Here is a 71,045-nt window from a genome sequence, read left to right as displayed (position 1 = left end):
AGTTGACAGCATAAGGTGGTGAGTAGCATTCTGCAGCAGAGCTTTACATTTTTAATGAGCTAAAATGGTATGTGAGGTGCTTTCCTAGATATATAAAAATGCAGACAGTAAGGTAATAATAAACCATCTTTATGAAATGTTCTGTTAAACTTTTGATTACATAATTCATTATTACAATTTAGAATTTAATATCACTATTAAATAAAATGTAACCCTGAAATAAGTAGCAAAGAATTAGCTAATTTTATTTCCATTGTTTAATACAATGGACCCACTTTATATTAAGTGGCCTTATACTACAATGAGCTTACATTTAAATTAATAATTTGATACAATGCACTTATTGTGTACATACATGTTTTTACATTGTACTTATATTTTAAAAACACCTGCATGTAATTAATTTCTGTAATTACATTTATAATTACACTGTTGACCCATCCCTTAACCCTTACCCCTACCCTTTATACCCGTATCCCACCCCAACCTTACCCGTATCCCACCTCAATAGCAGCAAAAGTGTTTTGCAATTCAATATGAACCCAATAAGTACGTTGTACTTATTTTTTGATGCAAGTACATAGTAGTTAGCGTCTAAATCAACAACATGTTTATTAGATCCAATACCCACTAAACTACTGAAAGAACTGTTACCTTCTCAATATTATCAACTCGTCTTTATCTCTAGGTCACGTCCCACGACCGTTCAAGCTAGCAGTTATTAAGCCTCTCGTTAAGAAACCACAATTAGATCCAAACGTATTAGCAAATTACAGACCCATTTCAAATCTTCCATTTATGTCTAAAATACTAGAAAAAGTGGTGTTGGTCCAATTGTGCTCCTTCTTGCAAAAAAAACTCTATCTATGAAACATTTCAGTCAGGATTCAGGTCTCATCATAGCACAGAAACTGCGCTCGTTAAAATTACAAACGACTTGCTTCTAGCTTCTGACCAAGGCTGTGTCTCAATACTAGTGTTACTTGATCTCAGTGCTGCGTTTGACACTATAGATCATAAAATACTCCTAGATCGACTACAAAATTACACTGGTATTCAGGGACAGGCATTACGGTGGTTTAAGTCATACCTATCAGGCCGTCACAATTTTGTTTATATAAACGGGGAAAAATCTAAGATAACGATAGTAAACTATGGAGTGCCGCAAGGATCTGTGTTAGGACCTCTGCTATTCTACATGCTCGGCTATATTATAAGAAAACATGGGATTAGTTTCCACTGCTATGCCGATGATACTCAGTTATATATATCATCACGACCAGATGAAATCTCTAAATTATCCAAACTGACGGAGTGTGTTAAAGAAGTAAAACATTGGATGACTAGTAATTTTCTTCTATTAAATTCAGATAAGACTGAAGTATTACTTATTGGACCAAAAACCCGTACACAGAATCTGCATTTAGAAGGATGTACTGTTACTCCATCCTCCACAGTTAAAGACCTGGGTGTTATATTAGACAGCAACTTGTCCTTTGAAAATCATATTTCATATGTTACAAAAACAGCATTCTTTCACCTCAGAAACATTGCTAAGATTCGGAATATGTTATCTATTTCTGATGCAGAAAAGTTAGTTCATGCTTTCATGACGTCTCGACTAGATTACTGTAATGCATTATTAGCTGGTTGTCCTGCTTCCTCAATAAACAAGCTACAATTAGTACAAAATGCAGCTGCTAGAGTTCTTACCAGGTCAAGAAAATATGATCATATAACACCAATCTTATCATCTCTACACTGGTTACCCATTAAGATCCGTATCGATTATAAAGTATTGCTAATGACCTATAAGGCTCTAAATGGTTTAGCTCCTGTATACTTAACCAATCTTCTATCGCCCTACAATCATTCACGCTCTTTAAGATCACAAAACTCTGGACTTCTGGTTGTACCTAGGATATCTAAGTCCACTAAAGGAGGGAGAACGTTTTCACATTTGGCTCCTAAAATCTGGAATAGCCTTCCTGATAATGTTCGGGGCTCAGACTCGCTCACCCAGTTTAAATCTAGATTAAAGACGCATCTCTTTAGCCAAGCGTTCACATAACGCATCTCATACCAGATCAGCTGCACATGACTATCTTTGCTTAAAGTTAAGAACAGCAGCTACGCTAATTGTTCTCCTTTTTGCTTTTCTGACACCCGCCCTGAGGTGACTAGAGAGTACATCAGCTTCAGTTTGTATCCAGCCTCTTAAGAAGACCTCAGATGGCCATCACCTGTGAAGAGACGGCGCCAGCTCCTGCGAGGACTTCAGGAGACGCAATCATCTAGATCAACATTCACATTGCACAATCTCTATATCCTAATTTATTGTTAATGTAATTCATTTTCCAGGAGCTCATTACTTCTACCTTCAGATAAACTGCTAACAGTGATTGTAATTACCTAAAGTATATTATTTGCTAACTACATTCTTTAAATTGTAATGTTGACATCCATTTTCTGTAAAGCTGCTTTGAAATGATATGTATCGTGAAAAGCGCTATACAAATAAATTTGAATTGAATTGAATAGTTAAGGTCACTTAATATAAAGTGGGACCAATACAATTGATATGTTAAGAGTTCCATAGTTATCACAGCAAATGCAGTAATGTTGTCCAGTGCATTGTGAGTTATATAGGGGAAAAATATTCTCTTTGTATGGAATAACTGATGTGGCAGATAAGAATGGTGTCCATAGGGATTATAGACTGTAATAAAAGAGATGGACGACATGTCTCCACTTCCTTACACTGTAAAAAAAAAAATGTTACAAATATGTATTTAAATGTTAAATGACAATCCCCATTTTTATTTAAACAAAGGTAAATAGTGCAAATTACAAACCAGTGAAACAAATGTATATTTATGAAACAGTTATCACTGCATAAAGATCATACTACGGTTGTTGTGAAAACATGTGACTCATGATTAAAGCACGCTGCGCTGGAAATTCTTCTGAATCCCCTCTCATGACACCATGAATCCAGGGCAGGTAGGCAGAAATCTTTGTGTAGACCGCATGCTCTTCTACAGAACAAGCCTTGTCAAAGGAGAGGATGCCCGCAGCATACACTGTACTGGTGTTGGGGTTCAGGAACGCAAGAGCGCCCCCTGCATCACCAAGGCACACGTTTTCCTGGTACTCACTGGGTCCTGTGCAGAACTGTTTGTTATCCACATCTGGTGTGCTCGCGAGGACCCTTGCTAAGTAGTTACCCTGGCAGAACTGGACAGGCAGAGCGAGAAACTTCAGCATTGGCGCAGGGGTAAAAAGTTTCCCCCAGCCCCACCCAGCGATAATGCCTCTCTCTCCTTCCCTCTCTTCCTGGTTATCTCCAATCTCAGGGAGGGGGATGGGCATTATAGACTCACTAAAATTGACTGGCTCCTTCAGTTTGATCAGAGCAAGGTCATTGTCCCAGTCGGATGTGTTCTGGAACCCTGGATGCAAAAACACCTGCAGGAAAGATGCATTTCAACAATCAATGCTCTCATGTAACAATTATCTCCTTAATCCTTTTCTTGACATAACTATACATACAAAATTAACTTCAGTCTCAAATTCTTTTTTGCAAACTAACTCTTAGGAAAGGCATGAATTTCATTGCATCATATGCCCCCAGGTTTATTATTTTGTTACCTAATGCAGTTACATTGATGCATTTCTAATTATGGCGCTGTAAATTATCTGCATGCACAAAAGTAAAAAAGGGCTTATCACCCTCCAGCCCTGAAGGAAATTATTAGGGACCTAGCAGTGAAGGCGCTGTATAGCACATATTGTTATGTAGTTGTAAGTTTTCTTTTTATTCTTCCAAAATAGGAGTCTATGGCAGCCCTGTGAACAGTACATGGGCCACCCTGAATATAAATAGCTCTCTAGGACCAACTCTATATCACTACCATGAGTTAAAAAAATTACATTCTTTTGGTTAGAACTTTTTTTTCTTCTTAAAAACAAAGCTATTCGCTATACTTCCAACAAATGTTGCCAGATTCCTACCAAAATGAGCTCAGATAATAAGTGACAAGACAGTATTTTGGTGTTCATCTTTGTTTAAAAGGTATGATGACTTGTAGATAATGATTTTCGACTTATAATTAGGCGAGATGCTTTCTGGGCAAAGCCTTGATCTATCAAAACAAAACTTGGTAGGCTTCATTAGCACCATGACCTGAGTGCACCTGCCAAATGTAGATATTTTTGCTCATAACTTTTGAAAAGTTTGTCAGAAGATCATGATTGGTGTCTATAGAGGTTATGCTGAATCTTCCAATACTGAATTTGCCGGGATCATCTGTCCATCCTTTTGCATAACCTGATATTGCTGAGTTCAACATGTTCCCGAGTCAACATTTTTGTTGATCCTGGAACAACATTCAAATCAACCAATCAGATTTCAGGGACAAGGTTACAGATTATGTCAAGTTTAGACTTAAAACCATGAATTGCTGCTTCTACATCAGTGTTATTCATCTATCATTTCCCTCTGATTTTTGGGATAACTTTTGGGTAGGGTTAGGTTTAGGGGTAGGAATAGGGTTAAGACTAAATTTTCAGACCAGAATGTTGTTCCAGGATCAACAAAATATGTTGACCCAGGAACGCATCTAACTCAGCAATATCAGGACGTGCCATCCTTTTCACATTTTTGTCATAAATGATGATATTTTTTAAACACTTTGACATATAGTATTGGCACACAATTTGGTGTATATCAGTGGTTCCCAGTCCTGGTCCTGGAGTACCCTCAAAACTCCACATTTTTGACGTCAATCTTATCTTACACACTCTTTTGAGATCTTGGAGTGTTTACGAATGAGCTGATGAGTTAAATCAAGTGTGTTTGATAAGGGAGACATCTTAGGGTATGTTTACATGACAACGATGTACTAAAATCCGAAAAGTCTTTCCTTTGTGTTTTTCGCGTACCCGTCAAGCACGTCCTGATATTGCTGAGTTAGATGTGTTCCTGGGTCAACATATTTTATTGATCCTGGAACAACATTCTGGTCTGAAAATTTAGTCTTAACCCTATTCCTAAACCTAACCCAAAAGTTATCCCAAAAATCTGAGGGAAATGATAGATAAATAACACTGATGTAGAAGCAAAAATTCATGGTTTTAAGCCTAAACTTGACATAATCTGTAACCTTGTACCTGAAATTTGATTGGTTGATTTGAATGTTGTTCCAGGATCAACAAAAATGTTGACTCAGGAACATGTTGAACTCAGCAATATCAGGTTATGCCTCACTGCACGGTCAAACCCAGATCTGCGAAAACAACTAAAAACACTGTGTTATGCATGCCAGGCGATATCACTTTGTAAAGAAACACTACACACCTATAGACTGAACACATAAAACGCATGTGCATGACCTCACCATTTTCACAAAATATGCATTTTTATAGTTTACACTGTGATGATAACTGTAATCGTTTTCAAAAACTTACACTTGCAAAAGTTTGTGTTTTCAGGCCCTCAAAACACTGTTTTCGTGCTGAAAGTTTTCAGATTTTAATTCAAAACTGTTGTGTAAATGGTCTCTAAAATGTGCTGTGGGTATAGATTTGGGAATCACTGGTATATGTCATTGACAATTATGTCCTAAAGTACCTGAGAAGTTTGAAGATACTGCCATCAAGTGTTTCAAAGAACTAATTTTAACATTGATGATACTCTTTCATATTTTGGTCTTCTACTATCAGACTAACCATTAGAGACATTAGCAGATCAGTTAGCGTGTTCAGTCAACTAATGCTTTTTTTTTTATATATTTATTTACAAAATATATGGAGGTCATGATTTAGCAAATTTAGCTTAGCAGACTTGGAATTTGGTGGGTCACATTGATATTTACCTTCTCCACAGCTACTTCCGTCGAAGCATTTGCATCAGAACGTTTGCTGATTCCAAGATAGACTTTTGGGATTAATGGTTCTTGTCCTCTGGTGTGATTTTGACTCTTTCGTACAAATAGGTTACGGCCGGCAGTCAGTACCCAGCGCTCAGCTATCAGGGCTCCTCCAGCAAAACCTCCATCTAGTATGTTTTCACTGAGGTACACCATTGCCTGCCAGGGGACGGATGCAGTCAGTGATCCCCCCACCATTCGTTTGGGACGTAGGGCAGAAATCCTGTGAGCTGTACAGTAAATGAGAACAGCTGTCAATGGTATTTTTCATGCTACAGATGTACATAAAACACAAAATGTAATAAAGATTACATGCTTCATAGTTAGATTTGTTAACAAGCCATGCCCTAGCAACACAAACCCCAAGAGGGATATCTTCAAATATGAACTTCATAGAGGCATTGGGGTTGGTTTGTGTCATTCATACTGGCAAGCAGCCTTTGGAGTATCATCATTGGCAGCTGCATCAGAACATATGGTGCGTTCAAGTCCTCCTGGGAAATTCATATTTACAAGTTGGGAAGTCGTATTTACGAGGCCAGGTGCGTTCAAGTCACTTTCATCGGAGTAGCTTCTCTTAATTAAAGGTGCTATATGTAAATATTCTGCTTCCGCTTTTCCGGTCATGAGTATGAGGAAACGCAGCTCTGTTTATCATATTAGATACATTTGAGTGTGTTGAAAATTATGTTATAACGTTACTCTGTGTGTTCGCTCGGCGGCTGCTGTGAGACACTGTTACACACTGCAGTAAGATAGATCGATTTTACAATATCAGATTAAATACTGGATGATTGTGTTGATAAATGGCATGGAATTAATTTTAGAACGCATTGTTTGATGGAGAAAATGCTGTATTACTGTTACTAAAAATAAAGCTACATCTGATTATGCTAGGTTAGCTACTTCACAAAATAGTGTTTTTCTCTGAGGCATGGTAAAGTATGGTACTCGCAAAACATCAAGACTATTATATTTAAACAATAAGACTAAACGTGTTGAGCTATATAACAATTAGTTTTCTGTCTATAAATATATCAAAACAGTTGTTCTCTTGTCTATTAAAACATGTAAATATTAAAGCGTCTTTGGTGTTTCCATGGTTTCTACAAAATTAAACCGGAAACCGAGGGTAACGCGGGTATGACGCAATTGACAGGCGACTCCTCACACGTCCCGGAGCCTTGGGTAAAACTGCAGTTTTCCTCACTGGAAACTTTTGGGATATTGTAAGTACTCAAGTGAACAAAATATAACACTGGCCTAGTGGTTTTTGGATATTTTACTTCAAAATTCTTACATATTGCACCTTTAACTACACAAAAATACAGCAAGGTTTTTAAACTCTACTTCTAGAAAATGAAGAACAAAGAATATCCATCAGGTGTGTTTTCCTTTTTTTATATTTTTAATGAATTGATGAAGCCACTGTAATCTTTATTGTTATATATTATATTGTTATATTGCAATGACACGCCCCCAACTCATAAAAATCGTTCATGTACGTTCAACTTGTAAATACGATCTTTCTGACATGACTTGAACAGACCAATTGTATAGACATTGGGATTGGCTCAAACTGTGTTAAGCTCATGCTAACAATATGTTAAATCATGTTAACATCGCCTAGCTGCATGCTAAAACATATTAAAAACATGCTAACAAATGCCAACAACGTCTAGTGAATTAAAACATGCCAGCATCATGATAGTGATGTGCTAACCATGCAACAACACCCATATCCCTCTCAGAATATCATAGGGGGTGAGTTTTTTTTTTACTAAAGGCAGTATACTTACATTTTCTGGAATAAAATATCAGTGGTGCTTGGTCCTATTACATTTTGCTATGTTCTTGCTAAGATATTTTTACAACGTTGTTGTCATTGTGATGAACTACACATGTGCTTACTCGATAGCCTTTTAATACAAAGATGCTTTAAAATGCTTTTTGTGTTACATTAAATTCCCTAAAAGCATTTCAATGATTCACCGCTGTAGCTGTCTACAGCTGAGCATTGGTCATGTCTGATGAGGAGGTTGTTTGTTACCCGAAACATGCTCTCTGACTCTGTCCAAAGCAAGAGACGCATCTGGCAGGCAAGTAATGGTGCCCAAGAGCAGCACAGCCACAGACAGCCTAGAGACAAAAAGGGTCATCAACGAGAAATAATCTCTGCATTTGAAGGGAATGCTTGTTTGGACAGATGCTAATTAATAATGCATTATGCATTGCAATGAAATGGCAAATTAAATAGTACATTTTAAGATAAGATAATCATAAAACAATTACATAAAAAAGATACAAATTTTAAATAAAAAAACACATTTTTTTATGACTTTCAAGCTAATACTTGATCATGCATCATTATTTGAAACATAATTTTCATTTTAGGGAATAAAACGGAAACTTACCACCTCATGATGAAAACGTTGTCTTTTATTCTTTTGTGGTCATTGAGGTTTCTGGCATTTATATCAGCTCGATAAAGCTGTTCCCCCCTTAAAAAACATCTAATCTCACAGATTACGTAATCGGGGAAATTTATCTGTTTGAATTTTGACACATCCAGGTTAAAGGTAGAAACATTTTCCAAAGGCAGCGTATGACCTACTCTTTAGTTTGCATTTAAACAAGAAACAGCACACTTTTGTGATGTTGTAATTCACAGAAAGAAAGAAAAAAACATTTGTATTTGCAAAATGGTGAACATTTTGCATGAAATATTGACTCACCAAATGGCAGTGCCAGTAAGTCCAAATTTTGCAAACCCCAGCATCACGGTTTTGCAATGTGCCATACAATTATGCAATAAAAAGAGACTTTTGATCACTCTAAATAAATATTGACATATAAGTTTAAGCACATTAAATTTCCAGAAGCAGACTCTTTGACATTAATTTACATGTTTTATGAAAGCAGTAGATTTCTAAACACAGTGGTATGCAAATACTAAATTGATGTTTGAGAAACATGCCTTGAAAAAACAAACAAACCTTGAAACAAAAAACTCACAACACCACCGATGACTATTTCTGAACTTGAGAACATTCTTAAATTATTAAAAGGCTTGGTATTTCTGACTGACCTTGTTCCCCAGATTTGCTCTTTAAAACTTAAAGAGCACAATGTGCATTGTTAAAGAAAGTTATAAAACACATTGAAGAAGGGTTTGAGAGATAATTTTGGCTGTAACATGATTTTAAAATGTCTAGACAGAGAATCATGCTTGCAAATTTAAAGTGCCACTATTATGCTATTTTAAAGGTCTCCTACAATAGGAGTCCAAGGTCAAAAAACACTTTCTTATAATATACATTGCAGCATCAGCTCTTTTCTCACATTGTCTGAAATGGTTAGATCAAGGATTCAGTCACTGTAAACCCAACCTTTCCGAGAGATTCCTCTGCTCTGATTGGTCAGATGGCTCAGTCTGTTGTGATTGGTTGAACACTTATAGCACATGTCAGAAACCAAACGACCAGTATATATAAATTTCAGCTCCGGATCTTTTTCGGCACTTATATGAACAAAAATGATGGTGTCGGTTTTACCGTATCAGTTCTAGCCGGAGTCCTCATACTTTTGAAATGCATCAAAGTGGATTTGTTTTTGCAGCGCAGAAAACAGCGTCTTATCAACATGAACCAAACTCTTCCAGTCTCAGCTACAACTACAGTGTTTGAGGGCGGGGCAAAATAGACACTGTTTGTGGACAGCCAATGGAAGACCATAGATGGGCATTATGCAAATGTGTTACAAACCTACGTAGGTTCGTGCAGGAAGTGAGACTGGAATTATTGACGACTCGTTTCAAGTGGTTCAGATTTTTGTTGACCTACTTTTTCACTTGTGCAGACAGACAGATATATATAGGCTATACCTATCGATGTGTCAGAGTAAAATGGTTCACAAACAGTTCAGTATTTATGGGAGTGACAGCTGTATTACTGTATTCTATAACCAAACTCATACCAGTAATTTTTCAGGACTCAGAACCGTAATCTCTGAAAAACTCTTGTCTGTCACGTCATTCATTTGTGGTATGAAGGTTTTAGATCGTATCACCAAAGCGGCTCAAATGCTCCGCTCTCCACCCAGATGTAAAAGCTGCTGTCGGTTAATGGAGATTTGATGGGTGGCTCGATTGGACTCTTAAAGGTGATAAGGCTTTTATGGTTGTCTATCCATCTTGAATTTACTGAAGGTGAAGATTGCTCAGGGAACTCTAATGTATCGGTACATTGTACTGTACAGAAGTACACAGATTTCATTCCATGTATTTCTCAAGTCAAAAGCCATGGTGCACAGAGAATCAGTTTAAAGGGTCATGAATTGAGAAATCATCTTTTCCTTTTGATATATAAGAGGTTATCGTACTATAAGAATATCCTGTAAGTTTCAGAACTGAAAACTTCCTTGTTAGTCCAATAAAAGCTTTTACTGAAACCAGGCCCAGCGAATGACTGATCCTGGAATGTGCCTATCTATGCCATAGACAGGTGAAACTCCGCCTCCACAGAAGAAATCAACGCCTACTTCATCATTGCAACATTAGCCCCGCCCACTGGTGTGTTAGTGAGATGAGGAGGAGATAAGAGCGATACAGGACTAAAATAACATTACCTTTCAAAAGATCCTAATGCTAGGAATATGGTTATTTATTTTCAACAATGTGAATGTCTCAGTTGAGCTTTATTTATTTGTATTCGGTTCATTTCACTGTGAATTCTTTGGTAAATCAATCGCATTTCAGCGCAGGCTTTGCAAACAGACTTTTACGATATGGACTCGACAGTAATGCGACAACATGTCAGTAACTGTGTTCATTCTAATGCCTGATCTGATATTAATGATTCATGTACAGTCAGATGATCTTTGTCTGTGTGTCAGTAAATCAAACCAGTGACTAAACGCTCAACTTCACATTGTTTCTCTTGGTAGGATGAAAATAATCTGTTATTTAAACAGTGATTCAATTATACATAGAAAGTGATCAAAGAACGCTCCCCTTACAATCACTGGAGCTGTCAATCAAACAGCATGAGTTTACTCCCGTTTTATTCAACGGATATCTTATTTACATCATGTTTGCACTGTTAGTTATGATAAAAGCTTTTGTTAGTGTGCAGAAATTGAGTTGCAATGATGAGATCACTGCTTTCATGAGCTCAACAACATGTCTGTGATCGACTACAATGTTCATCACTGCAACCTTTCATGCCACGATCTAGATATAATGCCATAGATTTAAGTGTAATGCTATAATCAACACGTTATATGATTAGTTAACCTTGAGAGCTGTAATAGTATAAACATGCTAAAAGAAAGAGTAATACTTAGCTATTTCAAATGGAAATATGTCAGCCAATCACAGCAGTGGGCGTTTACACTGAAGTCTCACAGCAGACACGCCCCTTAAAACAGAGTGTTCAAATCAGAGGGCTAAAATCAGGGTAGGAAAAATGCCTTTTATTTCTAAATTATGACATTTTTTGATGTAAAAATCATACTAACATTATAAGTGCACCCCAGGAAACATTATAAAACAGTAAAACAACACAGTTCATGACCCCTTTAAAACTAAATTAGGTTTCCTCTAATTTTCAGCCTGGACGGAGACAGCTGGCTGACTGAAATTGACTTCCTTCAGTTCCACATGAGCAGTTTTTAATAATTACTCGTTAATTACTTGTATGATGCCCTGTAGTGTTGGGGTAGTATAGTGGTCAGAGAGATTAGGGCAGATAATGGAAATGTTTTGAATGTAATGAACTATTAATGACATGCAGGAGCCTGCACCATCTCACAAGTGTATTAGACATGGAAATGGGTCATTTTGGCCGTCATTAGCCTGCAGCCAAACTCAAAATATAACCTTTCAGCTCCTGCTGAAGACCTTACTGCTCCTGTAAAGGACTCAAATTATGAAAAACATCTCTAATTAAGACAAATTGTTAAAAAAGTTACTTTTATAAAGTGACATATTGCATTATTAATACTTCCAAAATGTAATTATCTATCTCAAACACTCAAAATATAATTGAAAATGTGAAAATTCATCAAAGAATTAAGACATGGCTTCATTTTCACAGTTCAAAAAAGAGGGAGAAATGCACACACTTCCAGTACTTCATTCTTGTGCTATAACAAAGTGTAAAGTGACCTGGTTAATTAATAATAAAAAAAAAAAAATAAAAAAAAAAAGTTTATTCATATATATTGCACTTCCATGATTTGGGGAAAAGCAACTATTGTGTAATCCCCTGAATAATGCTTGCCAGGATGAATGTTTTTCACCAGTGTTTATTTTTGGGAATGGCAGAATGTGCTCATACGTAACATTTCGCTAACAGGAGAACTGAAAGTCTCCTAGTCTAATAGGATTACTATGGCACATTCAGACATATTTTTCAGTCCTACAAGACACTACCTGATCCCAGAGAGGAGAGGTTGTTAATTATTCATGATGATATTAATGCCTAGCCCAATATAGTCAGTTTCATTTAATCTTTTGAGAGTATTGTAAGTGGAGTATTTTGCCTTTCCCTTACTCAGACATGCAGAAACAGCAGTGGTCCTGCAGGAAGCCGTACTCTCCTAGGATTACATTTAAATAAGCAGAAATTTCCCATCCTATTTGCATATTCTATTAGACTGAGCTATATCAAGCACAGTTAAATATGGAGAAGCAGCAGTCTAGACAGTATTCTGTTGCACCTTTCATAAAATTCTTAAAATAATGCAAAAAGTCTTGGACACATTCAAACTTTGTGTTTGTAAACCAAGCAAAGTTTTAATTACATGCATAATGCAATTTCATGATTTAGTTCAACTATCTCAAATATTTTTGGCACTTGGACCACAAAATATATGTCACAGTTGGTTGCAGTAAAGGAGGGTTGTGACAGGATCTAATTGCAGCAGTCAAGTTTATTCACACTTTAATCAAAACAACAAACATACAGGAGCACAGGAAAACAGGAGAAACACAACCAAACAGCTGAGGGCTATATTATTTTATATGTTTTATATATATATATTTTCATCGATCTTAAGAAGGCTTTTGATCTCGTTAATCATTACTTATTACCAGATAAGCTGTATGCAGTTGGTTTTTCTCAAAATTCTTTATTGTGGTTTAACTATTATTCACATAACAGAAAACAAAGTGTTGTTATTCAAGGGAAACAATCTCATTTATTTATTCAAGAAAGAGGTGTGCCACAGGGCTCAACACTGGGTCCTCTTCTTTTTCTGTTTTCAGTAAAGATCTTCCCTTAGTTCTTCCCAGAGATAGCAGCATTGCCAATATAAGTGGTCACAATGCTTCCAGTGAATAATGTTCCTGAGTCCGTTCCAGCCAGTGAAAGTTCTCCAGAGTCAGCGCCTGAGAATGCAGCGCTGACTATTATGGCCCCGGCCATTTTGTGTGTGTGTAGGCTGCACACACATCGGCTCCAGTCCTGACCAGAGTCCAGTGATGGCTCCAGCCCCTGAGTTCAGTACAGAGTCTGCTCCAGTATGTTCTCCAGAGTCCGCTTCAGACTCAAGCCAAGGGTTCACTCCAGCTCCAGAGCTCAGCCCAGAAAGCCTTGCCCTGTCCATAATGGCTCTGGCATTGTGTGTCTGGGCCACACACACACACACACACACACACACACACACACACACACACACACACACACACACACACACACACACACCTGTTCCTTGAGTTCACTTCAGTGTCAGCTCCAGCCCCTGAGTCCACTTTATTGTCAGCTCCAGGCCCTGAGTCCGGTCTAGTGTCAGCTCCAGCCCGAGCAATCATTACTATAGATAATAATATCATCTAGATAGGCAGCCGCATATGCAGCATGGGGCCGGAGAATTTTATCCATGAGTCACTGAAAGGTAGCCGGTGCCCCAAACAGCCCAAATGGAAGCGTAACAAATTGGTGTAATCCAAAAGGCGTCGTTTCTTTGGATAAAGGCAACAAGGGGATCTGCCAGTATCCTTTCGATAAGTCCAGTGTCGAATAAAATCGAGCCGCACCTAGCCGGTCAAGCAATTCATCCACCCGTGGCATTGCATACGCGTCGAATTTCGACACTGCATTCACCCTGCGATAGTCCAAGCAGAAACGAACCGAGCCGTCGGTCTTGGGGACCAAAACTATCGGGCTCGCCCAGTTACTGCTGGACCATTTTAAGCATTGCCTCTAATTCGTCCTGAACTACCTTTTTTTTTGTGTTCAGGTAATCTATACGGCCGGCTGTGAATAGCCACGCCCGGCTCCATCTCGACATGGTGCTGAATGAGGTTGGTACGCCCCGGCAGGGGAGAGAACACGTCTGCGAATTCAGCTTGCAGTTTAGATAAATCAGTGAGCTGGGAGGGCGAGAGGTGATCTCCTCCCGGGGTCAGAGCGAGGGATTGAGTTTTTACATTCGCCTCTGGCCCGAGATCATCCTCCCCGCTAATCACCGTCGCCAGCACCACTGATTCTGCCTCATTCCATTTTTTAAGGAGATTGAGGTGATAAATTTGACGTGCCCCCCTCCTGTCAGACCGTACCACCTCATAATCGAGCTTGCCCACTTGCCGTGTGACCTCAAAGGGTCCTTGCCACTTTGCAAGTAATTTCGAACTTGAAGTAGGGAGCAATACAAGTACTTTCTCTCCCAGTGCAAATTTGCGTAAATTAGACCGTCTGTCATACAGTTGGCTCTGTTTGTGCTGGGCTTGTAACAAATTCTCCATTGATAGCTGCCCCAAAGTGTGGAGTTTTGCTCTCAAGTCCAGCACATACTGAATTTCGTTTTTGGCCTGAGATGGTCCGTCCTCCCAAGCCTCCCTTAGGACGTCCAGCACCCCGTGAGGCTGGCGTCCAAAGAGAAGCTCGAAGGGGGAAAACCTGGGTGGTGGCTGGTGGGTTTACCAACTGACATTCACGACAAGACGCGCACCACCTGCGTACATTCTCGTGAATGCTCGGCCAGAAAAATCGGGTCATGAGACAATTTAGTGTCGCCACCTGTCCTAAATGCCCCGCCATCGGATTAGAAAATCATTTCCCTGCGGCTCTTTGGAACTAATAACTGGGTTGTATCCTCTTTTGTCTGAGTGTCTTGGGTCACTCGGTACAACCTATCTTTTAAAATTGCGAAATATGGATAAGCAAGCGGACGTCCAGGCTGGAGAGGCTGACCGTCGATCACACAGACCTTTTCAAACGCATGTTTTAGCGTCTCATCCTGGGACTGCTCCAGGGGAAATCATTGCGTTCCGGAAGAATTAGTCTTCCGGCTACACTCTGTCCCCCTGCAGCAGCGCTCCCCGGTCCCTGATCAGTCTCTCCTACCTGCACTCGCACCTGCTTACCCCGCGTTCTCTTTTCCCTAGAGGCATCCTAGCATAAACATCCCAATAATTGACTGAATGCAGGCCAATTTGTTCCCAAAATTATCGGATGCCGGAGGTGCGGGTTAACTGCAACCTCCACACTATGCTTTTGTCCCCTGAATTTAATTATGACGGGCATTACAGGATATTTCACCACATCCCCGTGCACACACCGAACCCCAACCATGCGGCCTGTATCCAATGCCCTGGATGAAATCAGGCTTTGATGGACAGAGGTTTGGTTACAGCCCGAGTCCACCAAAGCCTGTTAGGTACCCCACTTGATACTTACAGGTATTTGGTACTCGCCAGCTTGACCAGGGGCAGCCTGTGGATGGTTGGGGACCCGGATCATTGTCCCAACTTCCATAACCGGACATTTATCCACAAAATGACGCGGGTCCCCACACCGCCAACAAGCCGGCCAAGACTTTCCCGCCGCTCCTGTGGCAGTGAGTGGGTTAAATGGCTGACGCGGAGAAAGGGGAGAAGCAGGAGTGGGGTCCGTCCTGGCAGCATGGAGTCCCGCCCCCCTGGGATATTGTAAGTACTCTGGGTCCATAGAGCGGCGTTGGGACCGGGCAGACGAGACCTGGGAAGAGGGACAGGTCTAGAGAGCGAGGGGGACAAAAGAGAGGGAAAGAGAGAGACAGCTGGGAGGGGCTCGCCTCCCCCTTGGCACGCCACCATGTGGTCCTCCTCCAATTGGATGGCTGAGTCCAGCGACGTGGGGCGGTGGCACTGGACTCATTCGGCCGTCTTCTTCGGGAGCCGAGTGATAAACTGCTCCAGCACCACGCGATCGATGACCAGATTCACGTTGCTTCCCTCAGCCAGCAACCATTTGCGGCGCGAGTCCCGGAGCTGTTGGGCCATCACGAAGGGCCGGCCGGACTCACCCAGGTCGAGGGAAGGGAAGCGTTGACGGTGTTGTTCCGGGGTCCGGCCAACCAGCTGGATGATGGCCCGCTGTAGGTCGTCGTAGACCAGGAGGTTCTGGACTGGCAGCTCCTGTGCCGCCACCTGTGATTCACCCGAGAGGAGCGGGACCAACCTCATAGACCACTGGTCCCGCGGCCATTCACTCGCTTTGGCGGACATCTCAAAGAGCTTGAGAAAACTTCTGGATCGTCCAGTGGGCCCATCTTATTTAGGGGCAGGTGGACAGGCACAGCTGGCTGCCCGCGGGGCTCCCAAACCTCAATCACTAGAACGAGAAACAGGTGTTCGTGATTTGCATTCAACTCACTCACTTACCAAGCATCTCCCGCTATTCTCTCCGGTTGCAGACCTCGCTGAACCACGCCCCCCTTGCCACACCAGTGTTGCCAAGTCCGAAAAACCACTAGGCCAGTGTTATATATTTTGTTCACTTGAGTACTTACAATATCCCAAATGTTTCCAACTATTTGTAAAGCGTGAGAAAATTGCAATTTTAACCAATGGTCCGGGACGTGTAAGGAGTCGCCTGTCAATTGCGTCATACCCGCTTTACCCTCGGTTTCCGGTAATTTTTTATTTATTTTTTTTTGTAGAAACCGAAGATGCTTTAATATATTACATGTTTTAATAGACAAGGGAACAACTGTTTGGTTACATTTATAGACAGAAAACTAATGGTTATATAGCTCAACATGTTTAGTGTTATTGTTTAAATCTAATTTTCTTGATTTTTTTTGCGAGTACCATGCTTTACCATGCCTCAGAGAAAAACACTATTTTGTCAAGTAGCTAACATAGCATAATCAGATGAAGCTTTATTTTTAGTAACAGTAATACATAATTTCTTGAGTCGTGTGTTGCGCAATCGCTCCAGCGGCCTGTTCAGCTCCCACAACACTCACTCCTGCTCTGCTTCATACTACAGTAACGTTAACAATCGCATCCATGAACATGATTTCTTCCCGGGTCATATCCCGATTGTTTCCACCGGCTGTGATGTAAAGACCACATGCCCTAAGATTCCGCATTCAAACTTGGCGTCATCAAGCTACGCCTTTGTTTTGAATAGGACTCTAGCGACCTCTAGCGGACAGAAAATCTTACATATTGCAGCTTTAAAAAAACACCCAGACGTACAATTTCAATGGAGAATTTGGCCAATAAAATCACATCGGGCAATTTTTGGCCAACTTTTGACAGGGCATTGGGCTACATTTGTCGCAGAGACCTGGCAATCCTGCTATAAACTGATTTGTGGAAAATATATGTGCATGTTGCTTGCGAGAATCGCTATATATATTTGCTGGAACTTAACCTTGGGTGCATTCCTGTGCTGTTAAGTTACCACCCATAACAGTAGCAACCACTTAGCAACTACCAAGAAAACCCTAACTGCATAGCAATGTCTTGGCAACCACCCATAACACCATAATGGCATGTTTTGCATGCATAAATTGCATTCTTCTGAAAAGTAAAAAAATTATTTATATAAGAAATCCCTCCAAATATTATATTAAATCTATAAAAATGTATATACAATTTTTTTGTAATTAATTTCATTTAGAACTTCATTAAACTTATAATGAAGATGTATTTTCAGGAATAAAACTATTTAAGTTGAAGGCCATTATAATCAACCTGATCTGGTGATTAAGCCACTGATATATGCTCATCCATTCAAGACACTTGCATTCAAGGTTTCATTTCGTTTTCAGGTTTAAATGTATCTTTAGTCCCAGATTTTCAATGCAGACCCCACTGTGTGTGTATTTGTGCCTGTGTGTATATATATTTTATAAATGAAGTGGACGGAAAAAATAAGATGAGGAGAAAATGAATGAGTCAGTGACCTTGCTGCTGAAAAATATGAGAGGAGGTAATTCTAAGAGTAATTATGAAAGTGATAAGACTAGAGCTAGTCAGGATCCATTGACTGATAGCAGATCTTTTGAACTCGATGAAAGAGGAGGATGGCCATGCAGTGGCAAATGGACCACTGCGAGGAAAGGGAGGATAACGCACTGAGAGAGAGAGAGAGAGAGAGAGGAGGAGAGTGGAATGCATATGTAACTGTAAGGCTTGAGCGTTTGAGAGAGAGAGATAGTTAGAGAGAGAGACAGAGTTAAAGAGTTTCAGACAGACTAGGTCAACAAGGAGTGAGAGGCTTCAATAGAGAGTGGGAAGTACAAAACGTGGAAGGTGAGACAAAGGAAGGAAGGGATGGTAAGAAAAACATTGGAGGGCGGAGGGATAACAAGTCTGACAGAGAGAGATCATTTCAAAAGCTAGCTCTTTCCCGTATGTGTGAGAGATTTACCTGTTTTCTGACGGGAGATTGTGTATTCAACCAGGAATCAAACGGGACTCTATTGTACATCTTGACTGGACCAAAACTGGCTGACAGTGGCTTTTACTTTGTTCTTTGCTACTCAGAAACAGTTTTCAGGAATATAAAATACAGGTAAGAGCATTACATGAAGATGACTGCTGTAGATTGAAAAAAAAAATTCTTATGGAGCATGTTTATCTAAAGGAATCTTCATTAAAAGGACAATATTTTCACTAATTTTCATGTATATTGAGAATGAACTATTGAACACCCCTCACACTTCACAAAGTCAAGACAGAAAAGTCCAGTAGTGGCTTTCAAATCTTTGATAAAGCTAAACCTGCAATTGAAATCAATCAACTGTATAGTATCTCACCATTTTTGATCATATTAGTCTCCACTACTTCAGTAGTGTGAAACATTATTATTTTTATTATTACAAATAGTACATATGGTTTCTAAATCAATATTACGACATTAAAGCTGCATGCATAAAGATGAAAACACACACACACACACACACACACACACACACACACACACACACACACACACACACACACACACACACACACACACACACACACACACACACACACACACACACACACACACACACACACACAATGCAATTAATTAACAGATGAAGTATCTCCATTTTAGCTAACCATTAACTTAAATGAGTAAATAGCACATATTATGTGCTATTTATTAACAAATTCTAAGCTATAACAATATGCAATGTGAATTTTTCTATTTTTTCTATGAATAATAATAATAAGAAAACACATTCTACAATGTGTAGAATATCATACACAATGAAAACTGCAGATTTCAATTATTCTCTTAATTGTTCTTCATTGTTCTCTTCATCAATTAGGATTTGTTTTGTAATTATAAACCCTGTTATCACCAAATTATTGGAAAGTACACCTGTGTCCTAAATCAGTCAATTCTCAACTGCTTATTTGCCTTTTAAAAACCAAACAAATTTATTTCACAAAAATGGATGACACACAAACAAGTAATTAACATGCACATTGATAGTATATAATATCACTAACACTGATGAATAAACAGTATATAAGGTAAGGATATTAAACAGCAGTCCTAAACTAGTTTTTGTTACAGTTTTTTACAATCGCTAGGACACATTTCTCAATACTTAGGTCACTTTTTCAAAACTCTTCACACAGTTCTCCTAACCAACTTTCATCTTGGCACAGCAGTTCATTTCACATTCAAAATGCACTAAATCTACCAAAACACTTCATTCATGTCTCAAATCAACTCATTCTTCCAGAACACTAGCAAAGGTTGACAGCTGACAAACACACTTTGTCAGTCATAAAACATCGACCTTAAAAACACTAACATCAGTTAGCATTATACACTGTTTTCTTTTTTAAAATTTCTTTATAAAACAAGAATGACACTCTCTACTGCTTATAATTCACCGCAGTACATGTTACATGGTCGATGTTTACATTACAGAACAAAATTATTCCTAAGTTTCCCCTTTTGAATGGATGGTAATGAAACTAAAAAACGAATGCTTGTGTAGGTGTTCAGTTTCATCTAATTCCTCTGATAGTATTTGAATTTTTATATTTAGAATATATTTCATTACAATATTACTATAGAAATGCAGCATATTTCTGTCTTACTCAGTTTTGTATTATGTTATTGATTTGAACATAAGTTGAACAGTTTTGAAAACAGTATGTAAGCATGTGCAGATTGGCCTTTACGTACAAAGAGTTTTGGCAGTTGTTGTGTCTGAGTGAGAAAAGAATTCATGAAATTTGAGAGATGTAGTCACTGAATGCATTTTGTGCCAAAGCAATGATAATTGATCCTCAGTTTAGCCCACATAGACTTCTGTTGTGCTCACTGTGTGAAGAGTTTTGCAAAAGTGACCTAAGTATTGAGAAATGTGTCCTAGCGTCTGTAAAAAACTGTAATACAATACAGATAGTAGGTTGGTATGAGCCAACACCAAAGTCAGTAAAAATATAGAAAATAACAAAATAAGTGACTTATTTTGAAATCTACAGTTACTATAATAAATACACAATAGGCAAACTAACATAAACTGTTAAAAAAACATACGGACACTGATATAGAATAGAATGAACTTCATAACCGCATGCAAAACACACGACATACAAGTTGCGTAATTTATTCATACTTTTTAGTAATATCATGATTGACAACATAACTGTGACGTTGCATTCGCTCTTTATACAGAGCATGCACCTCCGCATGATATCTGCATGCCGCAAACACAGTAACTTGCAATCTCTAAATTTCATTAAACATTTTTATTTAATTTCATGAACATTTTTTTTTAAACATGGAACTTTATTTTCATTAAAACGACTTATTTTTGCTACAGTAACTTATTTTGTAAATTTAAGCAATCAGTTTGGACAAACACAAACTGGGTGATGGTGTTGTGGCGAATTCTGACCCCCGACAAATTATTACCCCCTACTATTGGTAGGTTTAGGATTAGGGGAGGGGTTAGGATTAGGCAATGAGGTAGTGACTTCACTGAGTGGGGAAATAATTTGGCAGGGAAATTCAGCACAACACCGATATAGACTTACCTGCTTGGTCAGAATCGTCTCGTTGTCGTGCATCTTTGGAGCCGTGCGTAAAGTTACAAAAAATGCTGTGCACACCGCTTAAAGCTGCAGTCTGTAAGTTCTGCCTCTTTGTCGCCATCTTTGCTTGAAACCTACAATTGCAGTTATTTGCGGAATTAACATCTTTACGTGGGTTGTGCATTGGCACGGCTCCTGAATCTAATGTTTGCTGGGTAGATACTGTACTTCGGAATCAGAAAGAATCTTTAGCGGAAAATGTAATCTGAACAAGTAAGCCAATTTTTTTTCTTGACCAACTGAGAGAAAAAGCATTAAAAAAAAAATTGTGCTGCCAGGTGTGATTTAATCTATCGATCACGTCAAACCGTGCAAATTATTATTATTGTTATGCTTTGTTCTCAAATTGTTAATGTTAACAACACAATACAATCCGCCATCAAAATGATAAGTTTAATTATTGCAGCTGCTTTGAGTAAAGGCTATAAATAATCCGCCGCCTACAGCATCCTCACCAAAGACTGTATTAGATCCTCACATGATATATAGTCTACTAGCTGGGATTCCTTTATGTAAACAGACGTGACGTAATGACACAAAGACGAATGGCGGCATGCTCGAATTTCCCACAGAAACCTACCAGAACCACTCGGATTAGAAAACATTATTACAAGCTTACCGTTGTGAATTGGACTAGTTTTGAACACGGGCTGGTTATGTACTTGCTCAAAAATTGATTTTGGATCATTTTTAAACCAAAAAGTTACGGACTGCAGCTTTAATGTCTGGGTCTGACTGGACAGAACAATTTGTTTTTCTGAGGCGAGAGACTTTTTATTTCGTAGCAAGATAATGTTAGAATAATGTCACTGACATATAGCCTGACAACATCTGATCTGACAGCAGATACTGAATCAGGACAAAGCGTTAAACTGCGTCTGACAGACGAGTCAACAGCTTTAACGCACATCTTTCAAAATAAAAGTCACGCGCCAGAAAAACATTTAGAATTACGTTTTATGTTGATGTTTATTTGAGTACACACTCCGTGACCCACTCAAATGGTCTTGCGTCCCACCGGTTTGGAAAGTGAGAACAAATGCACACTGATTTGCACACCTTTTTTTTTTTTTTTTTTGTATTTCCACAGAATGATCAGTCTCTGCAGCAATTATTGTGGTCCAAGCATAATAAGTGTAAACAATAACAAGCGCAAGATGTCAAAATAAGTATGAAAAGGCAGAGGCTGGACAGACAGCGTCAATTTACAGGCCTCCAGGGCTTCGGGGTCCAGTGCTGGTCACCATTACTCCGATAGATGACTGTCTTCTCGAGACTGTCTGGAATGATAGAGACTTCCTTATAAAGCAATTTGCTGCCACTACACTACAGTAAAGAATCCCTTTTGTATATAGCTCACTTCCACCATCACTTATGCACAGTATATAATGTATTATTATTATGGTTTTTTTTGGTTGACAGACTGGCTGTGTTCCAAAACCTAGTTGATTCAGTGTCCGTCCAGCTAAATGCTTCATAAGGAACAGCAGTTGACTTCAATACATTAGTAGGAACAGTTTGACATTAGTATGTTTCTAAACTAATGACACAGCACTCTAATACGCTTAAAATACATACAGCACACAAATATTGGGTAGAATAGTATATTTTAATTTGAGTGAACTCTTATCATTATTATTGGTAAACCGTGTACAGTTGGGGACAGTTCAATAACCCGTGATTTTTGCTCCACACATGCGTAGTCATTTTTCACAATCAAAAAGGTGCTACGCAAAAAAATCACAGGTACAGTTTCTCTTGTGATGCAGTGTATTTATGTATTTATTTGCATAGCTAGCAGCAGGATATGATTGGCAGTCCTCTAAACATGTTTCTGCTCATACGCAGTTCTGATATGCAAGAGATTGACAAACCTCTTCATTTCAAAATCACAGACATATTTGGAGATGTGTGATGTGAATGATATGAAACTCTTATTATCATGAAAAACGAAATCAGACAAAAACAGAAGGGGAAATTCACTTGTTCTTACGGAAAGCACTGTTTGTTTGTAAGCACTATCCGGGCGATTCATTAAAATAATTATGCAGATCAGGCAAACGAGCAAACGTCCACAAAACCTGTGCTGAATGCTATTATTTACACTGCAGAGTTTCTATTCTCTTTGGAAAAATATCATGGTCCCAAAATGAACAGCTGTGCTTTCATTTTTAGCACATTAGAAGACAGTATTAAATGCTTTTTTATGTGGTGAAGGCAATCCCTCAGTGAAAAAAAAAAAAAAAAAAAGTTTGATTTGAGAAATATGTTGGTTCTCCTCTCCTCTTCTTCATTTTTTGTCCAGAAATCTTAAATAATTTCATTTTGATATTTTTTCTTCTTTTGTCATTGCAATTTTTTTTTAGATTTTTTGTTATTTATTATTTTATTTAACTCTAAATTACTAGATTTTTTACCAGTAATTTTAATATAAATATGCACATTCTTCACATTCTTTCACTTAAAAACCCTTAAATGCATGACTTTTTCTCCAATCATTCTTACATATTCGGGTCTTTATCGACCCGGATCTACATCTAACACGGAAGGATCTCTACCTGTCGTGATAATATAAAACTCCCCTGATATTAGAGTAACAATTACAGAAGAATAAAATAAAGCATATTTTGTTACCTTTTGGAGCTTGAAAGGGCTCCGTTTGAGCAGATGTGTTATGCCATCATCACTGTCCTCGTCAGAGCTCATTTCCCAGTAAATTCAGCAAATAATAGACTTATTTTAATGTTTGAGGTCACGAATATGAGCCCATTTGCGATTCTCAAATGTATTCTCAAAACTATATAATTTTCAACATCTTCAAAATCAATATTTCGATCTTTAACAGCTTCACCAGATCCATCCAGTGACAGTTACAGTCATATTTGACTGCGTTCAGTACTTGCTCTGCAGTAAATCGCTGAGCCATTTCATGTTTTTCTTATTATTTCATTTTTTGTCTGAATGAATCGTCACTTCGTCATTGTATATCAGTTCCACCTTGTGGAATAAAGGTGAATTGCACTTATTCCATCATCTAAGATTCAATTATTGTTGTGCAGAAAAAAATATACATACACTCATACACACCTCGGGTCGTTAGCGACCCTATACTATTTTTTAAAAAATGAATACAAAAATAGGCATTATTTTATAATTTTACGATTTTTTTCTTGTTATATTCTTTATAATGAGTTGATTGAGGAATACCAAGAAGGTTGATGTCTAACTTTAAAAAATGAATGAGGAGGAGGGTAGTGAATGACGTCCCGGGTCACTAAAGACCCGAGGTATGCATTTAAGGGTTAAACCAGCTCAACGGATCATGCACTGGGAATAGAACAGAAACTCTGCAGTGTAAATAATAGCATTCAGCACAGGTTTTGTGGACGTTTGCTCGTTTGCCTGATCTGCATAATTACTTTAATGAATCGCCCGGATAGTGCTTACAAACAAACAGTGCTTTCATTAGGAACAAGTGAATTTCCCCTTCTGTTTTTGTCTCATTTCGTTTTTCATGTTTTTCCTCCTCTAAGTGAAAACTAGCACTAATAAGAGTTTCATATCATTCACATCACACATCTCCAAATATGTCTGTGATTTTGAAATGAAGAGGTTTGTCAATCTCTTGCATATCAGAACTGCGTATGAGCAGAAACATGTTTAGAGGACTGCCAATCATATCCTGCTGCTAGCTATGCAAATAAATACATAAATACACTGCATCACAAGAGAAACTGTACCTGTGATTTTTTTGCTCCACTCACGTAGCACCTTTTTGATTGTGAAAAATTATTACGCATGTGTGGAGCAAAAATCACGGGTTATTGAACTGTTCCCAACTGTACACGGTCTACCAATAATAATGATAAGAGTTCACTCAAATTAAAATATACTATTCTTCCCAATATTTGTGTGCTGTATGTATTTTAAGCGTATTAGAGTGCTGTGTCATTAGTTTAGAAACATACTAATGTCAAACTGTTCCTACTAATGTATTGAAGTCAACTGCTGTTCCTTATGAAGCATTTAGCTGGACGGACACTGAATCAACTAGGTTTTGGAACACAGCCAGTCTGTCAACCAAAGAAAAAAAAAAAAAAAACATTATATACTGTGCATAAGTGATGGTGGAAGTGAGCTATATACAAAAGGGATTCTTTAGTGTAGTGTAGTGGCAGCAAATTGCTTTATATGGAAGGTAAGCGTGTAACAATGTTTTCTAACCCGAGTGGTTCTAGTAGGTTTCCGTGGGAAATTCGAGCATGCCGCCATTCGTCTTTGTGTCATCACATCCGTCTGTTTACATAAAGAAGGAATCCCAGCTAGTAGACTATATATCATGTGAGGAGCACTGATCACTGGGTGTCTCTGCTGAACTCTTGTGGGGAAAAAATATATAACATCACATGGCATTTTCTAGTCTCAGCCTCGGATGTCACACAAAAACATGCACACGATTTACTATTTCGTTCCCTCAATTTATAAATCATGCATGAACAAAATAGTAAAGCGTGGGTATGTTTTAGTAAATCGAGGGAATGAATTAGTAAATTGTGCATACAATTTAGCCTACTATTTTTTTCTTGCATGTCATGTCCGGGGCTCCGTAGAGGGCAGCACCGAGTCCTTTCATTTACAGGGCATTTGTTCAGATGGATATAAGAGGAAAAGCAGCAGATTTGCCATTGCATGCGAGGTTTAGAACAAGAACCAAAATCAAAACAAGAACCACACAAAAGCCATGCTTCATTCAGCACTGCACTATTGACAGGAGACATTGGATCTTTTTTTGCCTGTGAAAATGTACCAACTTGAACATGAGCGAAATTTGTGTGGGAAACTTTTTTGCCCTCATGCAAACTCTCAGTCAGGCAGATTCCTATTAGTAACAACAGCCAAGTAACGATAAATGTGACTGTGCCTTTAAGTCAATAAACAGTAGGCCTATACACAGAGGCAGCTTATCAGGTTTTGAAGCAGACAGAGCAATAGTTGAATTTTATCCTGTAGTTTGTTGAATCTGTTGAATAAACTATAGTTTAGTAAGTTAAGTTTTAGTTTTGATTCTGGCCTCAGAGCTCTAGTTTATAATGAATAAACCACTGCAAAAGCAATGTCTCAGTTGGATTCATTAGAAGAAACCCTGGCCTACTTCCTACAAAATGCATGTGTAGTAAAAGATGTAAAACTTTTTTGACAGATAGTGAGAGAACGACAGAGAGAGACTGTGTGAGTCGTGGCTGTGTGTTGGTGTCCAGTTGAGACGCTGTCATAACTGCTAAGAAGCCCCAGCAGAGCTTTCTATTTTAATGCTCACATAATATTTATCATGCTTAAGTTCAGTTAGTACACTGAGAGTTTAAAAGCATTGAAATCAGTCAAGGCTAAAGTTTGGGTTCTATTTGAAGAGATGCTGCAAGAATTACGTGACAGAACAGACGGAACGACATCTTCCTAAATGTAATACATCCACATATGTTGATTAAAAATGAATTTTATATTGGTTCCTGTTTCTCTCTGTTAATCACACCAACTGTATTTAAAAAATAAAGGTTCTTTGTTAGCATTTATGAAGAAACTTTCAAATCCATAGAACCTTTCCATTCCACAAAAGGTTCTTTATAGTGGAAAAAGGATTATTAAAATGTTCTTCACACTAAAACCACCGGCCTTGCTCCATTCCCACGGCTCCGCCCTGCTTCTGCATCATCCTTACATTCAAATTTGCATTGCATTTCTCCATCCTGTTTGCTATTTTAGGAATTGAATTGAAAAGGTATTGCTGTGCACTACTATTGGGTGGTTGCCAATGCATTGCTAGTGTCTTACTGCACTTACTGCAAAAATGTTCACCCCCAAGTGATATTTCAGTCTCTATATACAGTATATGGCTCAGGACGCTGCATTATTCATGTCTATGTGCTGGAAGAATGAAGCTCTGAAGTATAGGGTTAAGTGTTTGTTAAAATCACAAAGTACTGTATGTGCACACTTGCATGCCAGAAAGAGACACTGCAAAAATCAGTATTTTTGTCTTGTTTTCCAAAATCTAAACATTATTAATACAAAACAAAACAGGAACACAAAGGGCAGGAATACATGAGACAACTGATAAACTTTGATGTTTGATGTTTACACATCATTTTAAACTAAAAACTGAAAAATTTTTGTTCGTGTTGGCTGTTTATTTATATGACAATGCCGTTTAGGGACCAGAAAATGCAAACTTTTGAAAATGGGCTACAAAGTGCAAGTTTTTAAAAAAATGATGCAATTATCATCTCCATGTAATCTACAAAAATGCAAATTTGTGAAAACAGTGATGTCATGCACATCTAAGGTCTCCTCACAAAGTGACATTGCCAACTAAAGTTTTCCATTTTTGTACATCATTGGCATTTAAACATTTAAGCAAACACTGGGGCTTATTTACACATGGATAACTAGATAAACAAGACACAGGTGCAAACCATCAGGGAGTAACAGAGGAGCCAAAAGAACTACAAAAGACTACAAAACAAGAAACAGGAAACAAGTAAAATTAAAATACTCTCTCATTTTAGTTTAAAAGAGGTACACTAGAGTTGGACAATTAATTGTAAAAAGGTCACAATCTCGATTCGAATGCAACCCACGTGATCTAATTTATTAATGACAATGATTCCTGTATCTATTAAACCTTTGACAAAATCATACTGGAACATTCAGATCAGTGTCAGAGAAAGCCGTTTTGAACTGTTTTTGGTTATTTCTCTGTGTTACAAATATTCAAATCATCACAGAAGTACTGAGATAAAAGTTTAAAGTTAGGATATAAACACTGATGTCTATGATAGCGAACAAAATAGAGCAAACCAACTTTTGAAACTAAATTGGCGCTTCAAATAACGGTTGTATCAATTACATCTTCACCACTAGGTGGCGACAAGTGACTGTTAAAAAATGTATTTGTCTTTGAATCATTCATTTAAAAGATTTGTTCAAAAACACTGAATCATCCGGTAATGAAACAAGTATTTATTAATGATTCATTCAAAACCATTTTTTAAAATAATTCTTTCAAATTAATGAAACATTTTCCAGCAGAAATATTTTAATAAATATTTAATAAATAAATTACATGTTATTTTGTTTAGTTGTATATTCAGAATCATGGGAGAACCTATTTCTATTTGAAACCAAAAAATCGTGATTCTCATTTTATCCAGAATCGTGCAGCTCTAAAGTATACTAATGAGGCACTTTAATAAACTTTTTTTTTTTTTTTTTTTTTTTGCAAGGGTGTGATTTTTTATTGAATAATTGCTTTATCCAATTGTTGACCAGCTTATCAAATGGTTTAATGCACAGCTAGCCATGGATTATCCCACTTATACCATGCTCATTTGCCAGCAGTGACAACTTAAAGCTGTTATTGATGTTTGCAGCACAATGTTTGACCAGAGGGGTAAAAATTATCGTCAGATATAGCATTCTACCCACTTTGAATCAGACACAGAGATAAAGTAGTGCGTAAGATTACATTTATTTGAATGAATGAATTATACATCCATTACAGATACACATTACTGTACATTTTATGTGTGAACGAGTACTCATCCTCAATTGATAATAATGATGCTCACATGGTAAAAACCCAAACAATTTACCTTGCAAATATTCTTCCTCTGTACACTTGCCCTTACCAATTCTACATAAAATTGGACTCTTGATTTATTACCATACATTTGCACAGACTTGTTATAAACACCATGCAACTGGGAGCAAGTGAAATACAAGCTTTGATTACAGTGTATTGTATTGTGTTAAAATGTGCAAACAGTTTTCTCTGCTCTTTCACAGGGTTGTGATTTACTGCAAACAACAAAACCACAATTAGCCCATCTATATCAGTGCCTGCTTGAGGCATGAAGACTGTAGGAAGGCTGCACTATTGGACAACTTTGGTGTACCCAGGCGATCTCAACTTGGGATAATGGAGACTGCTAACCAGACCGTGACTGAATATCCATGGACAGGACAAACTTTGGCACCTCTCTGCACAGCCCGCTGCTGTGGACTGCTAAACCGAACGTTGGCAGTCATGTTCATGGTCAGTCTGGCCTTCGCCATTGTGGTGGGGAACGTGGTGACACTTACTGTTTTCATGCAGATCCGGCATTCTCGGACACCACAGGGCTACCTCAAAGGTAAACACAATGATTTACATACAGTATATGTTCAGGATGGCATGCTACTATTTTCGCAAATTGTAGTATGTTTTTACAGTATGCAAATGTTGTCTGTTCTCCTCAGTAGTGTATCCCACACTGTAGTGTGCTCAGTGTGACGAATCAGAAGAAATATTAATCTTTTTATTGTCTTTTTATTGTTTGGCCAAACTGAAAAAATGGAAGCTTGTGTCTACTACTAAATAAAAAATAAAATAAAATAATCTCACACTTCTGAATTTGTTCTCTCGGGTCTCCATTAGGTGCCCAAGAAAGGGGGTCCCACCCGAAAGGTCCCACAGATAGATTTCTACACAGTTTTTTGTCCTGTTTCAATATGATTCTGTCTCACTCAGTAATTAAACTGACTGGAACCTCTGCATTAAACAGTTTTATTGCACACCTTCCAGCCAATCAGAATTGAGTATTCAGACAGCCCACGGTATAAGTTCCATTACACGTACACATTACTGTACATTGAATTCTTTAATTAATTGTTAAAAATGTGTGAACTGTATCAACTGATGATAATGATGCTCACATTGTAAAACCTATTTAACTTGTGAATATTCTCCCTCTGCACACTTGCCCTTTCCAGTTCAACATAAAATGGACTTGAATTGATTTGTTAGAATCCATTTTGAGCTTGACCACTTCCAGAGGTAGTCAAAAACGCATTTGACCGGATTGCTTTCATGGAAACGCTCATGTGGTCAAATGTTTTCAAACAGCCACTAAAGACCGCCTGCTCTCTGCCTACTGACTTAAAGTGTACATAATGGAAAGCGCACTACCCAGACGGCTGAAGACCCCAATTTGGTTTGAAGACAAAAACACACCAAGCACAATGTTCTCTCACCATTCCTGATTTCTAACACACTCACTGTGTTTGGTCTGGTCTGATCCTCTCCATGTGTTGTCTCCGGGTGCATTCAAATGTAAACCGCACAAGCTTATTTTGTCCGTTAGATCGAAATATCTAAAAAAACAAACCTGGTCACATAGGAAAGACGTAACTTTGGGGACGTTTTCGTGAGTCGGCAAAATACGTACCAATGCGTACATATCACTGAAGTTTCCAACAGAAATAAATGCTAGAGGCAGTAACAGCAAGCGCTTTTAACGTTTTCATAAACAGTTACGATTATGGGGTCAGATCAGGGGCATTTTTGGGGGGCTTATACAATACAATCATACCAACGTTCAACCCCCCCCAAAGTTGAAACCAAATCTACGCCCTTGGGTCAGATTATGGATTAATAAAGACTCGTTTTTACATCTCCTTGCACAATATTATGTTATGACTTCAAAACGTTTTTTACCAAAGTGCACAATTTGTAAACAAATATATTTTGGACTTTGCCTCGCTTAACCAGCTCTACATGTTTCGCTTTTTCTGACATAACAAGCTCTGTAGCTCACCTGATACAGAGTTGTACTTAAGACAAGGAAGCCCTGGGTACGAATCCTGGGAAAGGAGTCATGGTAAAAGAGCTCAAAAAGAGATCTAAACAAGCTAAAACGGCATGATTATGGATGCTTTTTATGTCACATTTGCTTTTGTTAACACTATCAGTTAGGTTTAGGTGTAGTGTTGGTGATACATTATTTTAAAACGCAAAGGAATGCAAATTTCAAATCAGAACTGCGGTGATTGTTATAAAAACCAACGTCAAAAAAACATACCATATTCACGTTTATTTGTTCCAGCAAAAAAATGAATGCTTTTAGCACCACTCAGTGGACATTTCACATCAAAAATGCAGTGATATGTACGTATCGGTACATATTTTGCGACTCGTGAAAACGTTCCCACGGGTGTGTTTTTCTAATGAGACTGGGTTGGATAAAACCAATACATTTACCCACCCATAGACCCTCCCCTCGAAGAAATCAGGACAGAACCAGACTAAAACACCAGGTGTAAATGGGAATTTGTCTTCCTCGTCAACTTGTGATCCAATCGACCAAAACACATCTTAAAGGCATAGTTCACCCAAAAATGAAAATTTGATGTTTGTCTGCTTACCCCCAGCACATCCAAGATGTAGGTGACTTTGTTTCTTCTGTAGAACACAATCTCCAATCGTTGCCGTCTAATAAAGGGAGTGAATGGGAACTCTATCAATAAGAGTCAAAAAAACTAAATTAACCCTGCAGTTCGTGACGACACACTGATGTCCTTAGACACGAAACGATCTGTTTGTGCAAGAAACCAAACAGTATTTATATAATTTTTTACCTCTAAAACATCACAATGTTCAACTGCATTCAGCACTCGGTTAGTGAGTTCTGATCGCGCTCTGACAGCGGCAGTAATGTCTAGCACTTATTGAAGTATATGCATGAGACATCACTGCCGCTGTCAAAAATGATATAAATACTGTTTGGTTTCTTGCACAAACAGATCATTTCGTGTCTTAGGACATCAGTGTGTTGTCACGAGCTGCAGAGTTTAATTTGGATTTGTCTATGCAAGTTTTTTCGACTCTTATATATGGAGTTCCCATTCACTCACATTATTTGACTGACAGACGGCAACGGTTGCAGTTAAAAATCATCATTTGTGTTCTACTGAAGAAACAAAGTCACCTACATCTTGGATGCACAGATAAACATCAAATTTTCATTTTTTGGTGAACTATCCCTTTAATACCAGGTGTAAACAGGGCCTATGGGGAGAAAAAACAGATATGCTTGAGCATTCTCCCTTTTAGGAATGCATCTTGTGACATCACGTCCTGTATTTGGTTTGTTTAGATGTATTTGGTTCCTGTTGCGTTCATATTTCAGTCGAATTGCACCAGAGTTCAATTGGAAGTGGACCGAGACCCACCTTTTCAGGGGTCTCGGACCTCTTGTTTTGTGCGCACCAGAGTTCGGATGGTAGTGTTCACACTTATTCAAATTAACTGCATTAAAAGAGCAATCGCACCTGAATTTGTTTTAATCAAACCGAACCTGCCAAGTGTGAACGCACCCTCAGATGAGTCAGGTTGACCTCTAGTGCAAAATGAAAATGTTTGGTTGAAATGTTGATGCAATCTGCAATACTTTCTATATTTGTCTTGCAGTGTCCCTGGCCATCGCCGACATGATGGTTGGAGTCTGGGTGGTACCATTTTCTGTATACACCGAAATCTCTCTCATGGTGACCAGCACTCCACCGACGTGGTACCAGGGCATCTCAACAGACTCACTGGAGGGTGTATCAGGGCCTTGGCAACCCTGCATGCTGATTGGTCCAGTTTTTGCTGGATGCACCTTTGTCTCAATTAGTACCATCTTTCTGATGACAGTGGAGCGATGTGTGGCAATCCTGCGTCCGCTGCATAAAGACGCTCTTGTGACACGGCATCGTACCCTGTTCCTAATTCTCTTGTCCTGGGCAGGCAGCTTCTTACTGGCCATGGCCCCGCTCATGCTGAGCAACAGCTTCACGCTGGAGTACAACGAATGCAGCCGAATGTGCAACTATGCACCCTTACTAATTGGGAATCAATTGCCTCCAGATGCAAACATCCTTCTGCTGTTTCCAGCCTTTGACTTCAGTTTACTAGGGGGCACATTAGCCGTCAATATCCTGTCCTTTACCAGTATCCGCCGTTACTCCCGCAAACGGAAGCTGCTCTCTGAGGGAAGTCTTGGCACGGATGCAGGAGCTGGTGGTTGTCCCCATAGACCCTCTTTTTCTGACATCAAAGCAGCTAAAACCATTGGAATCCTCACCTTTGCCTTCACAGCCTCATTCTCTCCTATCGCCGTATTTGTGCTGGGCAATGTAGTGGGATACACCTGGTGCAACTTCTCCTTTTTTGCATTTTGGATTCTGACGGGCAACAGTTGCTGCAATGTGATAATTTACAGTGTGCGGGACCACCGCTTTAGGAAAGGGCTTACCTTGCTCTTTCAGCGGGATAGATCGCAGCCTCACTCAGAGAAAAGCTGAGTTTTTTGGATCTCTAGTTGGGCACTGGCTGGCACTGACTTCACTTACTGTACCTCATTTCACTTTCTACGGAGCCCGGCACATGATAAGCGGACAAAAATATGTATCGTGACTAAGAATTTGTTCCCTCGTTTTCAATTTAACTAATGCCAGGTTCAGACTACACAATATTTTTGTCTCTTATGATCAGATTATGTGATTTAGATTTCTTGTTGCGTCATGGACGAGAAACTACACATTGCTTCCTGGCCAATCATTGCTTGCCGTCTTTAACAACGTGCATGATGTCATTGAGAAGGCGGAACTAGCGACTGATTTTCGGGAACGAGAGCGTAAACAAACAATGGCTACCGAAGCGGCATGTAAGCTTAATGCTTATTCCAAGGTTGCTGAAGCACCTCTGCTATCGTTTCATTTCTCTTTTTTCACTCTGTCGTGGTCATCCTTCGAGGAAACATCGTAAAGGCAGGAGTATTGTTGCCATATCTCCCACAAACCTTTCCTCCATTGCATAATTCCTTCTAGCAGCGCCATACTATAGTCTCTCTCTCGTTTTGCCATGTTTGAAAGCTGTGTACGGAAGAGCTTCTGTGCTCCTATTGGTCAACGGCACAGATCAAGTCAAGTCAAAATTTATGCTCACTGATTCCAATGTGCGTCAGATATGATGGAACTCATCGTGGAGGACCAAAAAAACATGCTGGTCTTTCTGTCGGGATGTTGTGAATTGTTGCAGACACGGTGTTGGTTATTATCCACTATGACACATTTGCGAGATAAAAAAATCGATTCTTGTGTCCCGATGGCCATTGTCATTTACAAATCACCATAACACACTATTTCAAAAAAATTAGGCTGATATTGTGTAGCCTGAACCAGGCATAAAACAAGGAAACCAGTTATTATATCATGGTCACGATTTAGCAAAACTAGTGAACAAATTATTATATTGTGCACATGATTTATGCATGAGTAAAACATGCTGATGTATTAGTAAATCTTGGGAACAAATTGTTAATTCATGACCACGATAAACTTTTTTTTTTTCCCCCGCATGTCATGTGCAGTGCTCAATAACTTTAGCCTCGAGAGATTAAGTTTGTTTTTCAGGATCTCTTTCACAAATGGTTCAGGGACAACAATGAGCATTATTCTAAGAACTGTGACAGTTGTCATTATATATTTTACATAGGATTATAGTCTTTATTAGCAAGTCCTTGCACTTATTTATTTTTTTTTATTCAGTGCAGAATATCATATTAATATCAGATACCATGACATTGTGTGTCGTTGTACATAAGACAACAGATGCCTTAATGACTTTTGTTTTGTGTATCCAACATAAACCTGTAAAATATGTTTGTGAGACATTTTTGAATGTGATTTACTTAAACACCTCACACATTTTTTCTAAGGTGAAAAGTTCTAGATGCTCTGTAAAAAGTTATTTCTACCAAATCTGATTTTATTGGTGTAAAGGTGTCAAATTCATCATATTCAATCATGTAATTTACTTGAATAATACAGCTGAGGTACCTTTTTTTTTTTCTTCTTAAAAACACTAAATACAGAATTATAGATTCTTCCTTCCACTTTTAGATTTTCATTTCTAAAAAATTCTAAAGTAAAAAAACAAAAACAAAACATAGGTATATACTTTTTGTAATAACTGGTGGGCACTCTTAAAACTGTGAAGTACATAATCAGTGCAATCAATAAACAAATTGAAGCAAATCTGTCCCCTGTGTTCAGTGAGTGTGGATAATAGTAGGTGACAGGACTAAAAGTCTGTCAGTCTTCTGTTTAAATATTCACAGCTTCAGCCGCAGAACCACACTGACTGCCTCAGGCTGTAACTTGTCTCTCACGTTCAAAGGGTTGATAAAAAAAAAAATATATAATTGCACAACACTATGGGCTGGTTCTACAATGAAGAAAGACAGCTTACAATAGAGTTTCATCCACATACATGTTTAAACTGCATGAAATAACAATAAAGAGTAAACGTAGCCCAACAAACATTTCAGACTTTAGAATCAAAGCCTTAAACAAAGAAAAGAGAAAAAGAGACGGCCCTGTGAGAAAAAGGCTTTAGTATAATCCTTGTCTTAAATTTAGCAGTGGGCAACAAACTGAAAATGAGCTAGATCGCAAAACGTACATGACAGTATCAGGAGTGCACATGAATCGTGCTGAATTAAACTGTGGTTTATTATTTCACATAAAAAAGAGAATGCACCTATTTATTCAGTTGGACCTGCTTCTGTTTATTTGTGATTTTAGATTTCACAAAACCGGAGGTTCCTTCTCATGTTACGCAGCACGTTTGAGCTTCCACAAGAACCGATGAGGTTCATTCTTGTGTTACATAACACGTTTGAGCATCCATTAGAAACAATGAGGTTCATTCTCGTGTGTTACGTAACACAGTTGAGCTTCCACAAGAACCAATGAAGTTCATTCTCGTGTTACGCAGCACTTCTGATTATCCACAAGAAACCAATGAGGTTCATTCTCGTGTAACGCAGCACTTCTGATTATCCACAAGAAACCAATGAGGTTCATTCTCGTGTAACGCAGCACTTCTGATTATCCACAAGAACCAATGAGGTTCATTCTTGTGTTACGTAACATGTTTGAGTGTCCACAAGAACCAATGAGGTTCATTCTCGTGTAACGCAGCACTTCTGATTATCCACAAGAACCAATGAGGTTCATTCTTGTGTTACGTAACATGTTTGAGTGTCCACAAGAACCAATGAGGTTCATTCTCGTGTTACGCAGCACTTCTGAGCATCCACAAGAACCAATGAGGTTCATTCTTGTGTTACGCAGCACGTTTGAGCATCCATTAGAAACAATGAGGTTCATTCTCGTGTGTTACGTAACACAGTTGAGCTTCCACAAGAACCAATGAAGTTCATTCTCGTGTTACGCAGCACTTCTGATTATCCACAAGAAACCAATGAGGTTCATTCTCGTGTAACGCAGCACTTCTGATTATCCACAAGAACCAATGAGGTTCATTCTTGTGTTACGTAACACGTTTGAGCATCCATTAGAAACAATGAGGTTCATTCTCGTGTGTTACGTAACACAGTTGAGCTTCCACAAGAACCAATGAGGTTCATTCTCGTGTTACGCAGCACTTCTGATTATCCACAAGAAACCAATGAGGTTCATTCTCGTGTAACGCAGCACTTCTGATTATCCACAAGAACCAATGAGGTTCATTCTTGTGTTACGTAACATGTTTGAGTGTCCACAAGAACCAATAAGGTTCATTCTCGTGTAACGCAGCACTTCTGATTATCCACAAGAACCAATGAGGTTCATTCTTGTGTTACGTAACATGTTTGAGCATCCACAAGAACCAATGAGGTTCATTCTCGTGTAACGCAGCACTTCTGAGCATCCACAAGAACCAATGAGGTTCATTCTCGTGTAACGCAGCACTTCTGATTATCCACAAGAACCAATGAGGTTCATTCTTTTGTTACGTAACACGTTTGAGCATCCATTAGAAACAATGAGGTTCATTCTCGTGTGTTACGTAACACAGTTGAGCTTCCACAAGAACCAATGAAGTTCATTCTTGTGTTATGTAACACGTTTGAGCTTCTGCAAGAACCAATGAGGTTCATTCTTGTGTTTTACGTAACACGTTTGAGCTTCCACAAGAACCAATGAGGTTCATTCTCGTGTTATGTAACACGTTTGAGCGTCCACAAGAACCAATGAGGTTCATTCTCGTGTTATGTAACACGTTTGAGCTTCCACAAGAACCAATGAGGTTCATTCTTGTGTTTTACGTAACACGTTTGAGCTTCCACTAGAACCAATGAGGTTCATTCTTGTGTTTTACGTAACACGTTTGAGCTTCCACAAGAACCAATGAGGTTCATTCTCAAGTTACGTAACACATTTGAGCTTCTGCAAGAACCAATGAGGTTCATTCTTGTGTTTTACGTAACACATTTGAGTTTCCACTAGAACCAATGAGGTTCATTCTCGTGTGTTACGTAACACGTTTGAACTTCTGCAAGAACCAAAAAGGTTCATTCTCGTGTTATGCAGCACTTCTGAGCATCCACAAGAACCAATTAGGTTCATTCTCGTGTGGTATATAACACGTTTGAGCTCCATTGAGGTTCATTCTTGTGTTACGTAACATGTTTGAGCATCCATTAGAACCAATGAGGTTCATTCTCGTGTTACGCAGCACTTCTGAGCATCCACAAGAACCAATGAGGTTCATTCTCGTGTGTTACGTAACACACTTGAGCTTCTGCAAGGACCAATGAGGTTCATTCTTGTGTTACGGAACACGTTTGAGCTTCCACAAGAACCAATGAGGTTCATTCTTGTGTGTTACGTAACACGTTTGAGCTTCTGCAAGAACCAATGAGGTTCATTCTCGTGTGTTACGTAACACGTTTGAGCTTCTGCAAGAACCAATGAGGTTCATTCTCGTGTGTTACGTAACACGTTTGAGCTTCTGCAAGAACCAATGAGGTTCATTCTTGTGTGTTACGTAACACGTTTGAGCATCCACAAGAACCAATGAGGTTCATTCTCGTGTGTTACGTAACACGTTTGAGCTTCTGCAAGAACCAATGAGGTTCATTCTCGTGTGTTACGTAACACGTTTGAGCTTCTGCAAGAACCAATGAGGTTCATTCTCGTGTGTTACGTAACACGTTTGAGCTTCAGCAAGAACCAATGAGGTTCATTCTCGTGTGTTACGTAACACGTTTGAGCTTCCACAAGAACCAATGAGGTTCATTCTCGTGTGTTACGTAACACGTTTGAGCTTCAGCAAGAACCAATGAGGTTCATTCTCGTGTTATGTAACACGTTTGAGCATCCACAAGAACCAATGAGGTTCATTCTCGTGTTATGTAACACGTTTGAGCATCCACAAGAACCAATGAGGTTCATTCTTGTGTGTTACGTAACACGTTTGAGCTTCCACAAGAACCAATGAGGTTCATTCTCGTGTGTTACGTAACACGTTTGAGCATCAGCAAGAACCAATGAGGTTCATTCTCGTGTGTTACGTAACACGTTTGAGCTTCTGCAAGAACCAATGAGGTTCATTCTCGTGTGTTACGCAGCACTTCTGAGCGTCCACAAGAACCAATGAGGTTCATTCTTGTGTGTTACGTAACACACTTGAGCTTCTGCAAGGACCAATGAGGTTCATTCTTGTGTTACGGAACACGTTTGAGCTTCCACAAGAACCAATGAGGTTCATTCTCGTGTGTTACGTAACACGTTTGAGCTTCAGCAAGAACCAATGAGGTTCATTCTTGTGTTATGTAACACGTTTGAGCTTCTGCAAGAACCAATGAGGTTCATTCTAGTTTGTTACGTAACACATTTGAGCTTCTGCAAGAACCAATGAGGTTCATTCTTGTGTATTACGTAACACGTTTGAGCATCCACAAGAACCAATGAGGTTCATTCTTGTGTATTACGTAACACGTTTGAGCTTCTGCAAGAACCAATGAGGTTCATTCTAGTTTGTTACGTAACACATTTGAGCTTCTGCAAGAACCAATGAGGTTCATTCTTGTGTATTACGTAACATGTTTGAGCTTCTGCAAGAACCAATGAGGTTCATTCTCGTGTGTTACGTAACACGTTTGAGCTTCTGCAAAAATAACAAAAATAAAAAAAATAGGGTGGGACTGGAGTTTATCCATCCATTGTTGATTGGGAAAAGTGAACATTGTGCACCAGAATGAGAGCAGGAAAAGCAAGTTATGACCTTTGTTCAAAGGTTACAAGGTCAAAAATGTGCATGGATGAATCAAACACAATAAGACCAATAAGATGCTTTAAGAAAATAAAGAGGGTCAAATTTTAGATTTAATTCTTGTCCTGTGAAGTTTAGCTTCAACTGTAATGAAATCGAGATCTTCAAGGTCTAAGATTATGAAGCTAAACTCTGTACTATTTGTAAGGGTTACGTTTGTCAACTTAGGTTACAGAGTTATTTTCTAAAATGTTTGCAATCCCTGTGCTAATTTCAGCCTGTGGCTGTGAGTTGATGGCCTGGAGAATAATCCATGTGGCAGCTGTAGGAGGAAAGTGTTCTCTCAGAGAACATTCAGTTCCTGTGTACTCAGCGCTGATCACACTCCCATAAGAACATGCATCTGTCCTTCTAACTGTAATCATGAAAAATTAAATGTGTTGAGTGAGTGATGTCCTTTTTTATTCAATTTCTATAGTGATCATATAGCTGTCTGGGGAGAGGGATACAAAATTGAATTCCTCATGTTCTTTGCTTTTGATGTTTGGGTAAAATATGACTCAAAGCTGTTTTTTTTCTTCCCCCATCTAACATCAATCACAGCAGTGCGGCAGACAGAAAATTATATCTCCCTTTTCCCTGAAAATAAATTTTTGATTAATATAACACACTTTGAATCCTGTCCTCTTAGTTTCCAGTACAGCAGAACCTTTTTTTACTATTTTAATAACGTTTATTTTTATATCACTGAAAAAAAAAACATGCCTCAACAAAAAGTGTTTGTGAGTGGATGACTTTCACCCCACGAGCAATTTTATGATGTTACCACTGTCACCAAAAAATTCAAAGCTACAGGTGTTTTGTACATAATTATTTTGGCATAATATATCTCCATGTAATCTAGGCCTAAAAGGTAAAACAAAGGGGGGAAATGCTCTATTTTTAAAGCACTTCTGGCTGCATCTCACACTGCCCTTCGTGGTCTCCTTGCCAACAGCAGTCTTTCCAAAGAACTGATTTCCATATTTGTAGTTGGGAGGGAGTAAACACGCACATAAGGGCTTAAGCCATGTTCCTGTCGGCTTCTCAGATCTTCAGGGTGACCATGTGACCTCAGTGACAACAGCCCCTCTGTATTCACAGCAGCCAAAACATTGGTTGGTTAAGTATTCTGAGTGGTTAGGCTGCTCTAGGCCAAAGTTTTAGGTGGAAAAATATAAAGAGTAGATTTATTATTTACTAGAACTAGATTTTTATCATTTTTAAAGAAAATGTGCATGGTGATGGAGCCATGATGTTGCACCACAATGCTAGATGGTTATGCTAAGTGATTGCTAGGATGTTATGGGGTGGTTGCAAGGTTTTTACTAACTGGCTCACAGACCCAATCCCAAATGTCTATGATATTCTAGTCCATAGCTCAGTCCATCCGGGTTAGTTCACCCAAAAATGAAAATTCTGTCTTTGTGTCACTCCACACCCGTAAGACCTTCATTCATCTTCAGAACACAAATTAAGATATTTTTGATAAAATCGATGGGCCTCCATTGACAGCAAGATAATTAACACTTTCAAATGCCCAGAAATGTATCATTCCAGTACTGATTTAATCAACTTTATTAATCACAAAGCTCATAGAGATCATCTTAAACCCACAGTTCTGATGCACAAACACAGTAAATCCCACAAGCTTGCTTTCACCTGCTCATGTCCTGACCCTCCATTACACACCTGACCTCTTCCTCTCTGGCTACCAATCATTACAACGACACTCCACCCAGTGTCTGAAAATGGAATTACAACAAACATTCAATACAGTTAGTTAGACACTGTAGTTAGACTAAATGTGAGCAGGCATTTACTCATCTCACTTTCATAAAAACACATTCAGTACTACTCAAAATTAATAAAAGCGGTGAAATGCAAACTCAGAATAGAACGCAAATCTGTAATAATTAAATATTTTACATATATACATAATGTCTTTGCTGCTGACCTTTGATGATCCTATTCAACCATACTAATGAACAAAAATGACTTATGAGGTCTGAGTAAGTCATGACTTAAATGTCCATCTGTTCATGGCACAAATATAACATATATCACCAGAAGATATAAAATATACACCACAAATAATGGACAATTTATGCTGTTTTTTTTATGCTGATTTAGTCTTATGGACAAAACCGAAAAAAAGCTTTTGCAAAAATAAAAAAAAAATAAAAAAAAGGAAAAAATGGTCAGAATGACATGACGGTTATTTTGGCATTGAAAGACTTTTTTTTTTTTTTTTTGGCAATTATCCCTGCAATATATTTTGTTCTTTTTAAACACATGTGAGTGAGAGATAATGTGTATGCCAGAGGGAAATGGGAACCTCTCATTCAGTTAATGCATTTATATTCATACAGCTTTACAGAATGAATGAAGTTGACACAGTTGCAGAGGACTTTGTTTAAAAGCCTCAATAAATAATATGATGGGGTAACAGTTGTCAGTTGTCTGAAACCTCAGGTTTCCATCTTCCCCTTGACCTCCTCTGATCTGTCCATCATAGCAGGTCCATGGTTCCTGTGCATCACACATTTCACCCATGAGAGAGCAGGCCTGCTATGGAGTGCCCCCGGCAAAGTACAGGCCCAATGAATAACTCAGGTCGAAGTAACAGGTCCGGTCACTCTCTTTTATTTGTCTGAAGTTTAGTTGCACTTATGAAAGAACCCGAATGCATAGACCACGGAAGAATGACAAGGTTATGTGTTATACTATATTTCATCATGGTGGATCTATAAATACAAATGTTAACGAATGTTCTGTATGTCTTACTATTGTCAAAATATTGATGTTTAAATATGTATCGATACTGAAATATAAAAATTAAATGGTCTCTTCTTCACTCCAATTGTCGCATTTTCTGTTACCATTTGACATTTTCCTCCTAAAGAGCGGAAATGTCTCGGTTACGTATGTAGCCCTCGTTCCCTGAAGGAGGGAATGGAGACGTACGTCAGTAGTGACCGATGATTCGGGATATCACTAGAGAGCCCTATCTGCTTCGAGTGAAATAAAACAAGCCGAGTGATATTTGCATAATGCACACCATCTCCGCCAGGTGGTATAAATAGGAAGCAGATGCAATTGCACTCTGTTTTTCGCTAAGGAGACAACCTTGAGTCTGCACTACACCACAGGAACTGTGGTGACGGGACGTACGTCTCCGTTCTCTCCTTCAGGGAACGAGGGTTACATACGTAACCGAGACGTTCCCTTTAAGTTGGTCACGTTCGACGTACGTCAGTAGTGACCAACGAATTGGGATCCCAAATAAAACGCCACAGTTACAGACCCCTTCCAGCGCCCAGCGCAAGCTCTAGCCACCCGGCACACCAGTGGGGTGGAGAAGGGAGCAAGCTTACGCAGAGAGAGTCTACTGCTGTTCCAAAACACCCACTACAGGAGACCTAGACAACACTGGGGAAGCAAACCCATAGGGAATGCTGCGGAGACCACAACCTACCATGCAGGGGAGGAATTTACGTGGAGAATACACATATGGACTGGTTGCGGGCAGTACACATATGGAGTCCCTGGGATGGCTCCACCTGAGCATAGGGGGAGACTCATCTGACAGGTGACAGCAGAGCTGGCTCTGCTAAGGGAAAGACATGGGCTCACAGTGGGGAGTTGACCGTGGACAATACACATATTGGACCACTCACGTGGAGGGGTCGTGACATATGGAACCCAGCCAAACATCACGGACGGACGTGCGTTTGGCCTGGCATCAGACACTCCGCAATGTCTGAGCCGCAAGGGGAGGCAGAGGAACTCGACAGGGTTCACCAAGCGGGAACTCGACTGGAGTAAAGGATGCACGTATCCGGCCCAGGGAGCAGGAATGGCATTGCAAGCAGACACTTAGAACAGGCTCTTCGCATCTACCGGCTGGTGGAAGCGAGTACACGGGAAGATACAAGTTCTACACGAAGACTATAGAATCTAGCGAATGTGTTAGGTGTCGCCCAGCCCGCAGCTGTACAGATATCTGTCAGCGAGGCGCCGTGCGGCAGCACCCAGGAAGAGGCCACTCCTACTGTATGTCTCAATTACCTTCCACTATTTACGTGATGACTGGGTTCTCATTTCAAATGTGTTGCAGACCAGAGCTATGCCGGCTAGTCAAACAGGGACAAATATATAAGCATTGCTTTCAGAGGTGTTGGCAGAGTGGGGGCTCACTAAGACAAAACCAATTCATTGTAATTGACAACGCTACCGACATGTTATGTAAAACAATTGCTACTGAACTTAAAACTGACGTGGTGACCACATGGGACAGCGCACTGGACATGCTCTACAGATTTTTGGAGCAGCAACCAGCAATCTCAGCTGCACTTCTTTCTCCTTAAGACCGTCGAAGAAAAAAGGAACTTTTCAAAAAAAATCCCTTGGTTAAGGTGACCCATTTCCAGCCCCACCAAAGAGGTCAAAAGTATCCGGTGCACTGTTGGATCTTCTTGGTGCAGCCTATGCTGCAGTAGTAGTCAGTGCTACTGCTGCAGACAGGGCATGGGAAAAAGTTGGCAAATACGGAGAAGTTACACTTACAGTATACCTCTCTCAGAGGACATAAGTGTTGGTGCAAGCATGAAGGAGTGTACCCACTTTTGTCCCTCCAGGCAAAACACTTTCTTTGTGTTCCTGGGACCAGTGTCCCAGCTGAAAGAATTTTCTCCACAGCTGGAGACATTATTAAAGCTTAAAGTTGACGCTGACCCTTTTCTTGCAAAAAAAAAATTACAGTTTCCACTGAAGCAGTGTTACTGTACTTTGAGCCTACTGTTAGTCCAGTGTTCACCGAAAAATGAAAATTCTGTCATAATTTATGAGTGTATCTATCATGTATGAATTTCTTTCTTCTGTTGAACACAAAAGTAGGTATTTTGAAGAATACGGTTAACCAAAAACATTGACTTGACTTCCATAGTATGGAGAAAAAAAAAAAAAGGAAGTCAATGGGGACCAAAACAATATGGTTACCCATATACTTCAAAATATCTTCTTTTGTGTTGAATGGAAGAAACAAATTCATACATGATGAACACATTCATAAATTACAATTTTTTTGGGGGGTGATCTATACAGGTTTGTGGCTCTTAATTCCCTTTTATTAATTAACCATTTGTAAACTTATGTCCACCGTTCATTTTTATAAATATGGGATTTGTATTAAATCATGTCCCACCTTGTGCGTGGTGCAGGGGCCAACACCCTCAAGGTGACCCACAACTGCATCAAGGCCTCGGAAATCCCCCCACTTTCACCAGAACGGGATAATGCTGGGCTTGGTTTCCAGAAGTAAAGTGATCATGACGGATACCTCCAAGACGGGCTGGGGCACCCTGTACGATGGCAGATTAGCCTTCAGCTCATGGGCGACCCTCATGTTGGATTGTTGGATTGGGGGGGCAATTTATCTCCTCCAACTAGAGTTGTGGAACCTTCATGTTTGACTCCTCTACGGGAGTCAACAGGCCTTCCTCAAGGGGTCATGAGAACGATCTCGGAGGCGAGGGCCCTTTCCACAAAGAGCCTTTACGCACAGAAATGGTCTATTTTCTCAAACAGGTGCTTAGCTCGGAAACTAGACCCTACTAATTACGAGATTGTACTCACATTTTTGCAGGAGATGCTGGATGGTGGGCGTGCCCCCTCCACGCTCAAGGTGTATGTGGCAGACATCTCTGTGAATCATATCCCGATAGCTGGCCAATCAAATGGGAAACATGACCTGGTTGTTACGTTTCTCAGAGGGGCTAGGAGGTTGAATCCTCACCGTCCTTGCTCGGTCCCATCATAGGACATCTCGACAGTTCTTAGAGCATGAGACCTTTGGTCTCTCTCACTTAAGACTGCCCTCTTGCTGGCTTTAGCGTCAGTCAAGTGAGTTGGTGATCTGCAGGCTCTATCTGTGGAACCTTCCTGCCTTGAATTCAGCCGTAATGACAGTAAAGTGGGTTGTTAGGCCGAGAAAAGGTTACATGCCAAAAGTATTTTCTACCCTGTTCAGAATGATGGTGACAGCACTCGCAGAGAATAAGCAGGCACCCACTCTGTCCCGTCAGGGCACTAGCCAATTTCGGCAATCAGAGCAGCTGTTTGTCAGCTTCGGAGCAAAGGATTTCCAAATGGATTGTGGATGGACTTGTTGTGCCCCTTGGGAGTGAGGACCTACTCCACTAGAGGTATGGCCTACTCTTGGGCATAGTCTAGCGGAGTCTCTATCGCAGATATCTGTGTGGCAGCCGGCTGGTCCTCACCATCCCTTTTCATCAGACCTGGACAACCCTGCTCTTCAAGCACAGGTGTTGTCAGTCTGAAATGCTTGAGGACTGTGTAGTCAGGCGCTGACTGAGCCTCTTCTTATGCAGCTGGTCAAGGGGCCCTCAATCGAGTACCCCTAGCTCTCGGCTCGCAGAGTGGCTTCTGTTCTGCGCATGTAGCATGGTGCTATTGGAGCAAGTTCCCCATAAGCATCAGCGAACTGACGCAATGCGAGTGAACCATGTAGAAAGGAAATGTTTATGGTTCCCTGAGTTAACTTGCTGTGCAACAATGCTGCACAGCGAGTCATGCTAGCCCCTCATCAGTCGAAAGATTTTGAAGACACTGCATTCCTGCATGACTTATATAGACCGTCAACCCCACCCTTTTTGGCTGGCTGAAATGCCATTTGTCAGGGGAGGTGCACAGATATGAACCAATCAGGATTCAGAGAAAACAGAGCATTCCCCATATGTGTCAGCAAACTGACACAATACTCGTTCCTGTAAACTCAGGGAACCTGGGTTATGTGAGTAATCATAAACGTTTATACAATATGTGGTGCGTCCGTGACTGTCCAAAGCTCTTGAACTCTAACGGCTGGTTCATACAGAACGCGTTTTTTGCTTTAAAAAACGTGAGACGCGGGCAGTGGAATGGGGAAAAACCGCAAGGTCTCGAGATGTGTCTTTTAAAAGTTGAACTTTTTTTAACTCGAGCGCCGTGTTTTTAGAACATTGTGTCATGCGTGAGATGCTGCAAAAGATGTGAGCACAACTGTCAAACATTCGTCTAGCACATTTACATAGAAAAATAATGGAAAAGTAGCGCAGTGGAATGGAAAAACACATTCTGTTTGAATGGCCCCTATTAACACTGCAACACAAGCACTCTGAGAGATGATGGCACAGATGAGGGAGGAGGTTCTGTCTGTTTTCCAAGCTCAACCAGAAATGTAAATTTACTCTTTAAAAATTGCCTGACACATAGGATCACTTGTAGGTGTTGATACAACATACTAATGACAAAACAAGTCACAGTGAATAAGATATTCATAAAAATTACTCATTTAAAAAAATATATTTTCACACTTCTCTTGCCAGCAGGTGCTGAATTTATGCAACATGTTTTGTTTACAAGCTTTGCATATGTATTTGTGTTTGTGAGTGAGAGTTTGGTGCAACATGCTGAGTAAACAGACACAATTTCCTAGTTAATACTGAAGAGGGGTAACATACACAAATGGAATATGTGTGGCAACAATAAACAGTATAGTAACTCTTGGCTTTGGTATAAGATTTCTGAAGATCAGGTATGGTTGTTTCTAAATCCTCCTCACAATTTGTTACAAACAAGGATTATCCAGGTTGATTTGGAAATGTTGTCACAACACAAGGAACACACCTATTCATCCAAGAATTAATGAAAGGTGTGGGTTGCCTCATGGAAACAAAGACATTGTTTCCATGAGGCAACCCAAAGGTAATCGTGATTTGTTTAGCTGATCATGTAGTAGCATGTAGTGTGTATTTGCAAGGTGTAACATCTAAACACTGGTGTTCTTTCCAAAAACATTTAGTACTTTACAATTTAAAGTACTAAAGAGAGGTGCATGTCACACTATAGTTTAATTTCATTACACGCGATATTTTAATTTATCTTTGATGTATTTATTAAAGAAAGTTATATAACATCCAGTGCAAAAAAAAAAAAAAAAAAAAATACCCCCCACCCCCATACATATGTAATAACATGATGCTTGTCGTCTTGTATGCTACATTGCACATTTAATCAAATGCAGCAGGTCATTCAGTTATTCAATGCAGAAAATGTGTGTACCATGCACACAATATATACTATACTGCATACAATAATAGTATGCAAACATTTTTATCGCAAAATTTAATTTAACCATTAAAACAAGAGTCCAGAAAAATGGAATTTGGAAAAAAGATTTTATAGGGCCCAACTGTATGAGTTTTTGTTTTTTATATTTATATATTATATGATATAGTCAAGTAAATTTACACAAGCAAGAGCACCATTTTCCTGAATATCACATGAGTGATCAAAATTATGATATAGATTTATGTACAGCAGTTCAATAAGCAAGAACTTAACATTGAGCGACTAACATTTTAGACACAATATTGTTTTTTTTTTTTCCCGTTTCGACAAATCATTCCAAACAAAGCCGTAGCTGAACTGTTGTGCGTCTCAGAGCAACACTATAGTGTTATATTCCTGAATTAATCTGTTTTTGAAAGAAATTGGTGGTTTTTGTTTATTTATTTATCCATGACAGGGCTAAAGCAGCCAAGATACCAGCAAAAAAATACAAACAGCAAAATATTGTTTAATTATCGTTATCGAAAAATCCAAGAAAATATCAAGATATCAATTTTTATCAATATCACACACCCCTAAGCCGCAGTCACAGAAAAGTCTCTGGTTTAACTTTGATCAAATTGTACTTCTCTTTTCAGTTGGCTATGAAGAGGTTTCAGCTGGGTATGCCTGACAGGCTTAACAACTACAAAATTATCAAAATAATATTTGCTTTAATTGTAATTAAAAGTGCACCAGTAATTTTTTCTTTAAGCTGGAACTGCTCACTATGGTAGACATCTTAACTTATACCAACACAGCGTTGTATGAATGTAGAGACACGCAAATTTCCATTGCTACATCCGCCATCGATTATGATTTAGTTTTTTAATAGTGATATGACTTGAATCTCTATCAAAGAAATGTAATGAAATCAAATGCATTACCACAGTGATTTACACTGGTAACATTTTACATACAAATCTTGAGCAGTGCACATTTATTCAAATTCATATATTCCTTTAACTCGAGGGCATACAAATATCACATATTTATATCAGATACATTGCCAAGAATTTACAACACCAACAAGACATGTCTAAAACATAATTCATTTTTATAAGAGTGCTTTCAGTCTTGTAAATGTGGCACAAGACCATTAATTCCCAGCAGTTAATTCAGAATGTTTAGCATTATGAGAGTCCAAAATCTCCGACAGCACATCAGATTTGGAGATTAGGTCTGTGGTTTCGCAGTTTTCTCTGTGGCTCTATGATCAGCACCTACTGCCTCTGCTACACATGTAAAACCTTGTGCCCTGTTAACAAACAAAGAAATGTGTTTAATACTATTATGTTAATATCTAGAGAAATAGAAAAAACATTGGTATGCTCACTTCAACAGATCGTCCAGTTCTCTCTTGATTTTGTTGACTACAGGCGGACCCTGGTACACTAGAGCTGTGTAGAGCTGCACTAGAGAAGCTCCCGCACGAATCTTATCCAGGGCGTCCTGACCACTGGCCACTCCACCGACTCCAACAATCGGCAACTTCCCTACAAACTCACACAAAAGCTTATTTCCTTATTAATCAAATTCACTTTGTGCATTTCAATCAGGGCTGTACATGTTTATTGAATTATCGCTACATCTATAGAAGTCTTGGGAAAACCCCCCCCCAAAAAAACAGTCAAATTCATCTTTACATGTTTTGAGATTTTTCTTCGGCCAATGAATCACACCATTGTATACAAAAGAAACAATCCACTTATTTGCTACCTAAAACTGATAAAAGAGTATGAATGAAACTAAAATCTCACATCACCTATTTATTGGATTATTTATGGCTCATATTTTCATGTGTGCACTCAGAGCTTGACTTTAACTTTTTTGCTCACCAGCCATTCGGACTATTGGTTTTTAAAGTCACTAGCCACTCAGCATTTTCATTGGCCACAATTTTGACATTGATACCATGGGGAAAAACTGCCATATAGATATTTTTTACATCTCATAATTTGGCAGCAGGTTTATAAGGCTGCTGTCACTTTAACACATGGATCCATTATAATGATACACATGCATTTTCTTTCTCAACTGTTTACGTTCACTTAAAACATAACTGTGTTTACGTGAATACTCACCAAGACCAGCATTTTTACATTATTTTGTGTGTATTTGACTGTTTAAGCACAATAAGCAGTGAAAAAGAACTTAATTTAGTACTGAGAGGCAGTTTTATGCGTGCGCACTTTGGGTTTGAGCACAAAATATGCAGGAACGAGTAACATGCGCAATATGCATATAAATAAACAGCTCGGTTAACAAACTTCATCTCTGCATATGCTGTGAGTTTGGGTCGCTTCTAACGTTCATCTAAGAATGCAATGTGTGCCATTTCACAAGATTTTTTTAATGTAAATCATTTACAAACCTACGCCAACACAGGAGAATACATCGATACATTTCTAAATATGCGAATTGCTGTTCATCGCGATTTCAAAAGAAACGTTTATTTAGTTTGTATGTTTTGATGTTCACATGTTCTTGTTCAAGAAATTACACTGGCTGTAGCATTTCTACTGTAAAGTGGCACCCAGATATTCAAGATTGAGTGGACATATGAATTAAGTGTTTGGCTAATATTATTAATTAAACAAGGATTTTATCATGCTGTAAAGTGTAACAACAATCACCAGGCCATTGGCACCCTTTGCAGGCATTTGTTATAATACATAACGCACATAAGTTGATTGTTAATGTGTATAATGTGTATATATAATTATATTTATATATTAAATATGTAATGATATAAAAACATTATGTAATACAGACTTTGTATGTGTTAGATATGATTAATCACATCTTAATTTTAACAGTGTTGTTCAATAAAACCATATAATGATACTTTATTTGAACCAATTATTGTCTCATTGTTTTAAGTCATTTTAAAGGCAATTGTTCACTTGGGCTTATTTTTACTACCACAAAAAAATCTGATTACTCAATTAATCGTCAAAATAATCAACTGATTACTCGATTACCAAAATAATCATTAGTGACAGTCCTAATCATGATTATAGTCAATACCGGTAAATCATGTCACACCAATTTCAATCTACCAGTCTAAATACAAATGAAATGTGTAAAGATAAAAATAATGCTTTGATCTTTCAGGGTTTAAGGGTACCTTGGGTCAGTGTGTACATCTCTCGCACGGTTTGAGTAGACAGCTCCTTCAGAGGCTGACCACTGAGTCCTCCTATTTCATGTTTTTTGGAGTCTTTAAGAGAGTCTGGCCTGGAAACAGTGGTGTTGGAAACCATTAAACCATCAACGCCAACCTAAAAACCGCACAAAGCAAAAAATAGAATCCTGTATTTTTGCAATATTTTTCCACATATTTGTTTGACCTGTGAATTATATGGAAGACTGACCTCCATGATGACCTCAGCAATGTCTCGCTTGTCCTGTGTAGAAAGATCCGGGGCGATCTTCACCACCACAGGCGGTCGCTTCTCCGTCCGCAAAGAATCCCGCTCTTTAAGCACCTGAAGAACCAGATCAAATGATGAAAATGTAAGGCTGAATAACATAAAGGCCATTCATTTGTTTTAATGTAAGGTAAAACCTGTATCTGACAATACAGATTTCACTTGTTCTGTAATATTATGTATCAGCAGGAAGTGATTCCTCTACACTGGTATGGATGTTGTTGAGAGCAATTACTGGGCACTTCTGTAAACATTTAATGAAATTAATCCTTCAATGTTCATTCAGCACTGGAATGAAGTACTACCTTGTCCAGAAGGTGGCGCAGTTCTTCCTTGCCCTGCAGGTCTCTAAGGCCGGGAGTGTTAGGGCTGCTCACATTCACTACCAGGTAGTCAGCGAGAGGGCCCAGTGTCCGCACTCCCTCCACATAATCTGACACTGCATCTGCAGAAAGCTTGTTCTTCCCAAGATTGATGCCAAGAGGTTTACCTGCTGATAATGGACATTTATGCTGTTACAGAGAAGCATGACTTTCCTGGCAAAGCTGCTCAGATGTATTCAAATAAGTAGGAAAAAGCAGTGAATGTCTTTGTTTCCAAGGCATTAAGGGAAATTGTTATGTAAAGATATTTTCACAGTGTTAAGATAAAGGAACCTCATACACCTGCTGCTTTTACAATAAATACGACTAAACTGAAGTAGTTTTGTCTTATTTACCTTTCGTTAGTTCTGACTGCACATACTTCCTGGCTTTCAACCTTTCTTGCACTGCAGAAAGGCCACAACTATTGAATCCATATCTGAAATATACACAAAACACACTACAGTTGTAAATATTAGTGAGATATTTACACTACAATAATTACACAATTATTTGACATTTACTTGGTAAGTACCATGTTTTGGAGAAACACTCAGGATGGTATTCTTTGAATTCTCTGATAATCATAAAGATACATTTCCATCGAACACCATGGTACTACTATAGTATTACTAAATAGTTTGAGTTATGTTTAAGTCTATTGGCCTTTTTACAATTGCTTATAAAAATAACGCAATTGAAGCCATCATTCATGTCCGCGACATAAACAATGAAGAACGTGTAGTAGTGATGCTGCTACAGTTTAATACGTATGTTAGTGGTTTGTTCAAAACCTAAGCATTTTAAAAGAGAAAGTCCAGACTTAAACTTTCAAAATGGCGAGCAGCATTTGGCATTCAAAACCGGCAACATGGACAAACACCACTCGTTTACTCCATCTGGAGGGACTCCACCCTTGTTTGAAAGCCTGTGAAAAATCTGTACAGAACACTGGCTGACGATTTTGGTGTGCAACTGATATTAACGACATTTTTACTGTTTGATGTTAACATCAGCAAATTAAACAGACCAAAGAGAATATTTCCTTTATTCACTTGGAAATAGAAAACATCGTCCAGTCAGAAATTGTTGGGTTAAGTGTTAACTTAAGTGTTAAATAGTTCTATAAATAATGCATTATACTCATCACACAATACAAGATGAAGAAGAAACCGTGAAAGGGTAAAAAAGTACATTCTGAGAGTTTGGATAGCATGGTAGGTTTGTCTAGCCACACCTGTTAATGACTGCCTGGTCTTCCTCCAGTCTGAACACACGTGGCTTTGGGTTTCCATCCTGCGCCTTTGGGGTTACGGTCCCCACCTCCACAAAACCAAAGCCCAGTCTATAGAGGCCATCCACTGCCTCACCGTGCTTGTCAAAGCCTGCTGCTATCCCAACTGGGTTCTGGAACTTTTGACCCATCACATGCACTTCCTGATGGAAAAAAAACAAAAGTGATAATAAAAAATGACTTTGACTTTTCCTGAAATATTAATAAAACTGTCATGACCCACAGAACCGATAAAGGTTTTTCAAATGATCTATGCCAAAATCTAGAGTGTCCTACAGTATATATAACTTATACACTACATGGCCAAGCATGTTGACAACCACTGTGTGAAAAGTGAAAACTAGGGCTGTTGATTTAACATTAGTTATGGGAAAAAATAACGAGTTAAAATTATTTAAGCATTTAACGCACCAGCCTGATAGAGGACAGTCCCAACATTAACTGCAGCCAATTTGGAATCTCTAGCTCAATCCCTCTAGCGCCACCACCCGTCCAAAGTTTCACTCATGTTTATGCTAATAACTTTTGAATTGTGAGGGCTAGAAATGAAATTCCTTTCCCTTGGCTCAAGATGATTCAACTGTACATGATGACGTCATTTTCTGTAATGAAAATTTTCCCGCCAAAAACTCTAACTCCTCCTAGACGGTTCATCTGATTTTCATGAATCGCATCATCTTCAGATCATGCTGGCAAAAAGTTTTCAAAACCTTTTTGATAATGCCAACCGTTCTTGAATAATGCATTCACGAATTTGACGAAGAGCACACCAAATTGGACGTGAGGCTATATTTATTAATGACAAAGATTTACCCGTGTCTTTTAAACCTTTGACAAAATTCAAATCTGTGTTCGCGCAGCCGCGTGAGCCAGAGAGTGCAATTTTGAACCACACAGTAGTTATTTCTCTGTGTTACAAATATTAAAATCATCACAGAAGTATTGAGATAAACGTTTAAAGTTAGGATATAAACGCTGATGTCTATGATTACAATCAAAATAGAGCAAACCACTTTTTGAAACGAACTTGGCGCTTCAAATAACGGTTGTATCACAGTATTACATCTTACTCCAATAAGTGGCGACAAGTGTGTTAAAAATGTTGCATACCAGTCTCCAAAACTCTTCACGTGAGCACATGACGCATGCGCGTGATGCTGACGCAGGAACTGGCCAATACTGAGCCAGCGTTCTGATGTAGAACCCGGAAGCACTGCACTGTGTTTACAACATGAACGTGTTGAATAAAGTTGTTATTTTTGGGGGGTTTTTTGGTGCACAAAAAGTATTATCGTCACATCATAACATTAAAGTTGAACCACTGTAGTCACATTTTCTATTTTAACGATGACTTTACAACCTTTATGGACCTTGAAAGTCCTAATTGAATTGCTGTCTATGGGGGGTCAGAAAGCTCTCGGATTTCAACAAAATATCTTAATTTGTGTTCCGAAGATGAATGAAGGTCTTACGGGTTTGGTATGACATGAAGGTGAGTAATCAATGACCGAAATTTCATTTATGGGTGCACTAACCCTTTAAGTGGCAAAACGTTTAAGCCCTGGCTGTTGGTGTCATGTACAGAAGCCTACAGAAAATTGCATTTCCCAACATTATGAAGAGCACTATCTGGATGTATTAAGTGAAATGTGATGGGAACAGTAGAAATAATAATTTAATTTGTATAGCACGTTTCAGCAATATAACACTATATAAGAGTATGTATGCAAAATGCCCACCTGACTGGGACTTCTAAAGGGAATTTCACACAAGTTCTGGCTTTTATAAATCTGAAAACATTTGTACAGATGCTTGTCCTTTGTGCATATCCACACAAATTATTTTACACACCAGTAATTTTATTCACTCAAAAATATTTGTAAATTTTAAAACTGACACACCAATGACTGACATTTCAATTTGGCATAGTTATCGGCCAGTGCCAACTATCTCAAATGATTAATCAGCCTGATCAACAACACAGCAGTCTATCACTAGTGTATAACACACTGACCAGTGAGGCTGGGTCCTTGTAGTTGTTGAGAGGCACAAGTCCAAGACCAATCAACCGGACAGCCATAACATGAGCCGTCTCTGCTCCCACAAACCTCTGCAGCACTGGCATGAGAGCATCGGCATAGAAGCGCTCGTCTCCGGAGACCGCAAGGTGTCCTAGGAACAGGGCACTGCCACATCCTATGATCTTTAAGGCATCTTTCGCTTGTTTCTGCAAAGAGCAAGAGAGGATACTTGAGTAACAAGAGACCATCCTTTTTTCTAAAATCCATTATCTGCTGAACTCACAATAAGAGAAGGAAAAGAAAGGATCCCAAGCGGACACTATAAGGTCAATCCGTCTCAAATCAACCAGAAGTCTGTGGCTAAACTTTTTGATTTTAATCATTGTTTTCTGGTGAAAGAAATACATAAATGAAGAAGAAAGCCAAATTATTAAATGTCATGGATGTATTTTTACTAAGTAATCCACTATTTTGTAAATGACAATTTTCACCTGAGTTAATTTGGAGCCAAATTATCAAGATCGCAGAACCATTTTATTTTTTATACAGAGATTGGTAGGTCTATTAGTAAAATCTGTTGACTTCAGCAATCTTTGTTACATTGTACGCCAACGGTGACAGTTCAAAAATGGGAAAAACACTTCTTTACCCCAAGTTTACATGGCTGTAACAGCAACTCAAGAAGTATTTCAAGATATTTTAATATCCTTTTATATTCTGGTTCTTAACACACTTTTCTTTTGGCATCTTAATTTAACGTCGAACGTGGTTCATTTCCAGACATATGGGGATCTCAACTTGGCTCCATGAGTAAATTGGTAAATTGTACATTTTCAGTGGTCAAAACCCAAATGTGGGTCACTACAGCTGATTCTTTCATCATTTAAAGAGTAATATCTGAAGAACAAATATTGTTAAAACTAGAAATGCATCTTTTTTTTTGCTATCAACAACTGCATATAGAACATCTGAGTGCCATAAATCTCAATATCCTCCTAGATTCTCATTCTTAATAATCTTCAATAATTTTAATCTTCAATGCGGCTCCATGTCCAAATTGTTTAATTTTACCCATTTTCAATGGTCGAAAACCAAATGTAGACACTTTTCAAAAAGCTGATTATACTAATAGAGTTTAAAGGGGAATGTCTGAAGAACAAATACTACTGAAACTAGAAATGTATCTTGTTTCCTTCTAACAAAATATCAACACCGCTCACACGTGCCAAAAAAATTATTTTCACAATAATATATAAAATATTTAACCTATATTATTCTGCGGACACCACTTAGACAGCCACTGAATGATGATAATCTGCTAACTATTTCATCACTCCAATGAACAGGAAGGGGACCAGAGCAAATTACTGTTTCTGACATTGTACTTGTGAGTTCACATATCTCTTTAATGTTAATTTTAGTGATCTCCGACTGGCAAAGTCAAACATCATTTGTGCCGACGTGAATAATAATAATCTTAAGAGAATTTACGATTAGCATTAGCCAGCACTATTAAATTTGCGTCTGGCGCCCGAGTTGAAAAATTTGAACTTTGGCGTTAATTCGCGTCGCATTAACCAATCAGGAGCCTGCTTGCTGCTGTGGCGGCAGGCCCGCCCGGAGTCACTCATTCAAAATGGAGGAACAACTGATATTATCAGTGAGCAGTCACCCAGAGATTTATGACACAAGTTCATACTTCAGACAGGAAGGAATAAAAAGGACCTCGCATGGAGTGTCGGTGAGGAGATTGGACTACCTGGTAAGTTGTAAATACACATTTCACTTTTGAGTCACTTCCCGCGACGCTGACCCCTATGCCGTTGTTCTGCTCTCCAGAGCAAATACAAAGCGGTAGATCTCTCGATGAACGCACGATATATGGGTGGGCTATATATTGCATGTGATTGTCACACGCATTTCGTCAGTAAAGCCGGTTCCCTGATTACATTTGAAAGCAGGTGATGGCGATTTAGCGGTAATCAGGGAACCGGCTTTACTGACGAAATGCGCGTGACAATCACATGCGATATATCGCCCTATTTTAAGGCCCTATATAGTAGGGTGACCAGACATCCCCGTTTTCCAGGGACAGTCCCGGTTTTTGGTGTTCTGTCCCAGACTTGGGCTGTCCCCGGAAATGTCCCCGTTTTATAGCTCCTTCAAAACAACCCGCAAATACATTACAAAAAAACCCCGACCAGCATACAACAGCCTGTTGGTTATCGAAGCAATTGTGTAGTGAACATGTTCACCAACGGGGGGGCTCTGCAGCTACACTTGGTCGTGCGCGCACCGCTACTTCATGAAGAACATAAACTGGATCTGGACCGCGCCATTATCGTCAAATATCAAAATAAACATTGTTATCAGTTTAAAGGTAGTAACATACTAACTATTCATGTTAAATTAAAGTAATACTGTTTGAATGTTTTATAACAGGGCCTCAACAGGGTGCGAGATTGTTTTGCACAATTTTAAATGTCTACAAAAGTACCGCAGTCACAACGCAGCATTTTCCAACATGTCTTAACTACATCACGTGGTGAAGGTACACTCAGATATGAATAAAAAATAAAAATAAATAATACACGTGCAACTTACTTTGTGCTTGAGTCTAAAATGCAAAATAATAGTTAAAAATAGTTAAAAGTTAAAACAATTTCTGTATACAGTAAAAACAGCTTGTGAAAAATATTTGTTAAATGCTGTTTTATTTGTCTAATCTTACACTTGTTTTATTTTTTTTTAATGTAAAGTAATTTTGTAAAGTCATACTTGCGTTATAACAAGCATATTGTTTTGATCTGCTTTTATTAATCATGTAATAGTTTTTTGGTGAATTGTATTAAAACCTGAGCAAAAATCCTAATAATCAAAACTGAATCATAAGAATTATTAATGTTATAATATAAGGAACCCACAACAATTAAAACAAAAACATTCAAAAATGTATTGTCCCCGTTTTTTAATAAATAGATGATAAATTAGATTTTGGTGATATTTTGACCACTCAAATAGTTAATGTCCCCGGTTTCCATTTCAGAAAAATGGTCATCTTACTATATAGTTCAATCCCAGAGATACTGTGATGTCAATGCGGCAGCATGTAGTTCCCATACCAAGTACTTGAACTCTTGGTAGATTCAGAATCTGTTAAAATCCCTTCTTCCAAATATCCCTAAAACTGATTCGAATATGGGTTCTTATATATACTTTTGAAAGCAAGTTAACGTGCCTCAATCTAACCATTTCAGTGTATTTTTAGCACTCAGTATATAATGTATAAAATGAAACAAAGATTGCTCGAGTCAACATATTTTACTAAAAAACCTACCAATCAGTGTAAGAATAATATTATGATGCTGCCATCTTTGTAAAGTCATTTTGACCCCCCCCCCCCCTATAATTTGGCTTCAAATCTCAGGTGAAAATGGTCATTTTGACCCCCCCTTTTCAAAATGGTGGATTACTCAATACTTTTGCATCCATGACATTTAATAATTTGGCTTTCATCACTATTTATGTTCGTCTTTCTTGTGAAAAAAATATTATCAAAAATTTGGATCCTTGGAAGTTTCTGAAATTTGATTGATTTGACATGGAATGACACTATAAATGTGAACTAAAGCCCAAAACCTTGTTTGTAAGCACGTGCACGATTTTGCCTTTAGTACAGAAATGTAAACACAAGGTTTACTGATATTTCATATTCGCACAGTTTAACTTGGAGCGTAATTAATACGTCTGAAACGCAAAACATCGAAAAAGTGCCAGATATGCCAGCTGTAAATGCATGCTCTGCTCGAGCTGATAACACTTTAAAAACACACTAACAAACTTCATCTAAGAGCTGCATCTTATTCACCTTCAGTCGTCCCGCCATGAGTGTTGCATGACCATCCAAACAACGTGCAGCGCTTCGATAGTCACTTCCTGGACAAAATCTCGCGAGAATAACGAAACCCCGAGAGCGAAATTCACATGAGATATTATTTATATAACACTGCTAAATGTGCGATATTAACCGTTAATTGAGAGGAATTATTCATTTAACAAGCAACACTGTCAGTTATGATTATTATAAACACAGTTAATGATACATTTGGTTAGTCGTGTAATATGTTTTTAAATATTAGAATATTTAATATAATTAGGCCTAATCTTATTATATAAAATAATGTATGCATGAAAACATGTCATGTTTTAGGACCTGCTACTATGGTACCTCCATGGCTTTTTTTTTTTTACATGTACGTGGTGTTTTTTTGTTTTTTTTGTTTTTTGAAGTATTTTAGAGTAGTGCAAACTTAATAAATATGTCTATCACTTAATAATTTAATTGAAATACCATCACTATACCATTTTGCAAGGAGTGCTTTTCCTTATTTTTCAGGCTATACAATGTTAAGTAATTAATACAGAGAATAACAATAAATCTCCATCATCACTGCACAAGATTGTGTGGCTTAAAATCAAAAAGTCTTTATTTCACAAATCTGTAATCATAGATAACACTGTATTGGGAAGCTTTTGGAATGGAGATTCTTGGTTTAAAGTCAGACTTTGCATGTATTTGAGTGTCTGCTCCAATTTCCCTAATGAAGTTAGTTCACATTCACTGTTTGTGAATTTCAGATTTGCCTAAGATGCACGTAAGCTCCCTGTTTTCTAGTCCACACAATCTTTCCTGGACCGAAGGTTGCTTTTTAGCTATTATCAGTCATGGCAGTCTCAAAGCAAGTGCTTGTTTTTTGCTGGATTTTAGTTGTTTTGATGCGGCTTACAACTTGTAAGGACGAATCAGAGGAAAATGGACATCAGAAATATGATTATGGAAGGGAAATTCATGAGGGAATAGTGTACGAGTTTGTTCAGGAGTCCATGCCATGGGGTGAAGCCCATGAGAGATGTGAAAAACAAGGTGGACATCTTCTGAGGGACATGAATGATGAGATTAAGGAGCTCTTACAAAGCCAGTCCAAAGAAACCGGACCGTGGTGGGTCAGTCGGGATTTGATGTATACAAATTCCTATAGGGGTGAGTAAAGTTCACAGTTTTTCATCTGTAGACCCTCTATACCCCGGTTATAAGCGTCTAAAATAGAGGCTGCTGATGGTGAAAGTCTCATGAAAACTTTTAATTGGAGTTTTGCATTCAAATCACTTCTTAGATTTTGTATAGAGGACTTTATGGCAATTTAGGGCAATATTTTACCAGGTCAAGATGATGTCTGTGCATTATATTGTTCGTAACACTAAAAACAAACAAGGTTTTACAGTCTGATGCCTTATGAGAACACATAAACCAATGTGTTGATTTTAAGAAGCTATTATTTAATCTCAAGACCTTTTTTTTTAATCTCCCAAGACCCATATACATAAACATTGGGGAAAAGAACTGTTGAACCTGTTGGAGAACCTTTAAGAGTATATGGCAATTTGTTTTTTGTTTTTTTTACAGGATTTGAGCCAACAAACCCTGTCTCAGATGATGCCAGTGATGTGAATAAAGATGACTTTGCTTGCACCTATATGGTGATGGATCCATTTGAGCTGGTGACCACACCCAACTGCTCTGTGAGCTTTGGCTCCCTCTGCACGCGAGGTACAGAAACGAATCACCTCTCCTCAACGCAAACATAAAACAATATTGTTTGATGGTGTGAATCAGAATAACTTCACAGCACAGACGTGAGATCACTACTACACGTGTTCTTTTAGAATTTAATGTTGCAGTTATGCTGTTACAGATTCAAACACGCAACTGAAAAGGAGCCGCAGAGGTCTTACTGACGCATTAATGTTAATGCAAGGCAATTTAGGTACTACTCAGCTGTTGCAGGTTGGTGAGATCATTTTGGTAGTGCCTTTGTCTTATTTTAGCAAGGTGGCCTCTATAGATCTGTTTTATGAAAGCAGGCCTCAAAAAAATAATGGGTAAAAAATAGATTTCGATGAAAAAGCGAAAAGAAAGATTTTATTGTCGAAATATACAAGAACACATGTCATCTGTGAGCTTGTTTGAAATGGCCCATTACATGTCAAATGTCTTTCCTGAAAGTGTAAATAGTTAATGTTAACAACTTGATATGGCAAAGTAAAAACTGATTTAGTATTTTTTTCAATTGACTGGATTATAACCTGGATCATAAGTTAAAAAATGGATGTAGGCCCACCCACGTCTTTATAAGAATTAACTTATAAAAAAAGTAAATCACAATCTCAACTCATGAGCTCCTAACTTTTACTGTCAATTTTGCAGAATGCCAAACAAATGTTGAAGGATTTGGAGACGACAACGGAAGAACTGTCAAAAGAGAATAGGGTGATGTATCTATTACATGATTGCATGTAGCATTTAAAAATTTGGCTCGAAAATATATTTGTTCTGTTGGCCTGAACGATTTTACTAGCATATTTTATGTGCATGGCAAAATTTTCTTTAAGTTGTTGTTGTTTTACAAAAAAAATAATTTACAACTAATAATTTAGTAGGCTTTTAATTTGCAATATCCTCATTTGTGTTAGCAAGCAAGATAACTTTACCAAATTCAGATCAGCAGAATTTGAAAAACAGGTTCTGTAGCAAAACAGTGTAGCTAAAGGTAGACTTTTATTTTGCTCAAAATGAACAAAACCATCAAATCATCATATCTATAAATAGCCAGTATTAACATCTGGATCTGTGCACAGCTGAATCATCAGACTAGGTAAGCAAGCAAGCGAAAAATGGCAGATGGAGCAATAATAACTGACATGATCCATGATATCATGATATTTTTAGTGATATTTGTAAACTGTCTTTCTAAATGTTTTGTTAGCATGTTGCTAATGTACTGTTAAATGTGGTTAAAGTTACCATCGTTTATTACTGTATTCATGGAGACAAGAGCCATTGCTATTTTCATTATTAAACACTTGCAGTCTGTATAATTCATAAACACATCTTCATTCTTTATAAATCTCTCCAACAGTGTAGCATTAGCCGTTAGCCCCGGAACACAGCCTCAAATCCATTCAGAATCAAATGTAAACAATATAACAGTATACAATACTCACATAATCCGACGCATACATGACGAACACTTTGTAAAGATCCATTTGAGGGTTATATTAGCTGTGTAAACTTTGTTTATGCACTGTTCAAGGTAAGCGTGAGCTCCGTGGGCGTGGAGCAGGAGAATTAAAGGGCCAGTAGCCCTGAATCGGCTCATTTATAATGATGCCCCAAAATAGGCAGTTAAAAAAATTAATTAAAAAAAATCTATGGGGTATTTTGAGCTGAAACTTCACAGACACATTCAGGGGACACCTTAGACTTATATTACATCTTTTTAAAAAAAGTTCTAGGGCACCTTTAAAGGGTTAGTTCACCCAAAAATTGTCATTTATTACTCACCCTCATGTAGTTCCACATCCATAAGACCTTTGTTCATCTTCGGAACACAAATTAAGATATTTTTGATGAAATCTGAAAGGCTTCTGTCCCTCCATAGAGATCCAATGCAACTACCACTCCAAGGTCCAGAAAGGTCAGAAAAAGACAATGTGCATTTACTAGAGCACCATGACGCACGTGTTTTGTGTTCATGTGAGAGCTGACATTTATGCATGAACATGCTTTAGATTCTATTTTGTAAATAAAGTGGTAATTTATGTATGTTTTGCACAAGCAAAGCACTCACGTCACTTCAGAAAATTGAGGTTAAGCCACTAGAGTCACATGGAGTACTTTAATGATGTTTTTCCTATATTTCTGTGGCCTGAAGTGGTAGTTGCGTGGATCTCTAAGGAGAGACAGAAACCTCTCAGACTTTATCAAAAAGATCTTATTTGTGTTCTAGAGATGAACGAAGGTCTTATGGATGTGGAACGACTTGAGGGTGAGTAAGAAATAACAGAATTTTCATTTTTGGGTGAAATAACCTTTTAAATGGCGAGCAGAGGAGAGTCTACTGGCAAAAAAGAGAACGCGATCAAACAAGAATCAAATGTTGTAAAAGTGACACAGAGATGATGTTTTTATAACTCCACAGGCAAGTAAGGTATTTTATTGAACAGGTAAATTGCCAAATCTAACAGAGTTCATTGTGAAGCATTATCTATTGTGAAGGGTTATTATGGTTGTTGTAGCGCTGTGCTGGAAATTATTGTCAGGGAAGTACCATGTCTTTTAATGGGTAAAGCTACAGTAACATCTAGTCAGCTTGAGATTTCTTCCATCTAAACTGGTTATATCTCTTAAAGGATTAGATCACTTTCAAATGAAAATTAGCCCAAGCTTTACTCACCCTCAAGCCATCCTAGGTGTATATGATTTTCTTCTTTCTGATGAACACAATCGGAGAAATATTAATATTTCTTTAGCAGTGAATGGATCCAACGAGTATGAAGCTGAAGAAAGTGCATGCATCCATTATAACGGCTCCATGTGTTAATAAAGGCCAAAGATCACCGCCTTCTGTATGCAACTTAGGAAGAACGTTTTCATAAGTTAAATATGGAAGGCGATCTGGCGGAAGCTAGATATTTTACTTTACAACGTGTTAAATATGGAAATTTTTCTTACCCAAACACATCGCTTCACTTCAGAAGGCCGTGTGGAGTACGTTTATGATGCATGGAGGCACTTTCTTGAGCTTCATACTCGTTGGTCCCGTTCACTGCCATTATAAAGCTTGGATGCATCAGGATATTTATTAATATAACTCTGATTGTGTTCATCAGAAAGAAGAAAGTCATATACTCCTAAGATGGCTCGAGGTTGATTGAATCTTGGGCTAATTTTCATGTGAAATTGAACTAATCCTTTAAGCCTAGTAGTGAAGGATTTATGATCAGTAAGATAACCATCTTCATCCGCACAGTCACACAGAGCCGAAGCACAACCAAAACAATGTTTTTCCACAAAATGCATGCGGTTTTGTTTTTTAACCGTTAGAGGGCCAAAAGTTACATAATATACCTTTAATACCATACACATGCCATGCTTTAATACAGGTACATAATCAAATATGAACAGTAAAATGACAACCCAGTGTTGGCACAATAGCCCAAAGAAGAGTTCATTTAGCTGACCTGAACCTCTCTCACACTAGCCCTCACAATATACCATCCTTATATCGTCGATCCTTGTATGCGTAATAACACCACTGATAATATTCTCATTGCTTCAAAATCTTTAAACCATATATTCAATTTGTTTTCAGCATAATGCAATGATGTATCAATGTAAATTGCTTTCTTTTACTTCTTAATCGGATAGGTCAAATACCTGCAAAGCATATATGATCACCTACAAAAAAACACTGTAACAGATACAGTCAAGCTTGCTGAAATTGTCAACAGCACTGCAGCCATGCTTTTGTACTCACAAGAGTGTGAACCTGACAACATGGATGAAGTAAGTCAAGTTATCAATGGATCAAATTATTATACCTCTTGAGGAAAATGAATGCTTTACACTGTTATATCTGTTCATCTGTGGATATTTATTTTATTCATCAAACAGTTTGAGGATCTTATTACTCTTGCCGGAAACATTTACGCGAATGCTCTAGCTGATAACGGGAACGTTGTCAAGGAACTTCCAACAGGCACCATTTATGTCACCAGGTCATTATTAGTTGAGTAATTACTGGCCTATGTTATCATATGCAATGGCTCATCAGCTGTGTCTCCATAGGCAAGAATCAAATACTCTGGGAGGAAAGTCCATTGGCTCAAAGGATGGAGGATATTGCCAACTACCATCTCTTTCTGCAATGAAAGGCCAACTGCCCTCTGGGAGTGTCAATATCCAGGTGTGGAATTCACTCATTTATCGAAGCACTCATTAAAAGAAAAAAAAAAAAAGAAAAAAAATCCAATAAGTCAACCTAAAAGCTAAATGAATACCATTTACTTTCTTAATATAGTATGTTTCTGGTCCTATTGTGCATGATTAATCTTCATAATAATGTTTTAACATTTTTGACATTCTGACATTCACAATTTTGACATTTTTTATTCTAATTTCAAGTTTATAACTTACAATTTTGATTTTTTTTTATCCTAATTCCAAGTTTGACTCACAATTCAGATTTTTCTTACAATTCCAAGTTTATAACTCACAATTTTGACATTTTTTATTCTAATTTCAAGTTTATAACTCACAATTTTGACATTTTTTATTCTAATTTCAAGTTTATAACTCACAATTTTGACATTTTTTTATCCTAATTCCAAGTTTAACTCACCCAATTCAGATTTTTTCTTACAATTCCAAGTTTATAACTCACAATTTTGACATTTTTTCATCTAGTTTCAAGTTTATAACTTACAATTTTACCATTTTTTATTCTAATTCCAAGTTTATAACTCACAATTTTAACATTTTTTATTCTAATTCCAAGTTTATAACTCACAATTTTGACATTTTTTATTCTAATTTCAAGTTTATAACTCACAATTTTGACATTTTTAATCCTAATTCCAAGTTTAACTCACAATTCAAAATTTTTCTTACAATTCCAAGTTTATAACTCACAATTTTGATATTTTTTCATCTAGTTCCAAGTTTATAACTCACAATTTTGACTTTTTTCATACTAATTTCAAGTTTATAACTCACAATTTTGACATTTTTTATCCTAATTCCAAGTTTATAACTCACAATTTTAACATTTTTTTATCCTAATCCCAAGTTTAACTCACAATTCTGATTTTTTCTTACAATTCCAAGTTTATAACTCACAATTTTGATATTTTTAATCCTAATTCCAAGTTTATAACTCACAATTTTGATTTTTGTCTTACAATTCCAAGTTTATAATTCACAATTTTTATTTTTTTCTTACAATTCCAAGTTTATAACTCACAATTCAGATTTTTTCTTACAATTTCAAGTTTATAACTCGCAATTTTGACATTCTTTCATCTAGTTCCAAGTTTACAACTCACAATTTTGACATTTTTTTATCCTAATTCCAAGTTTAACTCACAATTCTGATTTTTTCTTACAATTCCAAGTTTATAACTCACAATTTTGACATTTTTATTCTAATTTCAAGTTTATAACTCACAATTTTGACATTTTTTATTCTAATTTCAAGTTTATAATTCACAATTTTGACATTTTTATTCTAATTTCAAGTTTATAATTCACAATTTTGACTTTTTTATACTAATTTCAATTTATAACTCGCAATTTAGACATTTTTTCATCTAGTTCCAAGTTTATAACTCACAATTTTGACATTTTTTTATCCTAATTCCAAGTTTAACTCACAATTCAGATTTTTTCTTACAATTCCAAGTTTATAACTCACAATTTTGACATTTTTTATTCTAATTCCAAATTTATAACTCACAATTTTGACATTTTTTATTCTAATTTCAAGTTTATAACTCACAATTTTGACTTTTTTAATCCTAATTCCAAGTTTAACTCACAATTCTGATTTTTTTCTTACAATTCCAAGTTTATAACTCACAATTTTGATATTTTTTCATCTAGTTCCAAGTTTATAACTCACAATTTTGACATTTTTAATCCTAATTCCAAGTTTTTAACTCACAATTTTGATTTTTTTCTTACAATTCCAAGTTTATAACTCACAATTTTGATATTTTTAATCCTAATTCCAAGTTTATAACTCACAATTTTGATTTTTGTCTTACAATTCCAAGTTTATAATTCACAATTTTTATTTTTTTCTTACAATTCCAAGTTTATAACTCACAATTTAAAAAATTTTTTAATCCTAATTCCAAATTTAACTCACAATTCAGATTTTTTCTTACAATTCCAAGTTTATAATTCACAATTTTGACTTTTTTCATGCTAATTTCAAGTTTATAACTCACAATTTTGACATTTTTTCATCTAGTTCCAAGTTTATAACTCACAATTTTGACATTTTTTCATCTAGTTCCAAGTTTATAACTCACAATTTTTACATTTTTTTATCCTAATTCCAAGTTTATAACTCACAATTCTGATTTTTTTCTTACAATTCCAAGTTTATATCTCACAATTCTGACCTTTTTTATTCTAATTCCAAATTTATAACTCACAATTTTTACATTTTTTATTCTAATTTCAAGTTTATAACTCACAATTCATCTTCCCCACTTCTAAAATCACTCTTTTTTTCGGATAACTTCTTCAAGCAATCAGTCATATAGAGACCATTTGCAATCATTACCACAATAATGATCAACAATGCCATGGTTTGATGATTAAAATCTTTATTATTACAGCTCTTCCAATTTAAAGAGAATCCAATAGAAATGAAGTCTAACGAAAGCATCACTGGATCAACTTGCAGCTTTTCTTTGCAGAAGGGAAACACTTCAGTCAAATTCATGAATCTTCCAGAGAACATTGAGGTGAAAACAACTTTTTCAGACATTATTTTCTGTAAAGCTGCCTTGCAACAATAAGTATTGTGAAAAGTGTTGTAAAAATATTTTCATTAAATTTAATTTTAATTTAATTTAATTTAATTGGAAGTAATAAGTAGCTACTGATACATCTCTCTGTACAGATATATCTGCCTCGGCCTAAAGCATCTGAGCCCAAAGTTGTGGATATAACCTGGAAAAAAGGGTTTACTGTCACCTCAACGTTCAACATCTCAGACGTAAATGTTACCACTGTTGTCACAGCCATACCAAATCGAAACATAACTCTCAGTTTTAACCTGCACCCGCCCCATGGGGCAAACACCACCTCTTTGAATCAAAGCACTATTGTGACTTACAAAGGTAAAGTTTGGAAAATACATAAATAAAATGAATAGTATTACATGAATAAAGACATCATTAAAGTCACCTTTCCCCTGTCTCATTTTGTGCAATAGATGGTTATCGCTGGCTGATCACCCCTGAGATGATAATGCAAGTCGATGGGACATGGAAGGTGGAAGTGTTCCCAAATGATTACACCTCAAGTGAGACACTGACCTTTAAAGTTTCAGTTTTTGTAACCAAGTGCCTGTTTTGGGACACAGATCTTGGAGACTGGAATAGAGAAGGCTGCATGGTAAGACTCCATAATGGCTGCTCATTAAGTATTGTACATTGTCTTTTCGTAACCTTTATGATATCTTGTCTGTCCAAAGGTTGGTCCCAGTACAATGCCGAACCTAACTCACTGCTTGTGCAACCACACAACGTTCTTTGGGAGCTCCTTCTTTGTAATGCCCAACCAAGTGGATTTGTCCCAGACAGCAGCTTTGTTTGACACAGTACATGATAACTATATAGTGGTGGTTTTACTCAGCTGCTTCTTTGCCCTCTACCTTGTGGTTGTAATGTGGGCCTGGTATGCCGACCGTAAAGCTCTGAGAACGGTACAGTATACTAATGTTCACTTGCCATCTTAACACACTCATGTGGCTTGAGAGACACACTACGATTTTTACCTAGTGGATGATAAAACAGCTAAAAAAAGTCCCATAAACTTATATTCAAAGGATGGACTAAAGCCAGATTTAGAGATAAAAGAATTTACGAGATAAAAACTGACAATTCTGACTTTTTTCTCACAATTCCAAGTTTATATCTCGCAATTCTGACTTTTTTTGCAGTTCCGTTTATATCTCACAATTCTAACTTTTTTTTCACAATTCCAAGTTTATATCTCACAATTCTGACTTTTTTCGCAGTTCCATTTGTATCTCACAATTCCAATTTTATATCTCACAGTTCCAAGTTTATATCTCACAAATCTGACTTTTTTCGCAGTTCCATTTGTATCTCACAATTCCAATTTTATATCTCACAATTCCAAGTTTATTTCTCACAATTCTGACTTTTTTCCTTGCAATTCCAAGTATACAACTCACAATTTTGACATTTTTATCACAATTCCAAGTTTATAACTCACAATTCTGACTTTTTTCCTTGCAATTCCAAGTATACAACTCACAATTTTGACATTTTTATCACAATTTCAAGTTTATATCTCACAATTCTGACCTTTTTTTCTCGCAATTCCAAGTTTATAACTCACAATTTTGACTTTTTTCCTCACAATTTCAAGTTTATCTCACATTTCTGACTTTTTTCTTGTAATTCCAAGTTTATATCTCAAAATTTTGACATTTTTTTATCACAATTCCAAGTTTTTATCTCTCAATTTTTACATTTTTCTCACAATTCCAAGTTTATAACTCACAGTTCTCCCTTTTTTTCTAACAATTCCAAGTTTATATCTCTTAATTTTTACATTTTTCTCACAATTCCAAGTTTATAACTCACAGTTCTCCCTTTTTTTCTAACAATTCCAAGTTTATATCTCATAATTCTGACTCTTTTCTTACAATTCCAAGTTTACATCTCTTAATTTTGACATTTTTCTCGCAATTCCAAGTTTATAACTCACAATTGTCACTTTTTTCTTATAATTCCAAGTATTTATCTCACAATTTTGATATTTTTTCTCACAATTCCAAGTTTATAACTTGCAATTTTTATTTTGTTTTATCACAATTCCAAGTTTATAACTAACAATTCTGTCTTTTCCCCTCACAATTCCAAGTTTATATTAAGTTTATAATTTTTTTAATCTTAATTACGAGTTTATAACTCACAGTTCAGACTTTTTTCACAAATGCGAGTTAATATCTTGCAAATCCTACTTTTTTCCTTGCAATTGTGAGTTTATATCTTAGAGTTCTGACTTTATTTCTCTCAATTCCGAGTTTATGTCTCACAGTTATGAGTTTATCTAAACCTGGAATTTAATTATATAATAATCGTCCTTGTAGATGCACTAAACTTAACTAGACTGGACTGTAAAATCAGGTAAAAGGATTTTGGTTTCAATTTTTTTGTGGTGTGTCCTAGAGCACTATTAGGACATTGAGAAGATGTTATTAAACATGTCGCTTTGGCTTGTGCATCAAAGTTACTACAAAAGTGACAAAACATTATTTTCAAATAAATGTGAGCTTTATTTATTTTCAGTGGAGTATGTTTTTTATGTAAATACTTTGACTTCTCAGTAAAATTAATACCCTAGAGTAACCCTGAGTAAAACTAACACACAGAGCAACCACATATACAATAAAAAATCCAGTTGTACATACAACGTACTTCTTACTCCTCTTATATAGGGTTTACTGAGAATGTCTCACAAAACAGAATTTCCATCAGAAATCCACTGATTCCACTGTATCCATTGACACTGATACACCAGGATACTACTTGCATATGGCTTTAATGTGTTTAAATGCCTGTGTCCGCAGCGTAAGATGACTCTTTTAGAGGACAATCATCCATGTGCCCAATACAACTACCTTTTTAATGTGCAGACAGGCCACAGAAGAGGGGCTGGCACCACTGCAAAGGTGATACACGCTGTGTCTACTTTGGTCTATATTTCTCAACTTGGGAACTTTTCAGTGATACTCATTGGTACATTTAGTAGGTGAATTATTAATGTCTTTCCCTTTGTCAGGTAAAGGTGACCCTCCAATTCACAGAAGGGCAGAGTGAATCTTACAATTTGTCTGACCCTGAGAAACCAGTGTTTGAGAGGGGAGGTGTGGATGTGTTTCTGCTCAGTATGCCCTTCTCTCTCGGAGAACTGCAGAGCATTGACATATCGCATGACAACTCTGGGAGAAGCCCTGACTGGTAGGTGTCTGTATGTCCTGGCTTTTGCATGTGTTTTCTTATATTTGCATACTTTAAAATTAGGTGAGTATTTGGTGTTGTTTACTATTCCTTTTGTATTTCATCTAATCTTTATATTAGGTGTTTTTAACTACTTTGTTAGGTACAATGTATTTATTGTGTTGATGTTGTATTGCGAAACACTGTTGAGTAGGTAGGGATGAGGTAGGTTTAAGGGTAAGGGAAGGGTCAACAGAAATTAATTACAGCTGTAATTACATACATATATTAGTTGGGTTGAATTGGGTTGCATCCGTTTCACTTCACAATTTGTTCCTCAGGTACTTGGACAAAGTGCAGGTGATGGATTTACAGACACAGAACGTCTCACACTTTCTGTGCTCCACTTGGCTGAGAGGTGAAACGTGCAAGAGGACCTTCAACTCAGCCAAAATGAATGAAATTGCAAGTTTTGGGTAAAAACTTAAACTTACATTCTCACAGAAACTAATTATTAAACTTATACCTGCATTACCAGTCAAAAGTTTGGACACAGGTACTCATTCTTTAACAGTGCTGGGGGTAAAGCGTCACAAGTAGTTATGTAATCGGATTACTTTTTTCAAGTAACTAGTAAAGTGATGCATTACTTTTACATTTACAAGAAAATACCTGAATTATAATTACAATTTCAAATAAGTAGATTTAGGTTAGGGTTCAGTTTAGTAGAATAAGTTGACATGTAGTTGCAAATTTACTCTGTTGAGGAGCATTAAACTAAAGTGTTAGCAGATGTTAAGCTGACAGTCTACCAATACTATAATGACTGCTAGTCAACATATAGTTGCAAAGTTACTCATAGTCAAAAGAATGTCTAAAGTGCTCTATTGAAATACAGTGTAACCAACATCAGCACTATATTCAGTACAACGAATC

At 37.8% G+C, this 71,045-nt stretch overlaps 3 protein-coding genes across 3 annotated transcripts; 1 reads left to right on the top strand and 2 right to left on the bottom strand.

The window, feature by feature from the left end:
- Positions 1–2,791: 2,791 nt before the first annotated feature.
- On the bottom strand, positions 2,792–8,414 carry hp (haptoglobin). The gene is made up of 4 exons (XM_067400191.1): positions 8,345–8,414; positions 7,981–8,069; positions 5,877–6,160; positions 2,792–3,468 (listed from the first exon to the last, which is right to left on the bottom strand). Exons 1-4 carry the CDS (start codon positions 8,350–8,352, stop codon positions 2,908–2,910), a joined length of 942 nt encoding a protein of 313 aa, XP_067256292.1. The 5' UTR covers positions 8,353–8,414; the 3' UTR covers positions 2,792–2,907.
- Positions 8,415–29,233: 20,819 nt separating this feature from the next.
- Positions 29,234–43,174, top strand: LOC137030798 (trace amine-associated receptor 13c-like). Its single transcript, XM_067401230.1, has 3 exons — positions 29,234–29,447; positions 32,543–33,357; positions 43,109–43,174. Exons 1-3 carry the CDS (start codon positions 29,234–29,236, stop codon positions 43,172–43,174), a joined length of 1,095 nt encoding a protein of 364 aa, XP_067257331.1.
- A 4,589-nt stretch (positions 43,175–47,763) lies between these two features.
- On the bottom strand, positions 47,764–58,426 carry dhodh (dihydroorotate dehydrogenase). Its single transcript, XM_067401512.1, has 9 exons — positions 58,369–58,426; positions 54,494–54,706; positions 52,423–52,622; positions 51,542–51,624; positions 51,129–51,316; positions 50,767–50,880; positions 50,520–50,673; positions 48,726–48,885; positions 47,764–48,647 (listed from the first exon to the last, which is right to left on the bottom strand). The coding sequence occupies exons 1-9, from the start codon at positions 58,384–58,386 to the stop codon at positions 48,566–48,568; spliced, it is 1,212 nt and encodes a 403-aa protein (XP_067257613.1). The 5' UTR covers positions 58,387–58,426; the 3' UTR covers positions 47,764–48,565.
- Positions 58,427–71,045: the final 12,619 nt, after the last annotated feature.

The sequence above is a fragment of the Chanodichthys erythropterus genome, chromosome 11 (genome assembly GCF_024489055.1).
Source record: "Chanodichthys erythropterus isolate Z2021 chromosome 11, ASM2448905v1, whole genome shotgun sequence".
Taxonomy (NCBI): domain Eukaryota; kingdom Metazoa; phylum Chordata; class Actinopteri; order Cypriniformes; family Xenocyprididae; genus Chanodichthys; species Chanodichthys erythropterus.
This window is presented reverse-complemented; position numbering and strand designations above follow the sequence as displayed.

Coding starts and splice junctions, on each gene's coding strand:
- dhodh (XM_067401512.1), bottom strand. Junction 51,625..52,422: donor GACCAGGCAGTCATTAACAG/GTGTGGCTAGAC, acceptor TGTATATTTCAG/ATATGGATTCAATAGTTGTG. Junction 50,881..51,128: donor TGCGCCACCTTCTGGACAAG/GTAGTACTTCAT, acceptor CTGGTTCTTCAG/GTGCTTAAAGAGCGGGATTC.
- LOC137030798 (XM_067401230.1), top strand. CDS start 29,234: ATGGAGACTGCTAACCAGACCGTGACTGAATATCCATGGACAGGACAA. Junction 29,448..32,542: donor ACCACAGGGCTACCTCAAAG/GTAAACACAATG, acceptor TTTGTCTTGCAG/TGTCCCTGGCCATCGCCGAC. Junction 33,358..43,108: donor TGCGGGACCACCGCTTTAGG/AAAGGGCTTACC, acceptor TTAGAACAGGCT/CTTCGCATCTACCGGCTGGT.
- hp (XM_067400191.1), bottom strand. Junction 6,161..7,980: donor AGTCAGAGAGCATGTTTCGG/GTAACAAACAAC, acceptor TTTACTGTACAG/CTCACAGGATTTCTGCCCTA. Junction 3,469..5,876: donor CGGAAGTAGCTGTGGAGAAG/GTAAATATCAAT, acceptor TCTTTCCTGCAG/GTGTTTTTGCATCCAGGGTT.